Below are 72,089 nucleotides of genomic sequence, written 5' to 3'. Positions count from 1 at the left end.
CCCCAGAGAAAATGAATTTTGATGGACTAGCCTCCTATATCACAGGTTCTGTATAGCTGGTAGGTTGATTACCTTTGGTCAGTACCAACTCCTGCTCAATCATTTATAGAGAGAAGAGAGGATAGTTCATTGTTTTACACAGGGCTGCCTCTTCCTCAGGGGCTGTGGGCAGGGGCATTTACTTAGAAGGTTATGCACACTCAGAAGGTGTTATCAGTACCAAGTTAAAGGATTCCCTAAGAGGGTATCAAATCTTATTCCTCAGGGCATGGCGCTGCCCATCACTTTTGAAGGACCATAAAGAAAAAAATTATGAATAATGAGCATGCAAAAATCACAAGGCAAGACTCTTGGAAAATATGAGACCTGTTTCAATCCTGAAGACAAAATGGGACAGGCCAAGCAGCTAAGGTCATAAAAGATTTCAGGACACTAGAAGATTGTGTGGATGTTACTGGTAATACTTTGTTACCCTAAAATAGAATTCCTTATTAAACTTAATTTCATTCCTCATAACTTCTCTAAAGAAAAATAAACATTCAGTGTATGTAAGAGAATATAGGAATATATAAGCTTTTCCCCTCCTGAAACTCTTAGAATGATACCTTCTATATTTTATGATCATTATTTAGTGTAATTTGGCTATCAATTATAAATAGAGCACTCAATCTTATAATCACTTAGACATTTCCCCAAATGCTCCAAAATTAGGGTGTGTGTGCATGTGTGTGTGTGTTCAACTAAGAAAACATAATAGCATTCAATGATTATAGCTTTTTCATGTCCACAAAACAAGGCTTGTTGCTTTGCCCCAAGCAGTGTGAGCTCACATAACCACACTTCTTGCTAAAGTTAGAGTAACATCCAAGTAATGAACACTTGCTTGTAGGTCTCCTATGGGTATGAATGCAATCATTAGAAGCTCAACTTGACCACAGAAATCATTCCTGTCTATTTACTGAGGAGTAAAGCCTAACTGCAAGCAATACAGTTTCTTGGCATCTTTTATTTGCACCAGCTGATGCTAAATGCTGTGAAGATTCACAGAAGTTCCAAGGATTCATGTGATACAACCACTGGCCATTCTTACTTTATGTTTTCACGAAGCATTGAAAGCACAGATAAAAGCATTTGGTTCCCATCCTCCCAGCATCCCCCCCTCAAAAAAGAGACACTTTTGTTTGTATTTCATTCCATATGCTTGGTCTTCTTCAGCAGAATCGAGAGTTTGTTCTTTTAAATTATTGTAGTATCTGGGACATATGGAATCAAAAATACAGAAATCTCCTTGATTACCTTCTCTGCACCTGACCCTCAAACACACCCAAAAAGGGCTTGGATTTTCCCACTCTTCTTTTACTGTATGGCCCAATAAAAGCACCAAATATAAAAACAAAGTCACCTTCAGTGATTTTAAGACTAAATAATCACCTAATGCCAGTCTTTCCTCTTTGACTATTGACCAAGACTGTTTCATAGAAAAAGTGACAAAGATCTCACAATACTTGTTAATAAAAACTCAGTGACACTAAATAACTAAATAGATTGGGAACAGAAAATTAAAGCTGGACCCACTCAGTCTGTATTGAGAATACCTGACATGAGAATACAGTGACCTTTTTACTATCTCTGTTGAATTGACTTCGATATGGTTCCTTTCAGTCCCATGTAGCAATGAGAAAACCACCTCCTGTGGAGGCTGAGTCTTACAAGAGGTCTCCCTCCCTTGCTAAGATCCTGGCTCAAAGGAAAGGTCATAAAAGCTGCATACTGATCACATTCTAAACCTTTTTGCCCAGGGCCCAGTGGAAGCCTGGATTAATGAGACTGATAAACTCTGACTTACCCTTTAAGACAGTTAGAGAAAAACACCCCATGGTGATCATTCAAGGCCAATAGGAGAGGCCATCACCAACGCTCAGCTGTCTTAACTGGCTATTGTTCCATAGACACTTTCGATTCACAATAGGAAAGTGTGCAAAGCTTCTTTTCTTCCTCTTTCCTTGAGTGAAAAAGGGACTCAAAAGTCAAAATTTCCAGAATAAAGTGGTATGTCAAAGGTCACTTATCAGAATTATTGATAAAGTATTTTGATCCACATCCATTGTGATGATTTTATGTTCAAATGATCCATCTATGTAACACTGGTATCTCTGAAGGTTCTTTCCAGTTCTCGACTCAGGGTGAAATTTGCAATCAGTCAGAAAATATTCAGAGTATTTGGGAGAAAAAAAAAATCCCGTTTTTGACAGAAACTCAAACAACAGATGCATATTGTTGGTTCATAATGAGAGAAATAGTATTTGACATATAAAAATAATGATCTTCCAAAAGATGTCCATGCCCTAAATCCTAGAATCTATGAATGTGTTATCTGATAGGTCAAAGAGACCTTGCAGATTGTTATTAAGAATCTCGATTTGGGGAGATTATCCAGGATCATCTGGACGGCCCCAGTGTGTCACATGCAAAGATTTTATGAGTGAAAAAGGGTTGCAGAAAAGTCAGAGCCAGAGGAGGAGGTGTAACAACAGAAGTTAGGAGTGACGCAAATGTTGGCTTTTGAGACAAAGTGAAGGAACAAGGGCAGTCTCTAGGGACTGCAAAAGGCGAAAGAGGGAACCTCCCAGCCTAGAGCTTCAGAAAGAATGCAACCCTGCCACTACCTGAATTTTGGCCTCGTGAGACCCATTTTGGACTTCTGACCTCCAGAACTGTAAGTTCATACATGTGTCTTATTTTAATCCACTAAATTGGTTGTAATTTGTTATGGCAGCAAGAGGAGACTAATACATGGTCTAATAACTTCATTATTAAATTACTGTAAAGAATCTATGGGATGATATATATAAACCATCTAATGTATTGTTCTTTGTTAAAATTAGTAGTAACCAGGGGCGCCTGGGTGGCGCAGTCGGTTGAGCGTCCGACTTCAGCCAGGTCACGATCTCGCGGTCCGGGAGTTCGAGCCCCGCGTCAGGCTCTGGGCTGATGGCTCAGATTCTGTGTCTCCCTCTCTCTCTGCCCCTCCCCCATTCATGCTCTGTCTCTCTCTGTCCCAAAAATAAATAAACGTTGAAAAAAAAAATTAAAAAAAAAAAATTAGTAGTAACCAGTCTTAGTTGACCTACCCCTTACTTTCCAAAGAATTAGGTCACCTTTAGACTCAGTGAAAACCATGACTGAAATATCAAATTATTTCCCATTTATACGCAACACAGACCTTAAAAAGTATTCACCTGCCTTAAAAGTATTTGCAACTTTAACATTAAAAAAAACCTACAGATCTAAGATTAAGCTTACTCTCATATTGTACCTAGTTTATTGTTGGCAATCAATATGCCGGTATTCATGAGTAAAGGATAGGCTACAAAGATCTAACCCTTTGTGGATTCTAAGAACTAGAAGTGGTAAAGCCAAATTTAAAAGTTAAGTGAATTCTTTGAATTTTTTCAAAATTAAGTAAGTTATTTAAAATGTGCATTGGAGCGAACAAAATGACCGACTAAACATGCCCATATTTTTATTTTAAAATTGTCTAACTAGCATGACATGTTTCATTATTTCATTAGACTTATGAAATTTCAATTGATTTAAACATCATGCATATGAACTCAGAAGTGTTATCACTGTTAATCATCACTTGTTTATACAAAAAAGAAGCTTTGATATTTTTACCAGGAGAGAATGATGCTTTTAATCCCCTTGTATTTGTTCAAGAAAAGTTCTAACCTCAGACTACGTCTGTGCATGCAGAGGTAATGATAATATTCTTCCTATTGTCAAGGACAAAAGCAAATGTGGGAAGCTCCAGATGGATATTGAATCGATAAATTTAAACACTTTCATGGGGGAGTAGGGTAGAAAAAGCATGTTTTTCCTGTAAGATTTTTCAGTGAGAAGCGATTCTTTGCTAACCTGGGAATCATTACTTAGAAAATTTTAGCATGAGAAAACTTAAAGAAAGAAAATAATTTCTTTCAGCTCTGGTTGTGGCCAGAGTATTTGGCCTTGTCCCCCTCTGTACCCTGTAGGTAACCCAACGGATGTTACATTTCCACAACTGGGCAACCTCCACATTTAGGACTACAGCTGAAGTCCTACATGTCTAAACAATTTAAGCAAAATCTGGCAACATTCATTTAAAAAAAATGTTTATTTATTTTGAGACAGACAGAGAGAGAGAGTGAGTGGGGGATGGGCAGACAGAGACAGAGACAGACAGTATCCCAAGCAAGCTCCGTACTGTCAGTGTGGAGCCTCAACGCGGGACTCGAACTCACAAATTGTGAGATCATGACCTGAGTGGAAATCAAGAGTCAGATTCTTAACAGACTGGGCCACCTAGGCGGCCCAAAATGCATTTTTTAAACCAAGGTATATATGCCTAAAATAAGACATCGGTTACTTCTAGAAAATTTGTGTTTTATATGCTTTCAGATTATATATATACATACACACACGTATACATATATATACATATATATATATACACACACACATATATGTATATATACGTATATATATGTATATATATATACGTATATATATACATATATATACACACTTAATTATGATAGTAAGTGTTCTGTAATCTGCTTTTTTCCCACATGATTATACACCTCAATCCTCACCTAACAACACTAATTTGCTTCGGAATACTTCATTGCTGTATCAAAACGCATTAAAATGAGAACTTTTTTTCATTATTTTATTGGGAGAAATTATGATATATTTAATTTCATCCCATTTTTGCCAACAGAAAACTATTTCACTTGAGCAAGTTATATACATCATCAATGACAACTTGGAAATACACGAATACACTTTTCATGAAAAATGCAATGCGTTGAAGGCTTCTTTTACTCACCTTCGAAAGAAAAAGACCCAAGAAGCGTGGTGGGTGGTACAGGTGAGGCACGAAGGTGTCGCTGTCGTGGACGTTTCCTCTCCACACCATCTTCAAACCAGATCTTGGTTCCACCATCATCTCGCACCCCCGCTGCTTTTCCAGAGTCAGAGCGCAGAGAAATACCTTGAAAGCAAAGCCTGGGAAACAGGAGTGCGTCGTAACATCAGGAAGCAGCACAGATGCTCCACGACCCAAGAGCCACATGCCCTTGCTTAATCCAGCGCGTGGGAGGTACTGTTCATCCTACCACGGACACGGTCCACCTCTATTTCTCACCTCGTTCTCCACCCAGCGTTCTCAGTTCTCAACTGCGTCGGGTAAAATGTCTTTGCCTGAACCAATTATATTGGACTATGTCTTCTTAAAGCCTATGTATTTTAGCAAGTTTGGGGATAAATTCCTTCCTATTCAGCAAAAGTCAGGAGAAGGGATGGAGATTGGAGAGTCTTTATATGAGATAAGTGTATTGAGAGCGTAATTAGTCGGAGATATTACCAAAGTTATAGATCATGGTCTTCTCTCTCTGGAACAATCCAGTTTAGGAAAGAAGATTGCATCCCATCTATGCACAACAGCCACTGTGAGAAAGATTAGCCGAGTGACACCGAGGGACTTTTGTGGGTGTTGTCGCAATTAGATAAAAACTTAAAAAAATTATATTCATAAACTTAAAGCCAATAGTTCTACTTCAGCGAGCTTGTTAAAAATTAAAAACTTATGTACATGTACGATTATTGTTGTGTTATTTGTAATGGGAAAATTTTGAATCTGTCTGTATGTGTAAACAATAATATTTGTTGCATATGCTGAGATAATTCAAAGCCATTAAAACATGTCTCAAGTCATAGTTAACCCATGAAAATGCATTTGATACATTGCACACTTAAAACAAAATCAGATTGCAATATATTCCAATCAATCTCAATTTTGTAAAATATCCCTGTAAATGTAGATTTATTATTAGAGATGTTTGAACAGAAATAAACCAAATATTAACTCTGGTTTGCTCTGCTGTGAAGTTTTGGATGATTAATATGTTCTCTTTTATTCTTTTCTGTATTCTCCCATTTTTTCAATAATTAAAAATACTTTAACATTTTTAAATGAATAAGACATTCAGTTGGAAGTGGTTTTTAAAATAGTCTACTGTAAGAGAAGGGAGAAACAAGGCAGTAATTATATTTTGAAATAATATAGGCTACAAGTAATTAGGATTCTATGGAACTGATGGTGGTAAGGGAGAATGTTTCTGAGGAATTTCAAAGGGAAATTTTAGCCAAAATACTCAGTAAAAAGTTAACCAAATGCCCAAAATAGTAGTCATTGAATACACACACACACACACACACACACACACACACACACACACATATATATATATATTTTTTTTTTTAAGTTTATTTATTTTTAGAAAGAGACAGAGCATGTGCAAGCAGGGGATGGGCAGAGAGAGAGAAAGAGAGAAAGAGAGAGAGAGAGAGAGGAAATCCCAAGAAGGCTCTTGTACTGCCAGTGCGGACTCAAAACCACAAACTGTGAGGTCATGAACTGAGCCAAAATCAAGTCGGTTCCTTAACTAATTGACCCCCCCCCCCAGGTGCCCTGAACATATATTTTTAATTTGAGAAGGAAATTGATAAATTCTGGTTTTCTCCCAAATCTTCCACTTTGGTTAGTTGGATGGTTCTAAAATCTCTGAACTTTCTAAAAGTCTTATGGTCAAAGATTATGTATTTCTTTCTATTGCAGAATTCTCAGAAGTAACCATCATAGAACCTTGTCTATTTGTGAATTTCAATGTTGGCAGAAACCTGCCTTATCATTGTGTCTATGTGGCCATGCTGAGGAGGTCTGATTTGGCCAGAGATGTGAGTTAATACAAAGTGACTGGTTGCTCAGCCTTTTTTATGCGTTCGCTAAGAAGAACCTTCCAGCTTCCTATATTTTGTTTTATAAGTGTAAGTAGATATGGAACTAAGTAATATTTATAAAAGTCAGCTATGCCACTAGAGGTACACATAATTTTTAAAATTCAAACTCTTAGAATAACCAGGTATAAAAAAGAAAAATGAACAAATGTACAATTTAGAGATTTTTTTCTGTTCAACATCATACCTACATTAAAATAGATTTATCCTATTTCAAAGTCTATTTCAGATGTTCAATTCACAAGATTTTTTTAAAAACAGGAATATAATAAATACGGTACTGAGACTTCGCAGACCCAAAGTTCATAATTATCTCCAAGAATCTTTTTACTCAGAGCCACCTGGAGGCAAAATTATAAAGGAGGGAAAGTTTGCATTTAGCGTTTCCTTCCCTGTTACCTTCCACCTTTAGGGATGAATGTATTACCCTAGATCTTGAGCCCACCTGGATGCTCGCTCACATGTACCCTTTGTGTCTTACCCATAAAATAGTTTCCCTGTCTATTCCATAGCACTTGGTACTATGCTTTCTTGATAGCCCTGTTTTAAGGGCTAGTCATTATTCTTCCCTACTGAGTTCTAGCCTCTGTCCTCTGTTTGAAGTGGGATTATTCACATAGTGAGTGATTACTCCGCACCAGCAACCATGCACAAACATCACGCACAAGGTCTTTAGCAGTTACACACTTCACATAGGATTGGAAGTTGCCAGAAAAAAGTATGCCGTCTTAGCTACCTAGACCAGCTTTGCATGTAAAAATCCTGGTGGCTATGGCTGAACAGTCCTGATGGTTTTGCATACAAGTCAAGTGGGGACTATCACCAAATTTTCACGGGAAACAACCCGGGTCTGAGTCATTCGACTGATGTTACTTTCTCCTGTCAAACTGAGCTCTGAATGCTGAAGACATCACAATTTCCCCCAGTTCACCACCATCCTTGCCATCAAGGCATTTCCTCCTGCAGTTAAGGCAAAGCTATCCCAAGGGATCAAAATATCCTTCTGGCCTTGTGGAATTGCGTCTTTAAATATGTTTGGGGCTTTCCTCTTCTTTCGTCTGCGATTTTGTCGGTTTATTTTTATAATCGGTGTGGTTTAGAAAGGAAAAAAAAAACATAAGGGTGTTGGAGGCTATTTTTAAAGAACCAAGATAACTATATGAAATTATTTTTATTGTTATTTTTTTTCATGCTTATTTATTTTTGAGAGAGAGAGACAGACAGACAGACAGTGTGTGAGTAGGAAAAGAGCAGAGAGAGAGAGGAAGACACAGAATCCAAAGCAGGCTCCAGGCTCTGAGCTGTCAGCACAGAGCCAGATGCAGGGCTCGAACCCATGGACCACCAGATCATTGACCTGAGCTGAAGTCTGACGCTTAACTGACTGAGCCACCCAGGTGCCCCTAAGATTAATTTTATTTAAAAAAAATTTTTTTTTAACGTTCATTTTTATTTTTGAGACAGAGAGAGACAGAGCATGAACGGGGGAGGGTCAGAGAGAGAGGGAGACACAGAATCTGAAACAGGCTCCAGGCTCTGAGCTGTCAGCACAGAGCCCGACCCGGGGCTTGAATTCACAGACCGCGAGATCATGACCTGAGCCGAAGTCGGCCGCTTAACCGACTGAGCCACCCAGGCACACCCCTAAGATTAATTTTAAATGGGAAATACTAAGAAGAGAAAAGATGATAAATAAAGGTTCTGTATAATTGATGTTGTACACAGAGACTTTGTAGTTAGCTGAACTGCTGAGCACTTTATATTCTATAGTATTTGTTTTGTTGCTTAATCATCTCGGCTCCCTTCTTAATTTTCTGTTTGGTCCACCTTGTACATTAATTTTGAGCAATGGAGCGCACATACAGGTAAGTAATGAGAGATCAACGCAGAGGAAAAAGTGACATACTTCCCAAATGTACGACCTTGGCTTCCAGGTGCCTCTGTGGAAATCTTGAGGTCGTATGAGAAAGGAACAAAGGAGCCGTGAACATGAAGTAAGAGAATTGCTGCAGAACTGATCTAAGAAATCTTCTCAGCTACTTCAACTTAGACCGTGTGTGAGCCCATAAAACGAAGACAAAAATAAAAAGCAAATGGCCTGAAATAAATAGATGCCAATATCCAAGGAATAACCAAAGATACATTATTGATAAACTGAAAAAAGCACAATGCCTCTTTTGTTAAAAGTTATTAGGTCGGGGCGCCTGGGTGGCGCAGTCGGTTGAGCGTCCGACTTCAGCCAGGTCACGATCTCGCGGTCCGGGAGTTCGAGCCCCGCGTCGGGCTCTGGGCTGATGGCTCGGAGCCTGGAGCCTGTTTCCGATTCTGTGTCTCCCTCTCTCTCTGCCCCTCCCCCGTTCATGCTCTGTCTCTCTCTGTCCCAAAAATAAATAAAAACGTTGGAAAAAAAAAATTTTTAAAAAAGTTATTAGGCTCTTTGTTACTATCCGCAGGCAGAGATCGCCTTGTCTCTGGCTCCAAGATGTATTCGTGGAAGTGAAAACACTGACACACAGGAAAAATGAGGGATTTTCCCAGTATCCCCTAGTAAATTAATCAGTGGGGAAGGAAAAAGGGCCAAAGACAGCCCCTTTTTCAAGTCTTTGGTAGATACTCCAAAAAACCATAAATTTCCAATGTGTGGACTATGCTCATAAGCATGTTTATAAGCCAAAATATGTATTTACAAAGAAGGCTATTTCTTGTTTATGTGCATATGTTTTCACTTTTTGTTTCCAAGGGATTGTTATAGACCTATGTGCATATTCAATATTTTTTTCAAGAGATATGCAGAATCCCAGGATTTCAGTTGTTCCAGGATTCCCTCAACATTTATGTTTTTTGTAAAGCTGGATTCTTGGAATATTTCCCCCCCAAATCCTGTCTGGTGACATAATCTTATAAGGGAGGATAATAATAAATATACTTTCCTCATAAAAGGCCCTTTCCACCCACACATACAAATACTTCCTACTGATTTTCTCAAAGTCAAACAGTGAAGAGTCTATATCTCATAGGATATTGCTTTTGGAACTGAAGTTGTCATAAAACAGTAGACGCAGGCTTGCCCCTGCATTTCTTTCGTTTACTCGGTGAAATGACATTTGTGTACATCCTTGAGAATTTCCACGCCCGAACACACGATTTCTATCTGGCCCTTTCATTTCCTGACATTGTCTAAATCCCTGCTCGTAGAATGAGACACAACTGGCTGGCACAGGTGAAATGCCAAGTAAGCCACATGGAAACTAAAAGCAAAAGTGAAAACTGAAAATAAATCCCCTTCTTACAAACAATGTTTCTAGAACACCTCACTATTCAAAGATAAAGAATCGTAAAGCTTCAAGAAGTGAATGTTGGGTCCAAAACACGGAGGCAGAGTTCGAGCCCTGGGTCCGCCATACCTTGTCTGATCTTTTAAGAAGCCATTTCACCGCTACCCCATTATTTCACAATGGGGTTGATACTGACATATGGAGCAGGATAAGCCTTTTTGGGTCTGCCCAGAAATTTGCCAGGGGTCTACCATCCTTTGGCCCTCATATCAAAGGTCAGCACTACCTTCCTTTTTTTTTTCCAAAAAATTTTAAGTATTTATTTATTTATTTTTGAGAAAGAGAGAGAAAGAGAGCACAGGAGGGGCAGAGAGAGAAGGAGACAAGGAGAGAGAGAATCCCAAGCAGGCTCCTCACTGTCAGGGCAGAGGCCAATTCAGGGCTTGAACTCACAAACCATGAGGTCATGAATGGAGCCCCAAACAAGATTTGGACACTTAACGGACTGAGCAGCCCAGGCGTCCTCCAAATTTTTAGGCGTTTGTTTAAATTCCAGTTAGTTAACATCTAGTGTTATATTAGCTCCAAGTATAGAATTGAGTGATTCCACACTTGGATACATCACCCGATGCTCCTTGCAACAAGTGCCCTTCTTAACCCCCGTCACCTATTTCCCCCATCCCCCTACCCACCTCCCCTCTGGTAGCCATCAGTTTGTTCTCTGGAGTCAAGAGTCTGTTTCTTGGTTTGTTTCTCTCTCTCTCTTTTCCCCCCGGTTGCTCATTTGTCTTATATCTGAAATTCCACAGATGAGTAAAGTCAGATGGTTTTTGTCTCTCTGTACTTTACTTAGCATAATACTCTCTAGCTCCATCCATGCCGTTGCAAATGGCAAGATTGCATTCTTTTGGATGGCTGGGTAATATTCCATCGTGCATACATACCACATTATAGCTATGAGCTGAAAAAGCTCTCAGACACTTAGACTGAGAGGACGTGCGGGGTGCTTCTGCCGGCGAAACAGCAGCAGCAAACCGCACATAGTCTTTATTTCACGTTCACCAGGTGTAAACATTAAAGCACGTTAAAGCACGAAAGGAAAACACGACGAGCCTCAAGACACAGACCAAATGCACCTCTGGTGTTTACGTGAAAGCAGGCAGGGCAGCTGTGCGGTTTCCAAGGGCCGCTAAGCAATTACACTGGGTTTGCTCCCTAACTGGCTCCTGGGAGATCACGGGGCTCTGTTCTCACAGTGCTATCGCTTTCTACATCCTTGGGACCAGAACATCGCTTGCACGTCAGCAGTTACCCCACTCGCTTTCCCAGGGCTTACAACACTCTCTAGAAATAACTCCACACCACATCTCCTTGATCCGCTCCTCATTCGATGACTATTTGGGCTCTTTCTATAATTTGGCTCTTGTTGGCAAGTGCTGCTATAAACATCAGGGTGCATGTATCCCTTTGAATTAGCGTTTTTGTATTTCTTCGATAAATACCTAGTAGTACAATTGCTGAATCATAGGGTAGTTCTATTTTTGGCTTTTTCAGGAGCCTCCATGCTGTTTTCCACAGTGGTCACACCAGTTTGTGTTGCCATCGACAAGCACCATTTTCCATTTATCTTGACAGCAACCTCCCTCCTAAACTCTAACATTTTTCAATACATTGAGCAGGAGCTACGAACAGGTAAGTAATATCACCCTTGCGAGAACCTATTTTTTTTTACCATTATGGATCTTTTATTACCCTCTTTGTAAATGAGATTTTTGCTTCACAAATTAATTGCCTTCCTTCCTTTGTGTGTTTCTTGAATTCTCTACAGCTGCCTAAAAAGAGTAAAATCGTAAAGACAACGTTTTGTGGTGGTGGTGTCGACATTTCGTGTTTTTATTTTTCTTGTCTCACGACTAGGACGACTGTGTGTAAGATATGTTTTGGTGGATACTGGTGAAGGAGGTGATAGGCAGCAAAGTATACAATAGGATAGGAAAAAATATATATAAAGTTCTCTGCAATATTCATTTATTGAAATCTTACTTATCTTTCAAAGCCCAAGTGTCATCTGCAATATTTCGTTTCCTCCTCTGCCTTTCCCCCCTCTCTTTTGAACGTCCATTACGTATATGCCATGAATTGGAAGTAACAACAAATTCATTGCATCAGCCAGCAACTGGGCTCAGCAAAACGAGGTGAATTTTAATAAAAACATACTAAATCTTAGCACAGGCGGTTGTGTTATGCATACATACCTATGATAAAGTTTAACTTATAAATAATTACTCCCAGCAAGAGATTGACGGCAATAACTAGCAATAAAATAGAACAATTGTAACCATATACTGTAATCAAATTAGTGACTGTGGTCTCTCTCTCTCTCTCTCCTTCAAAATGCTGTACCGTACTCACCCTTCCTCTTGTGACGATGTGAGATGATGAAATGTCCACATGATGAGAAGTGAAGTGAGGGACTCGGGCGTTGTGACCTAGTGTCAGGCTACTAGTGACCTAGTGACCTTACGTCAGAAGGACAGTCACCTGCTTCCAGACCGTGGTTGATTGTGGGGAACTGAAACCTAGGAACAGAACCTAATGGCAGATAGGGGACTGACTGCCTATTGTATTCCCAAGATTTCCAGGTAAGTCTCTTCTTTGTTCAAAATCAGAAGGTCGAGGGGTGCCTGGGGGTCAAAATCAATTGAGTGGCTGATTTCATCTCAGGTTTTGATTGCACTGAGAGTGGAGCCTGCTTGAGAGTCTCTCTTTCTCTCTCTTTCTCTCTATCTTGCACATATGCTTTCTCACTAAAAAAAAAAAAAAATTGACATCAGAAGGTAGTTTCAATCCCGCCTTTTACCTGTTTTCAGAGGATACTGCTGTGCCCTTCTCTTGATGTCCTGTGAGCTTTCTTCTTCATGTACCTGTGAAAATAAGAAAGGGGGGACTGTTAAGAACAAAACCTAGAGTAAACCAAAGTTGGTTTTGTATAGCTGCCTTTGACCTCTCAATTTCTCTCTCTCTCTCTCTCTCTCTCTCTCTGTCACTGTCTCTCTCAGTAGGTTCTATGATTTTATATCCACTTGCTTTTGTGAAACTTAATTGAGTTATATTCCAAGGCATTCCCATTCATTGTGTGGTTGAGCTCCTTTTTTTTTTTTTTAATGGAAAAAGGGTTGGTTTGAATACCAAAAGGTAGGTGACCTTTACTCAATGATGAGATTGTAGGAGAGATTTATGATCTTGAAAGCCTTCTTGTCTCTACAGATAGCAAATCCCAGCATTCCAGGCTCTGCCACTGCGTAATTTCCTTCTGCCACATTGTTTTGCTGCAAGGTTCAGTCATTGTCTTCTTCAGTATGTTTTCATTGACAGGAACATTTACAAATGAAATCCTTACTAAAGGTGAAGTAAAACGATTTTCTCCTTCAAGGTCTGAATTTAGGAACTTGTCTTTTCTCATAACAACTGATGACATCTCTGTTGTCTAGGAACAGAAGCGAGAATCCATCCCTTGGCAGGCACACAGAAAAGAATATACACAAGGTACTGTATATTTGCAGGGTTTCTTTTCCAAACAGCAGAGACGGGAAATGTGTGAGTTAAAGTGGCAATGCTAAATGTCTAGGCACATGTGCTTTTATTTTTGCATAATAATGAAAAACTGGCATTTAGAATGAACTTAGAGATCACACACTGAATAGTGACTTTTCTTCCCCCAAACCATTAAAAAAAGAAAGAAAAAAGCTACACTGTCAAGTTTGGGGACGTGTTGGAAAAATCAAGCTAGGTATCCGGTGTACTTTAAAATTATCACTGGGGCCCTTGGGTGGCTCAGTGGGTTAAGCAGCCGACTTGGGTTCAGGTCAGGATCTCATAGTTCATAAGTTCGAGCCTTCACATCGGGCTCTGTGCTGACAGCTCAGAACCTGGAGCCTGCTTTGGATTCTGTGTCTCCCTCTCTTTCTGCCCCTTCCACACTCATGCTCTGTCTCTGTATCTCTCAAAAATAAATAAACATTAAAAACAAAATAAAATAGGATAAATTGAAACAAAATTAAATTAAATTATCACTGCCATTTAACAGATAATCACTTAGATCCTCTGATGCAGACAGAAATACATGTTGAGATAGGTCTATTAATTTGGAGTCCTAGGATATTCCTCTTTATATTTTAGGTGCTTTTAAAATTATTAATTTTGTCTTCGGAGAAAACCGTGTGTATACAAGCCCCCTCCCCCCCACTCCCCCAGATCTGACTGAATCAGCAAAAAAAGCTGTCTGGCTCCTGTGTATTACAATTCCATCATTACCTAAAAAATTGGCTCTTGAGAACGGCCTGGCTTGGATCATTTTAATGATGTGTTACAAAATATATCTGAGCTGCTATAAACAAGTCCCCCTTTGTTTAAAAGAAAGAAAAAAGAGAAAAAACAAGAACAAGTAAAACACTTCCTGTTTCAAAGTGATTACTCTTAAAAACAATTCCTCTGCTTCTGACAACATCCCTCTTTAGCCGCCACACCAGGAACCACACACAGCCAGGGGGAGGGTGTGTGAGTGCACGCATACGTGTCTATCTCCTCACACACGCTGTTGAATTCCCTGTACGTCCAAAACGTTGTGATTCTTCACAACCACTGTCATTTCTATTTCAAAACCAACATAACACAAATGGGCTGGAGACTTACAACGATGGAAACCTTTGCGCGGTCAGCTTTGCTGTAGTGAGAAAGACAGTGGGTTCCTGGTTGTTTAGTTTACCAGCTCCTTGAAGGAAAATATTCATGCACTTAATAAAACTCATCACATAGATGTGGTGGGATTCACGTGAGGAACGTCGGTTCAGGCATGTTGCAGGTGCTCTATGCCTGGGGTTGGTTAAATCTGACTCAAATCTAATCTGTTGTTCTAATGAGAATCAAACCAATGTTCCAGAAGGTATCTCATCATTTGAACCAAAACCCAAACAAAATATTCCAAAATACAGACATACAAACAGCTATATTACCTTAAAATAAAAACAAAAAGCAAACAAGAAAAAAGAACAGGAACTGAAACAAAGAGGTCAACTTAAATTCAGAGGAGAAAGACATTCAAAATGACTCAAATGAATGATTGGGGACTTTCAATATATACCTTCTTTTATAATGTGCTATAGCATAATGATGTGATTGGTCTTGAACTTGGTTTCTTTGGATCAAAGAGTTCCCTTGAGTAAAGTAAACCTGTCGCCTGAGGCTTAAACTCCACTCTGTTTTTCTCTTCCTATCCTATCCTCCGCTTTACCTTAATAATGAGATGGGTGGTGAGGGACAGTGGACAGAGAAAAGTACATGGTATGGTTTGCGTAAGGCTTTGAACTTCAACCGCATTGAGGGTACGTGTAGCTACCAATTCATAGAGAAGAACCAAAGTGTGGTTCTATCGCTCATAGATCTGTATCTCACTTGCTTTATGTAAATGAGAGAAAAAGGCACACACTGTCCAGTTTACAGCCACTCAAACCTCTGCTGGCTCCTACATTTTCTGAATATTTTGATATAGGTTCGAGCTTCAACATGAGAAACATCTAACCATATATAGTTATATATAACATGACACACATAATGGAATATTATTCAGCCAAGGAAAAGAAGGAAATCCTGACATTTGCAACAACAAAGGACGGACCTCAAAGGCATAAGTGAAATAAGTGAAATAAGTCAGATGGAAAAAGACAAATACTGTATAATCTCACCTGTATGCAGAATGTAAAGGAAACAAAGCTCATAGATACAGAGAACAGATCTGTGATTGGCACAGGGGTGGGGGGGGGGGAGACAGGAAATGAGTGGTCAAATGATCAGAAGGTATAAACTTCAAATTTTATTTTGATTTTTAATTTTATACTGTTTATTTTTGAGAGAGAGAGAGAGAGAGTGCAGGAGAGGGGCAGCGAGAGAGGAAGACACAAAGTCTGAAGCAGGCTCTGGGCTCTGGACTGTCAGCACAGAGCCTGACATGGGGCCCGAACTCACGCACTGTGAGATCATGACCTGAGCTGAAGTCGGAGGTTTAACCGACTGAGCCACCCAGGTGTCCCTTTAATTTTTAAACTATAGTCACCACATGGTGCATTACACCCCCAGAACTTATAACAGGAGTTTGCACCTTTTAATCATTTGATCACTCATGGCACCCAACAAGCTTTTTATTTGATGACTGTTCCTCACATTCTACCAAACACAGTAGTCAGAACCAAAGTTAGTGGACTTAGAGTTCCAAAATCTTCTCCTAGGCTGATTGTTAACACACCGTCTTATGAGACTGTGTCTTCTAGGGGCCGCCGGCTGGCTCAGTTGGTTAAACAGTCGACTTTGGGTCAGGTCATCTCACGGTTCGTGAGTTTGAGCCCCGCATTGGGTTCTCTGTTGTCAGCACAGAGTCCACTCCGGATCTTCTGTCTCCCTCTCTTTCTCTGCCCCTCCACCATCGATGTTACCCTCCTCTATCCTTAGTCCTTAAGTCATTGTCATTTGATGACTTCCAGGTTTATTCTGTGCATTCATTATCGACCTCGGTTTATGGTTTAATATTCCCTAGGTATTTATATCATCCATCACACATTCTTCACACAGTCTGCACATTAGCCCACATTTTTAGGTCTTGTTACCATGTCCCACTGATTTTAGGCAGTTTTCCAAGCCCTTCACAGACGGTAGGGAGAATCTAGTTAAATGACTTTTGACATATTCTAGGTAATTTGTGTTTAGAGAGGGATTTTCTTTAGTACCTAGTATGTTTGCCTTTTTATTTTTTCAAGAGAGCCACAGAAGATGCAGGAATAAAGTCAGGTATGAATTTGTTATTTACTTTATAGACGCGCCTTGAGAGGGAGTCATAAAGAACAACAGTGAACACGAAGTTGAAAGGAAAGCAAGCAAGCAAATCTTCATCGAGAAACAGATGAGGTTGCTGAAGATGTTCTGCGGCCTGGGAGAGCCTGGTCCTGAACCACACAGGGTTTGAGTGAGTAAAAACTGAAAAGATGAATGAAAAGAAAGGAAAATAACAAGACACCTTCTGTTTCACACTGTCTCATGGCAGTGGGAAGAGGGTGAATTATGCAAAGGGTGGCTTATGCAACCAGGAAAGGGTGTTTGTGAAATAAAAGAGAGCTTAAGAAACACCCATTTCAGGTTGATCTTACGTGGGTCCCTTTTCTTACATTCATACCAGCTTAATTCTGAGTTTCCTTTTCAAGGCCAGTGTGAACTTAACCAGTGACCCCCAAGAATGGGAGGGAACTTGCTCACTCATGCACAAGGCAGCTCTACTTTCCTTGGGGTGGGACATGGATTATTTTATGGATAACTGAACTATTACAAATTGTTTCTGAATATCATTACACATCCTTTGCAAAAAATAACAGATGAAATAAAGATGGTCATTTGTAAGCTGTGCTGCACCTAGGCAAGGAACTTTTCCTTCAGGAAATGACAGCTAAATCACAAACCATGTGTCTTTGAGACGAGCTATAACTTGTTCATCATGGGGGGGACATTTCCTTTTCTGAGACTGGCCCAGACACTGACAATACAGCAGTAACAGTAGTAATAACAGATCCCTGAGTTTGTTTGATTCGTGGAGGAAGAAACTACCATTAATCCTTTCTATTCCTTTTTTTTGTTTGTTTACATATTTATGTCAAAGCACCATTAATAAGATTACAAATAAGCACCATTAATAAGATTACAAATAAAATTTCATGTCATGTTTACATAAAATAAATACCCACCAAATGGTGGGGATCAGCATTTCTCACTGGGGTGGGGGGTGATACTATTGACATACCATTGAGCAGGACAGTCTGGCACAATGCAGTGAAATCAGCATCATTGGCTCTGCCCCCTAAATGTCAGGAGCACCCTTACCCCCAATAAGTAGGAAAACCAAGAGTACCCCCTAACACACACACACACACACACACACACACACACACACACGTGTGCAAACATTCCCCGGGGAGATGATACCATTCTGGTTGAAAGGCACAGGTATAAAACTCAAAAGGCGTATTTTCTTAAAATAAGAAAGACAGTTCTCAAGGAAAGTACTTGTATTTTTCTGTTTTAATTTTGTTTCCTCTTCCCGATCTCAAACGAGCTCCCAGAGCTAGAAAAAAATCCCTTCTTCTTAGAATCAGCCACTTTACCAGAACAGGAAAATTTGAAAGCACACAGAAGAGGTGTTCAATAACACTGAGTGTCTCTGCTCATGCCCCTCTTTCCAAGAGGAGGAAAAGCAAGGGAACGTTTCTTGCTGAAATATTTGCAAGATGACTTTACTGCTCGTTTGCAAAGGGTAAGTCATTTTCTTACCCGTCTGCTTATCAAAAGCAGGCTGTCCACTCTTGTTTTGTTGCTTCGATAGACAAGGTATAATCTGTTTCATATTGTTAATGTGCAGCCGGTCTTTCCTAGCCAAGCTGCAGGCACATTTTGATGGCAGGAGTTATCAACCTTTAAAGGAAGCCGTGTACCACAAGGCACCGGCACTTTGCTGACTGATAGGGACTGGTATTTTATTTTGGGAAGTAGCCTAGAGCTGTTATGGCTCTGGGTTTTTGACAGCCGTCATGTGTTGCTATTTCAGAAGAAACTTTGACTTGAAAAATCAAGTAGCCTGAGGGTTTGGAATCATACTTAAATTTTTAATGAGTTGTCAAAAAAATACTTTTCAGTGTTCATTTGTAACTGGGCCAAACTCCACAAATTAATACGTAAACGGTCACAACCCCATTTACAGTTTGCTGCGTAAAAATACTTAAAGGGCCAGTTATCAAGTTTATACCAAGACAAGTATCAGGTCCTACCTGTTTTTTCTGTTTGTGTTAGACAAGACATACTACCCTGGGCATATTTTGGTCTGGAACTAAACTGATATAGGCTGTATTTTGGTTGTTTTCAATTTGACTGTTGAAGTTCTTAGAATAGACCCTGCCATAAAGCTGGTAATTATCCGTAGGTCACTGAGAAATCTACTTAAGATCCAGAGAGAGACAGAGACAGAGACAGAGAGAGGGAGTCCTTCTGTTGAGGCATAGGTGGTGATGTCGGTCAGTGACTCTGTCGTCCACAAAGCAGGTTTCAAAACTGATTACTGATCGCTGTCATATGACCAAATGTATGCACAATCAAAAACATTGATTATTCATTCGGTTGACTTAAACATTATTATTGAGCTGGGAAGCAGGTGGCTCTGGGGTAGAATAAGGGATCATGGGTGGTTTGGATTAGGTGTTGGAGAAATGTATAGGGTCATCATGGAACCTTTGAAGACCCATCGTGTTACGTGCAACAAGCAATACGATTTTAATCAGATAGAGCTTATTTTAAAGTCTACAAGCCATGTAACTATGTCTAAGAGTTTTATTCCCTCTGTGTATCAGTCCCTTCAAGTAAAAAATTCCAATACCTGTAATGATGGAAATGCTAACGATAACAGGAATATTATCTGCCTTATTGCACTGTCACAGGGATTTAGAAAATAGGTAAGAAACAAGTTTTGCAATGATTTATGTATCAGACACCTGTTACTTCTTTTCTTGTCTACTCATAGTTGGGTCCCAGGGCCAACAGACTGACTCCTGTTTACCTCCAGAACTTATTCAGGTTATTTAGGCTGACAAATCCACCGGCAAAATACTCATGGTATGGTATTTGCCTGTTGTACAGCAGAGTTAGCATACAGCTGGCCAGAAAAGAGAAAATACACATGAAAGTCGGCAGCTTCTGATTAGCACGTGTTTAAAAGTTTATACAAAATGCAGAACGAATTTTGTAGCTGCACTGTCAGAATGACAAACGTGTACGTAAAAGACAACGGGTATCTGAGGATACCGTAGAGTCTGATCCCTTACCAACGTAAGATATTCTGCAGAGACACAACAAAATGTCAGCTGTCCTTTAAGGAGTGGTTAAATGTGGAGAGGTGAAGTATGGAATAAAGTAATTCTAAGCGATCATGGATGATCCCAGTCCTCAATGCAAACATTCACGACCGAGTCCATGGACAAAGTTGGTGGCAGCAGAAGTTCTAACATATTCCCACGAGAGAAAAATTGAGAGATTAGTTGGAGGTGTGTTTGGAAAGTCTTGAATGCCCAGTACCCCCTAGATCTTCAGAGTGTTTGACCACTGCAGTGAGGGGGAGGATGAAGCTTCCAGAAGACCCCACACTGATGTGCGGGATGAGTAAGAGGGCAGAGAAAGCAGAGATCCAAGCTAAAGACGAATTGCGCACTACGAGTAATGTGTGTGACGTCTTCGAAAACACGACCGAACGTGGTGAGGAATAGCCAACAAAATAGAATTGACAAAATGCTGATACTTTTGAAATTGGGTTCCAGATACACGAGGGTTTGTTACTTTCATCTCTATTTCTGTGTATGTTGAAAATCTTTCATAATAAAAAAAAAATAAGTATATACTAGCATTCTTAAAAATTTTTGTCTTGGACCGCTTTGAATAGCCAGTCAAGGCAATTGACAGTCCGTCTGTAACATGCATGCATTAAAAAATATTTGTGTACATTTGCAGAGATTCGTGGCTCTCTCTTCTCCCTTTCTCTCACCTTGAAGTTCATCCATGTGCCTCCCGGGTTCAACAGATCCCCTGTTTACATACAGAAAATGTCTCCAAATTGAGACTTCTGGAGACTGTGGGACTTTGGGTCAAGTGAAATTCACGGTTCTCATTCCTCAGAGCTTGCTTTAGCTCAGGTCGCTTTTAATTACCACTCTTCCTAAGCACCTTCTGTTCTATGTCACACAGAACTTTCTCAGGGGTGACAGTGCTTCTCTTGCCTGTGTTCTATTTAAAGAAAGACAGGGAGCCAAGGTCAATTCAAAGGAAAGAAGTGGTTTATGATCCCGTGCTGCATGGCCACAGAATTGTTTACGATAGCAGAGGCATTTTCTAAACTCCAGTGAGAGGAATTTAGTATATCACTCAACAGCTGAGTGATATTACACATATCCGAGCTGATTATTATTCCATAAAATGGAAGCTATGTTGGTAAAAATGAGGAAAGGAAGCAAAGCACCCTGTTGGTTAAAAACTGAGATTCTGGGGGCGCCTGGGTGGCGCAGTCGGTTAAGCGTCCGACTTCAGCCAGGTCACGATCTCGCGGTCTGTGAGTTCGAGCCCCGCGTCAGGCTCTGGGCTGATGGCTCAGAGCCTGGAGCCTGTTTCCGATTCTGTGTCTCCCTCTCTCTCTCTGCCCCTCCCCTGTTCATGCTCTGTCTCTCTCTGTCCCAAAAATAAATAAACGTTGAAAAAAAAAAATTAAAAAAAAAATTTAAAAAAAAAAACTGAGATTCTGGAGTGGCAAAAAGACCCAAACGTGGTTCCAGAAATTTCTTCTCTTTGAGACTCCAAGAAAATCACTCACTTCTGTGAGCTTTAGTTTGTTTTTTTTTTTTTCTCTTCTGTAAACTGTGTGATGTATAACTCACAGTTGTTGAGAAGATGAAAGAGAGATAGTATTGATGATCTCTCCAATTAATAGTGGCTGTGGGCTGGTGTTTCAAACCAGGGCTTGACCAGGTTTTTATACAGGACTCAATACCTCATTATTTTATCTGAATAAAGCCCTCAAGCATATCAAGAATGTGGCATTGGTCATCTCTGATGTGTTTGTATAACATCATCTTCTCTGAAGTTGCTTCCTTCTCCTTAGGACCACTCTTTCTATCCTGGTTTTTTCATGTCTCCAGATACCCTGATTGACCTCCAGTCTGCCTCCAACCTTCTTACTCTATAAATGAATCCCCAGGATCCCATTGTAGTTTCATTGTTTTAATTACTACCCATACAGTGTTGCTTCCAAGTATATATATATATATATATATATATATATATATATCATCTATATCATCTATATCATCTATATTTATATCTTTATCTTTAGTTTTGTGCTTCAGACTTTGAAATGAAAATGCCAGGAAGTCAAAATTTCTGGAATTGAGCTCCTATTCTCTGTCTCTTTCCATTCCTGCAACACTTATCACTCTTGGCTCAAGTTATCCCAGCGCAGGTTATCACTAACCAACTTGTGGGTCCCTGCAGACCTTCTCTCCCTCAACATCCAAGTCCAAGCAGCTCTTGCTGAATCCTCCACTCAATTATTATTTTTGTATTCTCTCTTCTCCTCTCCCTGCCTGTTGCTACTCCCCCCAATTCAGAATGCCATTGTCTCTCGCCTGGTCTTCTGAAATGACCTGCTTGTTGGTCCCTCTAACCTCATTGTCTTCTCCTTTCCTGATGCCAACATCTCTCAACATGTAGTTAATATGGTACGTAAAGCTGGTCTTGAACCCCCTTGCTTAAAAGTCAGTTTGGCATCCAGTGGCCACTACAATGGGACTGGCTGCCATCACAAGCTCCTCCCTAATTCATATTTTATGTTTGGGTGAGCAAACAAACAAAACATATGGGGTTCTTTCACTCAGGGAGACTTTATACCTTCTCTTCTTTGATCTTCCTATTCTGAGTAAATGAAGCATTTATTTCCACTTGTGTTTTCACGTCGTAACCCATCCTCGTTCTGTAAGATTAGTGCTTCCCTAACTATGTCTCACAAATTTCTTTCCCTGGCTGGAATACTTGTATGCCTCTGTGCTTTATTGCATGGCATAGCTCTATCATGACTCTTTTTTCTTTTTTTAAGATTTTCTTTTTAAGTAATCTCTACACCCAACATGGGGCTTGAACTTACAACCCTGAAATCAAGAGTTGCATACTCTACCTACTGAACCAGCCACGTGCACCTGTCAGGACTCTTGAATTATTTCTGCCCATCCAGTTAGTCTACGCTCCTCGGTGGCAGGGATTTCATTTTATTTTCATTCTGAATTCCTAGTACGTGACACATGTTAAAAACTTACCCAATGTCTATTGTACAAAATTAAACTAACCATGGTCCCTATAGTCATAGGATATTTTAAGCATGCAATCACAGGTGAAAATTCCAGGAAAATACGAAGTACATACATTTCCAAGAGCCTCAGTGGATGCCAGAAACCACGGACTGTATCAAACATTATATATTCTGTGTGTTTTTTCCTATAGATACATACCTAAGATGAAGTTTAATTTCTAAATTAGTCACGGCAAGAGATTAACAATGAGAATTAATAATAAGATAGAACAATTATGATGATAAACTGTAAAAAAAGCGATGTGAAAGTGGTCTCTCTCTCAAAATATTTTATTGACCTGTACTCACCCTTCTTCTTGCAGTGATGCAAGATGGTAAAATATTTGCGTGATGAGAGGCAGTGAGGTGAATGACGTAGGCATGTGATGTAGCACTGGGCTACCATTGACCTTCTAATGACATGTCAGGGCAGTATATACTATCATCTGCACTATTAAGTCACCTTCTCACCATAAAGTCAATGATTTCCCCTGAAGTGATTTTATTCCTTTATCAGCAGGAGAAAGCTGAAGGCAGAGTAGTGGCAAGGGGTTGACTCCAAAGGCCTTCTGGTCCCCAGATGTTTCCTTCACATAATCTGAACTTAAACACTTTGCATGCTTTGGAAGTTCTACCAATGAAAGATCCGTTTTGGCTCCTAGAGGGGAGTCAATCACTAATTCATTTGTGTCCGCTGCAAACTAGAAGTTTTCTTCATATTAAAGACTTGAGATAATAGTGGTTAAGGAAAGAATTTTGAGTGTGGGTAACAGAGAAAAATGAAGGAGACGATTTTCTTGTAAATGTGGGCAACAGAGAATAAGGACAGATCTAAGTGACAAAATGGGCCGAGATTTCAATAGGTTGGTGGCATTATGGGGTCCCCCTTGCAGTGTGGTTACAACAACGGGACGGACATATGTCACCTAACACTGTAGACAATTCAAGTTACAGTCTCTGCAAATTGAACTACTGGGATGGCCATAGCTGGTGGCTCTGGTGGGGTCTGGGGGTGGAAAGACAAGAGCTACTAATGCAGTGTGGAGCTACGGCAGATAGAACACACGGAAAAATCTAGACACTGTGCCCATACCCACCATACTCCCTGCAGGCTTCTTTCTAATAGGCCAAGGCATACAGTATATAACAGCAAAATCAATTTCCAAAGTAATAAACTTTCTCAAATTCAGTGTCTAGGCACAGAACTATAAAAAAATATGCTGTCAGAAAAACTCTATCAAATGAACATTGTGCATATAAGCATTTCCCCCCCTTGGCAAATGGAAACCACTGAGAACAGAGGTTCCTCCATCCTGAGAATTCTCTCTTCTTGCTCTCATGTCAAATGGGGCTGATTGGCTGGTCCTTCACTGAGAAGACTGAGTCTTAACAAGAGAATGGACCTATATATTGAGTACATTATGGTACTCTTCCCCAATCAAAACCACACACACACACACACACACACACACACACACACACACACACTGGGTATGACAAAGTGTCCTATTTTTCTGGTTTGTGAAATTATAAGTATACAAAACAGGAACAAGTATTTGAAACTGAAACCATCATAGAAAACCTGGAATATATTGTCACTTATGTTTTTTACACAGAAAAACTCTCATGACCTATCTACTAAAAATATTTTATGTTTTGGGGTACCAGGGTGGCTCAGTTGATTAAGCGTCCAACTTCAGCTCAGGTAGTGATCTCACGGTCCATAAGTTTGAGCTCCATGTTGTGGTCTGTGCTGACAGCTCAGAGCCTGGAGCCTTCTTCCGATTCTGTGTCTCCCTCTCTCTCTCTCTCTCTGCCTTCCCCAGCTAGTGCTTTGTTTCTTTCTGTCTCTCAAAAATAAATAGATGTTAAAAAAATATTTAAAATAAATAAATAATAAGATGTTTTATGTTTTATGGTACTTTCAGTATAATGCAGTATATCTTTAGAAAGTAAAATTCCTGAAACCGGGAGACAGTTACTGGATTTGTGTCTTGAAATTTAGAAACCAGTGTCAGTGATTAAGTGAGAAGGATGCATGATAACATTATGTCACAGTGATCTTTGGCTCTTGGACACAGACAAATTCATGATCAGAAAGATATCCCTGAAGACGATGGATGGCTTCAAGCTAGCCCTCATGTAAAATCGCTTTTATCCCTAATTTTTATATTCTATGAGCCAAAAATATGGCTGATCTGATGTTGGGAAGACAGAAAATATCTGCCCACTATAGAACAAGCCTACATAATTGATACATTTTTCTGAAAAGGTTTATCAGCAACGGTAGCATCCACGAAAGCCAAAAGGACACTCTCCTTAGTATAGAAATAACATTGAAATGAGGGGTTTTGGAGTCCTCTGCTCCTTCTCTGGAACCATATCCGGTAGTTTAGTCAGGGAATGTGACAATAGGAAATACCCAGTCTCAGCAAAATGTAAGATTAAGAGAAAAAGACTTTTTTATTCACCTTAAAACTAAAATTTACCAAAATAAACTCAGGGGGAAAAATGTTCAATAGTAACAAATAAGAGAGGGCATAGCTAGAAGAAAAGAAATCAGAAAGGTGCTCATATTCTTGGAAATTCAACATTTTCACTGTTTGCTTCTATAGTTAGCTGAAATAAGGTAAACATTTTTGGAAAGAAAGAGCAGGAACATTATGGCTTTCTTTAAGGCAGTAAAGCTGCTTAAGGAACAATTTCATCAAGGCGTTAGTTCCTAAACTGATCCGGTCCTTGCAAAAGAAGTTACCAGTGAAAATGTTTCATCAAGGGCTGATCAAGACAGCTAATGGTTTAGGTAGGTAGATACTTCACGACCGGGAGTAATTTAAATTAATCTTTGACTGACAGGTGTCAACTCTCACCTAACTCATGTGTAAAGGACAAAAAGAAGAAATTAAAAATCAAAGTTTCTAACTTGCTAGATTGTATCAGTTCATTTTCTAAAATATTTTAAATACTGGCTTTTCAAGAAATTGCAGGGGAAAATCAGAGTATCTAATTTTTCAGTTCTCCCTTTTCTATGATTTTAATGGCTTATTGCTGCAGAGTTCGTTAATTCCAGTGGGCAGTTGTCTAAATATATATTTAAAGGGGACGCACAGTTGACACACGTATTCATGAGAGACAGAGTCAAGTTTGAAAGACATTATTGCTGAATAATCCAGTGGATAAAGGAGATAGATGACAAAGCTTTTCCTGAGGACATATCCAGGATAGGAAGTTACAAGGCCCAAGTTTAATTCTTTATTCAATCTCTGAGTACTGTGTGCTTGCTTAATGTGAGAAGTAAGGGAGATGATTCACTTTCAGAAATACCAAATAAAAGCTGCGCTGTCTAATTAACAGTAGGTTCACAACCTATTGGAAATATGTATAACGTCCCCTCTCCCCATAATGGAGTCCCAAACCCTTAGACACTTCACTTCCTGGTTCTTCTTCCCCACCCCCCCTTCCATTCTAGGGGCTTACTTTCTTGGGCTTTGCAATCCGTATGCACCAAAGAACAAAGGGAGGAGGGACTGAAAGTCTGCGTTACCTCAGGAAATGTACATTGTTCCAATCAGACTGCATTTTGCCTTTCGTGGGCATAGGCAACTTCCGGGTAAGGCCGTAACCTCTGTAGTACTCAGCCAATGAGGAATCAGGGCAGAGGCTTAGGTGCTAGGAAATAAATTGTCTGCTGTAACTGCACTGAGCATACCTGTCTATCAGCACCCACTCTTGTAAGGACATTGATTAAAGCCTCCCTTTGCTGTGCTCCGAGTCTCCGCCTCCCTCCTTTGATTGGGTCAGTGGACTTATTTCTCACAGTGAAGCCATTTAAACTGTTTCCTTATCCAATTCAATTCAATTCAACCTTCAGTTGTAAGGTCCATTCAAGCAAGCTTGGTGATCCTTCAATCGGCTGCTAAATAAAGCCATGATATCTGTGTAGATGATTTACATTTAAGGAAATTTGCCTTTTTTACACCAGGTTCAGGACCAGATTTCCATTCGTCAGATATACTTCCCGCCTAAGGCAGGTGACCCAATATACATGAGTATTGTTCTGGTTTTCCTCTGGGAAGTTACCAGCAGATGTTTAGCCTGACATCAAAACTTCGCTCTAGAACTAAGCTTTTCACATGGAATATGACAGGCATTCATATATGCTGTTGGATTAATGATAAGAAAAGGGAATACATAAATGTAGAAATAATTCATTTGAATCTTTAATCTTCCAACACTTGTTGATTATTTAAGGTATTTCTAAACCATACTAAGTGTTAGCAAGACCAGTCCCCTTGTTTAAAGTCTTACATCTGGTTTGAAACTGTCTTTAGTCCTGTGGACAAGGAAAAAGACCATTTTTACTTCCTGTAACACCTCCCCCCAAAGCCCTGGGTCAAAAAACTGAAGTGTCTGTCCATTTAAGCAGTGTCATAGCAAAAACTTCACCCAGGGCTTGTTGGAACAAAATAAAGCTTCACTGCTGGAATAAAACATTCCACCCGTTATAAGACTCCAGTTGCAAACTTGATTTGGTATAAAGGTGTCTCCTCCACCCCTCGGGCCTCCTCCGCAGGTGGGAGAGATGGGCTGGAGGGAAAGACCTGCTGGTGAAGCCTTCCTTCCTCCCTTCCTCCCACCTCCGGCTGCTTCCTGCTGTGTCTGATCCCCTGGGGTTGGGCCACAGGGAAAGCTGAGAGGAAAAGATAGCGGTAAAGTCCTTCAATCAACAAAAACTTTCCCCTGAGCTAGTGTCAGTGCTCGAGGGGCTTGGCAGAGTTTAAAGCTTATTTTGACGTCAGATTTGTGAACTCCTTGGAGACCCCTGTGTATCTCCTCCTCCTCACTTCCACCTATCTAAGGAGCTTGCCCATCTAGTTCCCTCCATTATGGCAAATGTGCTAGGGCTCCAGCGACACTTAGGAAGTCCCTGTGTCAGATGGCCCTTTTGCATTCATGGATTTATCTAAGGGACACTTTATACGTCCTTCACTTTGGAATGTCTGGGCCTGTGGTTACTTCACAAACCTCTTCCCTTTCTTTGCCGACCCTATACACCTCTAGGTTGGCTTGGTCACCAGTCCGCTGTAATTTTCTTTTGGAAAGTGATGGCCTCTGAGGATGCAGGGGCCATTTTGGTGATTTCTTGAAAGCTTCATTCTCCTAAAGTAAGGGGCATTCGCATTTCCCTCCTTTGGGTTGGAAGAGAAACACCACTCTCTTCGAGAAACTGTCCTCAAGTATGTGCTCCATTCCCTAGTTCCAAACTCATGTATACCTCTCACGCGCAAGAGAAGTTTCAGAATTGTCCAGTGTATTCTTACCACTATTTAAAAAAAAAAAAAAAAATCTTCCCACCCTTGAGCTGGCACCGTCTTTAAAATGTGTTTCACTTAACATATCCAATTAGGCATCTTCCATAAATAACACTAGGAAATTTTCCTAACTACCCTTGTTTATGTAGAGATAAGTGTGTTTGTTGACTAGTTTCTGAGTACTTAGGGAAATAACTCTTTGAAACATTATTGTATCTGCCAATATCTGACTACAACATTGCATACGGCTTATAATTATGTAACACTAAAATAACTGGAATGTAAAAAGGTATATCTACAGATGGCCTTTGGAACTTCAGTTTGAAGTGCCCAAACTTAGGCTTTTCATATAGCGTTATCAAAAACTATTAAACGTTCTTACCATCCCAGTTTGAGATGCTTCTTACTGTGTTTTGCAGTTGACAACGTGAAGGTTCAGAAATATTGTTACTGATTTAAATATACATTAAGGAATTCGGCACCAAGAAGTACATTCTGGGGAATTATGAAGCTGCATTATCCATTTTAAGAGTTAATAGCCATTGTAGCAAAATAAAGGTAAATTAATAAACATCCATAAAATGAAAAATTCTAATTCTTACTTGCACCAGCCACATTTCAAGTACCCAGTAGTCATACTTGTCATAATTGGCTAGATACTACCCTATTGAACAGTGCTAATATTAAAAATTATTTTTTGCCTCATTATAGACATTTCAGTCGAACAGCACTGCTCTGAAGAAAGATGTCATGATTAAACCCACAGGCATGAAATCAGCTACTCTCCTTGACAGCAAAGGTGGAAGCTTGTTTGGGGGCTGCTTGGGATGGGCCTTTAAAGCCGAAGCGAAGGTTTGCACCATATAAATGATTAGGTGCCTTTTCTGGGACAGCTCAGCTTATTTTGGTGATGCGATTTAGGAAGGTTTCAAGTTGGACAGTGTATTACAGAACTGGTTCGGCTGAATTACAAGATTACAGCTACTGGGAAATTATCCTGATACAACTAGATCTAGACTTTACTGCCGAAGAAAACTCGAAAGAGAATCTTCCAAGCGGCAAAGTGAGGACACGACATGGTGCAAATTGAACTCACTGCTAAATATTAACATTTATTTTTGTAAGAAACCCACTTGATTTACAAATGTGAGAGGTTGCCATTCTCTTTCCCTGTGTCTCTAAAGTAGTTATGATTTGGATTCAGTCATTTATTAGGATAAGAAGGTCTCTAGTCATGGTGGGTAAGATGTCACTGGAACTTTTCTAGGGGAAATTGTAATGCATTGCTCTCTCTCAAATTTATTTATTCTCCTTTGCTTTTTAAAATTGACTTCTTTTGTTTCAAAAGAGCAGGAAAGGATGAGATAAAACCTGGAGACAGTGAAAAAAATATATCCTGTTTGTCTGTTTTCTGTACAAAACAAAAGGTTAGAGTTATTATTTTTTCTCCAAAATAAAGCAAATATCTCTTTGGTCATCCATAATAGGTCAGAGCTATTTTGAACAGTTTGATGTCATTTCTACATCCCTCAAGGAAACAAAGGGGAAAGTCAGAGGAAGGGGAAAAGGCAGCTTTGATAAGTTATGCCAGCCCCTGGTCCCCAAGAATGAAGCTTCCTGTTTTTATCATGTGGCTGAAAACAGTAGGGGGGAAAAATCCACTGTGATCAATGGTAGTCATTCTTTTGTTATTTTGCGGTTACCTGCCATCATTCCCTAAATAAACTAAACGAGGTCCTTTTTGGTGACAACTGTGAACAATAGATCGGTCTGGGCAAAGGTTGCTGGAAAATTACAGTCTGAGATGGAGAAGGGATGGTGACAAGCCAGAGAAAGTTCCCAATATGAATAGCATTCAGTCTTGAATGTCTGTTGTCATTAGATTTTATGACAGTCCTATCAATGCCATCAATTAATACTTTCAATTATTGTAAAAGTGGGCTATATGGCATATAAAAAGTAATAGAAAATAGAAAAATGAAGAATTCTTTCCAAACAAAAATGTCTCTTAAATGGACTTTTTGTGGTTCCTAGGATTACTATAGCCATTAAACATGCAATTATTTAAAAGGACTTCTAGCAAAATGATCTCAGAGATTGCTACTGAAGGGGAGTAGAGTATGCCACCCCAGAATGCACCACTTTGTCATGTGGATTATTTCAAGCAGAAGACACTCAAGGTCCAAAAGACTCAGGGAGAGAGATTTTAACCTCCCCCCTAACGTCCCCTAGGAATTTAGATAGAGGGCCTGGACCAGGTATGGTAAGCTGTGGGGAGCTCAGCAGTGTCTGTTCAAAATCCTATGTCCTCTTGTCTCCCTGTTGGCATGGCAAACATTTGTTTACCAAACGTTTGCCCTGCCCATCTTCCTGTGAATTGTCTTCCCTCCCTTTGAAGCCCAGACTCCTCTCCTGCTCCTTAGCTCAGGACAACATATAGGCCTCAACTGCCTGACTTGCCCTTGAACCTCATCTCTTTCTGGCTCCCATATGTATGAAATTAAACTTGTTTTTCTCCTGTTAATCTGCCTTGGACATTAATTACTTAACTCTTAGTTAATAAACCAGCCAAAAGAATCCGGAAGAGTAAAGAAGAAACTTTTCCTCCCCTACACTACCATTTGGAATTCTTATACATTTGGTCGTCTTTTCTCTGGGTGTTCGCGTGCATCCTTATAGCATTTATCAACACAACATTGACAGGAGGCCATTTTAGCATGAACACAACACAGCAATCACAGAAGAAATGCCTCTCGGCCCACCTCCACGTCAGACTGGCTTCCTAGTCCATTCTCCATGCCGGGGCAGGAGGACAGCAGTGTCTCTACATTTCAGTATATTTAGGAATAATATTAGAGACAAAGTTCCAAGTTATTTTCCTTCATGAATATGGTTCTTTTCTTAATATAGGATTATGAAACATGGAACTATCTAGTAAGTAAATTGCATTCTTTACTTCTTTGTCAGGACTTGGAAGAAATATTTAAAATTCCAGTCAATCATCTGGATGTTTGTTTTACTTCCTGCCAAACATCTGGATATTCAAACATATCAAGATAAAGTAATGCTTTTCAGTGATTTTATATGAACTGTGTAGATGTACCCTTCGGTTGGGGGACAAAGAACAGTTGAAATGATTTTGCAGAGCTATTTATACAATTAAAGCTTGATCAAGGGGGAATGTGATTTAAACCTCGGTCCTTGGGAACATCATTATGATTTATAGAGGGCTGGCTTACTATTTTAAAATTTCTCTATATTGTTTTCTTCCATAATAGCTCCACGCCTCGTAATGAATTGAAAATATTCAAGTCTTTAGAATCCCAATGGATTGCCACAGGGAACCAACAGAAGGTCTCTCTCCCTCCCCCTCCTTTTCCTGTGTTCAAGTTACAGGGCCAGATATATGGCCGTGAGACAACACAGAAGCAGGGTCAAGAAAACCATTTTGCTCCAGGGACCTGGCAGCTGAACTCTCCCCAAATGCTTTTAAAAAGAAAAAATATACATATTAAATGCCAATTTTAAACAAATCCAAAGATTCGTGGAGCCCTTTTTCACCTCATGATGTTGCTGTAGATATGAATGCACACCAAATGAGGTAACAGATTATGAAAAGTCGATGCTTAAAGTCTCTTGAGTTTTCTAACAAGAGATCTGGGAAGTTTAAAAGCATATCAGGTTTCTCAGAGATTATTAATTCTGGACTGCATTTCAGAGTATATCAAGTGCAGTCTGCTTTATACCAAACAGAGGGGAATGCACCACCAGACTAAGCAGACAGAACTAATAAGAGCTCGAATAAATCAAATTAAGAAATATTTATCGAACATCTCTGTGTCTCCGGCATTGAGCTGTTAGGTGTGCGATGTACATAAAACATAAATGAAAAGTTCTGTGGTCTCAGACAGCTTAAATGAATTTGAAGAGATAAGACAATTGCACAGAAAATAAATAAGATACCAAATTTGAGCAGCAGTTCAAAATGAACGTCTCAAGAAATATCATAAATGACAAAAATAAACCAAAGCAGGGACATAATAAAGTCATCTTATAAACTGTTGGGCTAAAAAGGCAACTTCCCGAGAATGTTGCTATGGAGAAAAGCGTTGGGTTTCAGGTTACAGACATTCGCGCTTCGGAGGTACCAGGCCTTGGCTGAATTCTGTACCTGTTCCCAGTCTGATGCTGTGCTTGTAATGGCGGCGGGTGGCCAAACTGACCACGGTCAATGGTGCTCGGGAATGGAATTGAAAAAGTAAATCATAAGACAAAAAGGTCACGGCATTGCAGTGTCAGAAAAAATAAATGGACTTTTGCTCTTGGAAATATCATAAAATGACACAATAACTGAAGTTTCTATTTGAATTTCCAGGCTTCACCCGAATTGTCTACCGATCTAACCATCTCAGAAATCTCTGAAAGGCCAAGTGATGTCATCTTCTTTCTTCTTTCTTGATTACTATGCCTATTAAGACAATCAAAAATTATTTGAACCAAGGTAAATTAAGCGTGCCTTCTTTCTCTTTGACCCTTGATGTGAATGACCTAGATCCTCTGGACATTTAATTGCTATTACATCATTAGAGGTACAAAAAAGAGTATAAAGAAACAATAATAAATAACCATGAAACCCAGCATAAAATAAACAAATGGAATGTTTTTAAATGAAGAAAGACTTCACAAACTCAAAGTAAATTAGCTAAAACAGAGAAAGGGAGAGAGGTGGGAAAAGGGCCAAACCCCTCACCTTGAAGAAACAGGGATCAAAAATTATTTTGTTCTCTAACTGATAGTTTAATATTGTTGGAAATACAGTGTTAAGGCATTAAGCTAATCTCAAAGAGAGCTAAAAATAGAACGCTTACCTTGGAAAGTCCCCGCTGAAAACAACACTGAAACAGATCCTCTCCCCAAACAGAAAATAAATGAAAAGGCAACAAAACTGGAATTAAAGCATACAAGAAAATGAAAACAAGTGAAAGCAAACACAGTATACCAACAAGGCACTGGGGGGAGACAGGTAGAAGGGGGTCATTTAACAAAAGTGCTGTTTAAAATGCATGGGGAGGTACAGAGACGTCACCAAAGTAAGTCAGTATTCCAGAGCACTCAGCATCGGGAAACTTTACCACCCATAAGCCTGAAGTAATGGGAGGAAACAATGACCAGGAACCCACAGAGTGGGTCTAGAAAGAGAGCCTTTGGCCGGCTGGGGCATTTGGTGGAAAGACAGAGCAATCAGGGGGCCCAGCAGGATGAACTAGGATAACTCCTTGACCTTACTCTCTTCCTGTTCTGCTCTGCCCTATCAGGAGTCTCCACTGATTCACTCAACAGAAAGCCAGGGGGCATGAAGTCAGGTAATGTGCCCACGGAACTCAGCATCCTGGAGTACAGCATAGTGGAAACGGGGGAGCTGATGGAGAACCAAAAAGAAGATATCCGATGCACACGACAATTACAAGAAATCATCATAACTGGGCATAACGTCCTTTTGAAGATTTGAGTTTTCTAAAAAACTGTCTCCTGGAGATAGAATTCGCATACCATGAAATGCGTCCTTCTAAAGGGTACAATTTTGTGTTTTTAAGTTTAGAGTTTTACAACACTGCTATATAATTTTTGAACATTTTAATCACCCCAAACAAAATCCCATGTCTGTTTTCCCCCTACCCTCAAACCTTGACAAATGCTGACCCACTTCCTTTCTTTATGAGATTTTCCTTTTCCAGACATTTCATACACATGAAATCCTACAACATGTGCTCTTTATGTATTTGGCTTTTAAACTTAGCATGATGCTTACAAGGTACATCTGTGTTGTAGAAGATATCATTACTTCATCATTGTGGCTGAATAATATTCCACTGTGTGAATTTATCAGTTTGTGTACCCATTCTTCGGTTGATGGACATTTGGTGACTCTACATTTGACTATTATGAATAATGCTGCTATGGACACTCATGTTCAAGCCTTTGTGTGAACATATGTTTTCACTTCTCTCATGTAAATATTTGTAGTGGAAATTTCTGGGTCATGTGGTGTCTCTATGTTTAACATTTTGAGGAACCACAAAACTGTTTTCCAAAGAGCTATTCCATTTTACACTCATGCTGGCAGCACACAAGGGTTCCATTTTCTCCACAGCCTTGCCAACACTTGTTATTATCTGTCTTTTTTTAAATAGTAGCCATCCTTCATGGGTATGAAGATATATCTTCTGTGGTTTTGATTTGCATTAATGACTAAAATTGTGGTTTTTAAAATGTATTTCTCGGCCATTTGTATGGTTTTGAAACATCTTTATTCAAGTCCTTTGTCCTAAAAATTAGGTTGTCTTTTTATTGTTGTGTTATTTGTGTGTTTGAAGAGTGCTTCAGATATTCTAGATACAAGTCCATCGTAAGATAGATGATTTGCAAATATTTTCTCCCATCCTGTGGGCTTTCCTTTCACTTTCTTGATGGTAAGATTTCATTTGGATTAAGGCTGGATTATCTATTTTTGTTTTATCACATAGTTGTTGGTTTGTGACCCTCCTGGGAACTTCCCCCATGTAATCTGAAACTGGCCTCTGTGAGAAGAGGGCAGAGAGAAACTGAAGACAGAGGCAGGTCATTCGAAGATGGAATGGGGCACTTTTAATAAAACAAAAGGAACTTACATATGAGGCTTGCCTGGGGAGCAGCAAGACAAATGGATCACTGTACCTGCCCACCACATCTTAAAAGTTTATAAAGAGGCCCTAACTGGACTCAGTCACGTATATCACATAGATGTTTTTAACACCACATAACTATCTCAAGGTTATGTCCTTGGAGCAGCCTCTGGGACCAGGAAAGGCAAATGGAACCTACACTGGGAGGACAGGGGAGAGGCTGAGGAGTGGCTGGGTCCAGTTCCCGGGTCAGTCAGCGGTCACGGCTTTTTGATCGCATTCTCCGCCAGTGTTTTCCATATTCTACCTAACATCTAAAGATGCCTAGTTCAAAGTTAAAAAAATTTATCCTTACCTTTTCTTCTAAGAATTATATAGTTTCATCTCTTTCCTTTGAGGCGATGGTCTAATTCGAGTTAATGTATTTACATAGCGTATTAAGAGTCACAACTTCATTCTTTTGCACTTGGATCTACAGGGCTCCCGGCACAATTCATTGAGAAGATTTTCCTCCTTTGAATTGTTCTGGCACTCTTACCAAAAGTAAACTAGTGATTCGTGTATGGTTTTATTTCCTGATTCTCAACCTCCTCCGGTACTACATTGTCAGTACGACACTGTCTTTATTACTGTAGCTGTACAGTAAGTCCTAAAACAATAAATTGTGAATCTTCCATTTTCTTCCAAGATAGTTTGCCTATTCTGGATTCCTGATTTTTCATGTGAATTTTAGGATCAGTTTGTCAATTTCTTGAGCAAACAAGCAAAACAAAACAAAACAAAACCCAGCTGGGATTTTAGTAGGGACGGTGCTGAATATGTATGTCCACTTGGCGACTATCACCATTGTAGACTATCACCGTTTTAGCAATAATATCTTCCAACCTGAGCATGGGATGTATTTCCAATGGTTTCTATCTTCTTTAATTGTTTTTAATGATATTTAATAGCCTTTAGCGTACAAGACTTGCACTTCTTTAGTAACATTGATTTCTGAGAATTATATTCGTTTTGGTGTTATTAAAATGCAATTGCTCTCTTAATTTTATTTTCTGATTATTCGTTGCTGGTGTATTGAAATGCAATTGATCGTTGTACACTGATCTTGTATCCTGAAACCTTGTTGAATACATTCATTAGTTCTAATAATTTTTCAGCGGATTCCTTAGGACTTCTACATACAAGAGAACACCATCTGCAAATCAAGATAGTTCCCCAGTCAGAAAAGCTTTTATTCTTTTTCTTGTCCAATTACTCTGGCCTTATAGAAGCGGCAAGAATGGACGTCGTTGGCTTGTTGCTGATCTCAGGGAGACAGTGTTTGGTGTTCCATCAGTATGTGTGACATTAGCTGTGGTTTTTTCATAGACAGTCCTCGTGAATTAAAGAGGTTTCGTTCTACTTCTAATTTTTTGAACATTTTTATCATGAAACAGTGTTAGACTTTGTCAGATAATTTTTCGTGCTTCCTTCAAGATAATCATGTATGCTTTGTTTTTTATTCTGGTGATAAAGTGTATTGTGTTCATTGATTTTCATAAAAAAGTGAGAATGACCACCACCCGCCCCCAAGGTGGAGGTATGTCACATGGTATTGTTCCTTGGACTTGAAACCCAATGGAGTCTGACTGACTAGATTTTGAAATTGCTTGGGACTGTCGAGTCTTAGTTGTTTTTTTTTTTTGTTGTTTTTTTTTTGTTTTTTTTTTTTTGGACCCTTTTTCTCTCAGTTTGAATTAGAATACGTATAACTGTTATCCTATGCATTTTCCAACTTTGTATCTTGGGAAAAGATAACTTATATCTTAAGTTTCCAGGTTCATAAGTGGAGAGGAATCGTGCTTCAGGGTAGATTATACCCACACTTGTTTTAGACGATGAAATTTGGGACTTTTGAGATGATGAAATATGGGCTGGCTAATGATTCTGTAATAGAATGAGACTTTAGGGGGATGTTAAGATGACATAAATATATGTGCAATATTCTACTTAATAAGGAAAAAAAATCAGTTATCGAGGCCTGGTTAATATACATTAGAACAAGCTTAACGAGAGAGAAAGGAGAAATAAGAATGGCCTGTACTGGTTGTAGGTAAGAATCCTCTAGACTGGAATTTAATGGTAAGCGAGGGACTTTTAGAATTTCAGGTGAATGCTGTTTGGGGAGACACTGATGGAGAGAGATGTTATTCTGTGCATTAGCATTGCCCATACTTGTACTAGGACTTCAGTATGTCCTTGAGATTCAATGTTAAAATCCGATGATTCAATTTTAATGTTTGTTTTACTGGCTGTGCTCCTATGAAAGCAAGTGCACTCAGCAACCATGAGCCCCAGCTATATTTGGGTAAATAATGAGGTCTAACCTCTGGGTTGTAAACTTAAACGTTCTCAGTTTTACCTCGTATTCAAATTATTACACTAGGCTTGAGTCAAGAGTTTCTTTTTTTATCAACTTTTCAATTTGAGGAAAAAGACTGTACAGAAAAAGGAGTTGGTGGGGTTGGCAAACTTCTCGAGGCATGACAATCCTCAAACACCAGAAACAAAACAAAAGCACACACACACACACACACACACACACACACACATATGTGCACACATGCATACACACATAAACTAACACACACACACATTAAAACACACACAAACACACACACACACACGTGAGAAAAAAACAAAAAAGGTACGGTGGAGTTTACACTGAGGTCAAAATTGTTGTACAAGGGAGAATGTGCTGCTGGGGCTCTATATTCCAGAGAAAGAACAGTTCTGTGAGTCTGGGTATGTGTTCACCAGCTAGAAGAAGTTTTTAAAGAATCCTTTCTGCCTTTGCAGCCTGGGAGTATTATACCCAACCTCTAAAGAACCCCTGTTTCTTAAGAAGTTCAAGTCATTTCTGGAAGTGTGGAGAAGATTGATGGTGGCCAAGTTTGGATTAATTCGAAGTTTCTAGTTCCACAAGTGAAACTGGATCCCTGGGGACTTGGAAATTGCTGTGGGATTTTCAAATAAACAGGCTTTGGAACCACTGATACAAGCTAATTGCTAACAGAAACTTGAGAAACTGGCAGAAAGAACCATGCCAATGACTGGTGAATAATATTTGTTTTGAGCAAGATTTTTAGTGGCAAGGAATAGAAAGTCTCAGAGCCTGGGATGTTCTGCTGACTCACTTATTCTGCAGAATCTGGCCTGAGTCCTTATCAGTGGATTCATAGCCATCCTTGTCCTAGTTCTGTGCTGGGCTCTCCCATACTTTTAAGGCAGCTTAAAAGCTGATGACTTGTTGAATTTAAAATTATGTTTTAATAAAGAAAAAGCTATTCATGTTTACATAGGATTATGGGTTCTGCTTAAGTGATGTGCCATTGACCAGTGAGGTAGCACTTAGATATTCCTACAGAGTTGGACAAGACTCATGAAAGGGTAATCTATGAGCCATGTTTGCTTAAAATTCTTGAATTTCATAACAAAACCTAGGGGATGACTTGAATATTCGCTATCTATTGAATTCACCAAGGTTTAGGAGGAAAAAGCTGTCACTTTAACTATACTCTGGAAGTCGGATCGAGTAATTACATTTAGATATGAGATGCTGGGACAGCCTTGAAAGTCAGAAGTTCTACAGACATACCTCTGACTCTTAAAGGTGGACCGAGTCAATGAGTGCAGTGCTGGTGGATAGAGAGCAGGTCAGTTGGTCAATGTGGATTAGGGTACTCCTCAGAGCTAGCCAGGGGCACCAAATAGGGATGATGCCTTTAAATGTGAACCCATCAGAGAGTGAACCATAATATTTTAGGCACAAGTACTAGCTATACCATGAAGTTTAAAGTAACCCAATTAGTGATGGATTGGTTGTAGACAACAGAAAAGGCCATGCTATGTTTTTAGCATTGATGCAGGTGGGTATGATTGGTAGGGTCATGTTACAAAATAGAGATAAAAGGAGGAAGGAAAACTTTAGCAACGAATGTTATCAGTACAATGTTAAATTGACTGGACATTAGCGATCATTCAACCCAACCTGTTCTCTTTATGAATCAGGAAATCCCCGAGGCCTCCAAATCTCAAGTAATCCATTAAAATTCGTAGAACAGATCATCTTCGAACTCAGATTTACCGAAACCGAAGTTTCCAGGTGATTCATCTCAGGGATGCAATAACTCGGGTTTGGACTGAATGATCGAAATAGTAAATTGAGATTTAAAGAATTTCTGTAGAGCCAATAAGAAGGGTGGAAGCCTGGAGACACATTTGCCCAGTTCCTTGGGAGTATGAGGATTTGACTGAGAACTCAGTAGAAAGAGGATAGCAATTACATGTGTGGTTTTGTATTAGGAGCCTCAAGTTAAAAGACTTTGTAATATGAAATGGGTTTGCTATAGCCGTGGCAATGCAGAGCGCATGGAGCCATTAACATAGAATCATTTTAGCCATCAATCCCTTAAAGTCATTTTGCAGATAAACCAAAGTCAAATAAGGGAAAGTAGACACTGATACTAGCAATCAGTGTTTGCCTATGACTACTGGCTTACCCAGCGCTAATAGGTTTTACGAAACTAAGCAATGGCAAATGGGAATATGGACGTAATGCAAAATAAATAAATAAAAGAAATGGCCAACAGTGGAGCCCACATTGCCTTCCTAATGGAATCTTCCCAGTACCGTCTGCATAGATCTTCTTCTCTATTTGCTCTTTTTAATGTTTCCCACATCCTCCTCATGTTGCACCTCCTTTCCAAAAAGAATTTCCTCACTTTGATTTAAAAACCATTTTTTCAAGGGGCCCCTGGGTGGCTCAGTCAGTTGAGCGTCCGACTTCGGCTCAGGTCGCGATCTCATGGTTCGAGAGTTCAAGCCCCACGTCGGCTCTGTGCTGACGGCTCAGAGCCTGGAGCCTGCTTCAGATTCTGAGTCTCCCTCTCTCTCTGCCTCTCCCCTGCTCCTGCTCTGTCTTTCTCTGTCTCTCAAAAAATAAATAAATGTTAAAAAAAAAAAAACATTCGTTCGAGGCACTTCTGAAGACCCCTAGGCCAATAGAATATTGTTCTTTTAATTATGTGCCATGTAAACAATATAAACGTAGTAAACCAACCACACAGTATTCATGGATCTGATCATTTCTGGCAGTCAGTGGCTAAATTTCGTAATTGTCTTTACAACATAATATATTTGGGGTTGTCAACACACAGAGATTATATTTACTCTAAGGGACGTAAGATCCCAACGCAAGGCAACTCTTCCACGGTCAGGGTGTACAAAGTCAGAAATAGATCTAAAACCTTTTGCTTCCTGGCTTAATATTTTGGCGCTATCTTTAACTTCTTGTGTATAACCGTAGCATTTGGTATGGTCAGGGTTGCCTGGAAAAGATGTGTCCAAAATTGACTTTCTCCTTTTAGGATCTGCTGAATATAGTAGAAAACTGTAAAAGAAGATAAGGCATTCTCTTAAGGGTGGAAAACAGTATTTATGCTATGTGTGGAGAGATATCCTCGAAATTAGTCTCAGTGCTGAAAAAATCAGTGGTACATATAATGTCTTATGTTGTAACGCTGTTACCCTGAACATTTTAAGGTGATTAACAAAAAAACTGTTACTCTCAATAAAAGGTAGAATATGAAGAATAGATTTATGGAGTATGAAATACTATGTCAAAAATAAAACTGTCAATACGCTTCCCTCTCTCTTTATGGTATGATATTATCTAGTTCTTACTGACATTTGGAACTCAAAGCACTGTGGAGATTCAAAAGAAACTTTAATGGTGACAAATGCTGATTCTAAATATATATATATATATATATATATATTTTGATGAGCGCAGAATGTATTTAATAAAGTGATTTAAGATGTTCAAGAAGAGTCTTGTACAAACCTAAAGCAAGTTTTCTTTGAAAAATTGAATTTGTTCCCTTTTTAAAAAAATGACATCATACAAGATGTGTTTTTAATCAATTATCGTTGTAGATAATTCAGAGGGCAACATATATGGAAAAACAATGGCGTGATTAACTAGGCATTGACCTCGTGTTATGGCACTGGTCCAGAGAGAGCTTATTAGTTTGAGCTAGCAGTAAATATGAAACCGAGGGCATCATAAATCACAACAGCAGGATTAATCTGAATGTGAAACAGATACATGGGAAAAACTGAGACATTCCCAGCGAGTCCAAAAACAGCTACGTGAAGTCAGTGGAGAGAAAATGATTTTCATACAAAAGTCCGTAGACAGTTCTTTCCATTTTATCTAGAATTTTCAATTGCAGACTTTCAATTCAAGCCCTTACAACTAAATTAGAATTTTCCTTAATTAAATAAATCAGAAACATGGGCTCTTGGGATTGCTAGTGATGCTGGTCAGGACAAAATCTTTGTGAGGGGGGAGGTATGTGGATTTTGCTTCTCAAAGAGTTTTGTCTCATGATACCGTTAGAGGCTTGGACAAGCCGCCTACCTTGAGGCTATTGTTTCAGCTCCATAAACTCATTTAGTTTGTCTGGATCATCACAGAAATTTTCATTCTGAGAAAAACATTGCAACCCACATTTCGCTGTACCAGCCAATTGAATGGTTGACCCATCTTAGATAATAATACAAAATGGGTTGGAAGAACTTTGAGCCCTGTTTTGATTCTCAGGATTTCAAAACGATCCTAGAGTAATGACACTTTCAAACTTACTTTCTGCATTAAAGAGGAGAATTCTAAGAGTTTACTGTATTTAGGGTTGGCAGGTAGATGTGTTCGTTACCTGCCACGAATATGTTAGCTTTAGTCTGCAATGTTTGATTGAGTCACTGGTCAGACTCAACATGTTTGAATTTTCATTACCTTGTGATTTCTGGGTATAAGTTTATGGTGATACTACTGCTCGAGAGACATGAAGAGAGAGAAAACACCAGCAAAGTAACTATGAGGTATGATGGTGAAATAGCAACGTTAACATTGTTTTTGTAAATGTGCTTTTCTTTTTTCTTTTTCACTTTAGGAAAAAAATATAGTGGTACACTCAGCTGGGTATGGAAACACAGCCATATCAGCATACTAAATCATAAATGTTAGCGAATCAGAAACACACATAAGGTTCTAACTCTTTGGGGTTTCTATATGGGTATTCTTCTACTGACACAGACTTATTTTTTCTACCAGACATACCAACTACATTTAAAAAATGTATTTCCCCACTGTAGTCTGCTTATAAGCCACCTGCTGTTGCTGCTTTAACATTTTTTCATTAAGACCTGTTTGCTCTTTCCCAGAGGCATCGGCAATATTCACTGTGGTGTGAGTCACACTGGTGGCTCCTTTCTATCAGAGGATGAGCCCAATGTGGGATGCCTAATTCCAGAAGGTTCTAGGGGAGCAGAAGAGATGATGTATATATCTTCTAGCTCAGCCAATTCCAGAAATGTATGGACAAAAAATAGTCAGTTCTTGCCATCCACACCAAAGGCTTATTCAAGTGCTTTAATTGCCTTGGACATTCATAGTCGAAACAAAGCACGAATAGAGTGGCTGATGTACAATTACATCGCATGTGTGATTACTACCCTGCGTTGATGATACACACTTTTCTCAACCTATATAAGAGAGGGTTAAATAAGCTGAGTAAATTAAAAGATCATATCAAAGGAAGTTAAAAGAGAAAAAAATCTATTTTTTATGATTGAAGAAAATATGAGATTATATAGGGTAGGTAAAACTTTTATGTCATTCAATTTTGTTAGAATATAGCAAGCCAATTATATAAAATTAAATTTCAAGCTTGATTGATTTTTTTAAATATTCATCTTAAGCACTGCATTTGGTGTTTATTGTATTATACAGGAAATACCAGAGAACGGCTGCTGCATCCAGGAATTAAATGAAACCTATACTGTCAATAGCCTGGCTGGGGTTTTGATAAAGCATTATGACATTTCTATATTATGCAGCACCATAAAATGCTAAACATACACAGAGCACAGAACTATAAGTTTCAAAAGCACATACTGGAAGCTAGAGTGTTTTGGCATTTATAGCTGGCTAGCACGGGGAGATAATGAGGAGTCTGATACCTTGGAAATCATAACTATGAAATATATACAATAGTTTCCCATCAAGATGGATCATATATCACGCAATATTGGAGGATAATTCAAGTCTGCAAAGCAATCTGCTTTTCATTTCAAGTGGAGGGCGACGTAAGCCATAATTTACCCAGGTAGTACTCGCTTGGGATCTAACGACAAATTTAGAGCAACTCGTGACAAAAAAAAATCCACATAGGAGACCATGAAAGATTTGACATCCTCTTGTCTCTCAACTTTCTTCCCCCGACTCTTCTTACCCTTCTCCATAAATGTAAAATCCTTTGTGTTCATATGGATCCGTGATGAAATGTAAGTATTCCTTGAAAAATATAAAGGGACATATACAATTACTAGCTAGTAATTCCCAAATTGTTGATGGAGAGGAAGTAGGATAAATCACTCCAGTGAGAGCTTATTGTGGCTGCCCCAGCCTTCACAAAGAGCCAAATTTAAATAACTGTCTACTAAAACCACTTTCCGCGTTAAGAGGTGCGATGGCTCTTTCTGTATACACCAATTAATTCTTTATCAAAAAAGCCCTTTTATATCATATGGAAATGGAGTTAGGGTGGCATAGAACCAGCGCTTGTGGACTCTGGAACAAGTGAAATGGCTGATGTTCCATTGTTACTTTTCATTTCAATGTTTAATAAAATATTGAGAGACAGTAGGAAGACAGACGGAATTTTTGGTGGGAAATAGAACAGTCCTTTGTGACTGGACAAAACGGCGGGAACCCTTTGGCTTCTGGCGTTTTTGGTCATCTACATAGGCTTGGCCAACTGCCACTTGGGCTCTCTGTCTCGTGCCATTGGATGAAAATATACCCCGTGTAGGGGAGTCTCAGAGGAGTTTGACAATATGGACCTGACCTTTGGTTTCATCTCTGCCTTTATTATTATTTTTAAATAAATTAATACATGTATATTAATATAAAGATATCTCTTTGCAACTCTAAAATCTAAAGACAGGATATGCGCAATAAAGCGGATACAAAAACACGAGCTTTATATTTAATCTTTACAATTCCCCTCCTGCTCCTCCTTCTTCTTTCTCTTCTTCTTCTTTTTCTATTTAGGCTAAAGCTTACACCCCCATCTTCTTCTTGTTCCCGAAAAACAAAGAAAAATCAGTTTGGACCGCTAGTCAAGAGATGGACCTATGTTCACATGTCTGAAAACAAGCAGAATAATGTGACTGTTTTCACTTTCTGGTGCTTGAGTTTCACACTTCACTCCCGCTTACAAATATGGTGATAATACCAGCATGACTTGAGCAAATAGAGATAAGGCAGAAGGTAAGGGCTGAATTCCAGCATAAAATTCCTGAGTAAAATATTATTTAAGCACACAGCACCACCTTCCCAAGGTTCATTTCAGACTTCGAAGCTTAATTCTTCTTATTTTTACATAGGCTTTACTTTCTAAAGAGATAGAAAACAGTTGTCAAGATGGCTGACACCTCGAACATTATGATTTAATTTCATCGTGATCATTCCCCCCCCCCTTAAAGTCAAGTAATCTTAATTTCCTTTCCATCCTTTTATGTCCTCTTTGTCAGTTATGTAACCATTTCAGATGTTCTACTTGAGTTTCTTTATGCCTTCAAAATGGTCTTTTTCATCTTATTCTCTCAAACATTTGGGATGCAAAATAAAAAATGGCACGGCATAAAAAGCAGACAAAAATTAAGTATTTTCAGAAGATGATTACATAGCAAGCACCCACAAGGAAGGATTAGGTTACATAGTCCTGCTCGTCAATTTCAGGGTTTCATTTAGCTTTACTCATTTACTGATTTATAAACTCCCAGACGTATTTGATAAAGGAATTGTCAGAGTTTACAAAAATAAATATAAAAAAAAGATTAAAAAAAAACACAAAGGTTGAGAGAGACAGAGTAAGGGGGAATATATGGGTTATACTCGAATAAACCCCTTGATATACAGAAGTATAAATATATGTAATGGACACTGTAGTTACCAAAGGCAGGTCACAGATTTGGCCCCGAAGCTTTTAGCAGTTAAAGCAAAAAGGGAACTCATCTCAGTTACAGGAATCACAGTGTTCCTAAGACTTACACATAAAAACAGCAGAGAAAACCATATTTCAAGAAAAAAAATACCCCGAACTAAAAATCTGAGAGATCTCTTTCATGGATTCTCATACACAAGTATGGGAAAACATAATAGAAATAATCCTAGAGTGAGTATAACGGGACATTTTATTGGACAGTTTCTTACGGCGTTTTTCTATACAGGCAACTGGCATGAAGTTACTGGACAGTTTAGTGAAAGCCAATAGAGATAGTGCCAAACATTTTGGTTCCATGCCCAGTTCTTTGGTTTGATCCAAAGATAGAGTCAAAATGCATGAAAGAATAAATATGTAGCATGCCCATCGAGCCTACATCCGCAAACATCTCTTGACAGCCTGCATTTTGATAAGGATTAAATGGCAGAGACTTAAACATTTTTACCTGCCAGAAAGAACCTGAGGGCACCTCTGTGGTGCTGCAGATTGAGGACTAAGTCCTATCCCTCAATACTATGAAACAAAATAGGGTCTGCCTCTACCTTCCCTACCTGACCTACGGTAAGTAAGACCTAATTTTAATTTTTTTTTTCAACGTTTATTTATTTTTGGGACAGAGAGAGACAGAGCATGAACGGGGGAGGGGCAGAGAGAGAGGGAGACACAGAATCGGAAACAGGCTCCAGGCTCTGAGCCATCAGCCCAGAGCCCGACGCGGGGCTCGAGCTCACGGACCGCGAGATCGTGACCTGGCTGAAGTCGGACGCTTAACCGACTGCACCACCCAGGTGCCCCAAGACCTAATTTTAAAAGCTCAAGGAAATGAATGAAGCCCCCTTCTCTTGGGACCATCGCTTTTACCAACACGCAGTTCGAATGTACCTCTGTGAAAATTAGGTCTATGGTTAGCCACAGACTTCTGTGGAAGAGAGAAACTCAAATTCCAGGCGAATCGGTGCTACCGACGTAAACAAGTGCGGTGTTCTCACCGCAAGATGTGCGTGTCTATAGAAATCGTCAAATACAGTAGCCCATTTTGATGTGTTTGGCTTTCCACAAAACTAAAAAATAAAACGCTACTGCTCATTTGCCAAACACATCAACTATTCGGTCAAATTCATTTTGGAGGAATCCGGAGAATGTTCCGTTGCTTTCAAAGTGGCATTTTTAGAGGACAGGGTAGGCTTGTTCCCACCTCCAATCCCCGAGAGAGAAATGGTAAGGGAGAGAATTCTGGAAGAAAATTGCAGGGTCTATATTCTCAAGGAGAAGGATTTTCTTATTTGCCTCCTCAGTTCCTTCCAGGGCCACACGGCACTTTTGTTTTGCTGCCTTTTATTATTTCTTCCTTTTTCTCCTGTAACCGCTCATCCTCATAGTCCTGAAAGAGTTTAAACAAAAATGACTTTGTTTGGTTCTGCAGAATTAACACGACACTCAGGCATATTTCTAATTGAATGCAGATGTTTTCTAAGCAGAGACAAGCCTCAGCCTTGTGTGCATAATTCTTACCCTGCCCTAATGGAGAGAAGTGAGTCCAAAATTAGCAACTTTTTAAAGCCAAATCTGGCCATGTGCCACAGAGACTTTGCTTTTGCTTTTTTTTCTTTCTTTCTTTCTTTCTTTTTTTTTTTTCTTTTTCATTTTCCAAGGGCGTGCAGACAGGAGGTCTTTAAAAAGCTATACTGGGAGGGCCACCATATTTCCAAGAAACTTAAAAAAGGAAGAGAGAAAGCCAAACTAATCAGCGTAGCAGTACATTTATGTTCTCCTCTACTCTCTGCCCTCAGAAATAAGGCTTTTAAAAATTCACAAGAATGTTGCTCCCCGAGTGGCAGGGGCAGCAAGCTTTGGAGGGAATGAGGTCAACTCAAGAGCTCCGTTTTGACCGTCCTGAGACAGAGTTGCTGACACGGACAGACTTGTGAACACCAGATGAAGAAAGGGTAGCTCTGTGTTTTCTCAACTCCTTATTTCAACAATTTGCACTAAAGATGTTACAACCTCATTGTTCCGTCCAGATCCACGGCCATGTGCATGTCTGCTAGAACAGCAGGTTTTGAGACCGATTATGTGGTCCTTAAAAAAAAAAAAAAATCACTTTGATTGTTGAGAACCTCATAATCAAGCAGTTTGTGTACAAGGTCTGTGCTCCAGAGGCCTGACCACAGGATTGGCCAGAGAATGAAGGCACGGACAATGGAAATTCGTGTTTCAGATAGAGGATGCGTATGCCATGTTTTCTGCCTTTCCCACTGGTGAAAGATTTCAGGACGATGAAGCAAACTTTCAAAATGTAGGATTATGTCTAATGTGAAAATAAATAATCCCCAGAAATTACACATTCATAACCAGAAACAAAATGCTTGAGTTGTTAAACAGATGGTTTACTAATGCTAATGAACATTAAAAAAAAAAAAAAAAAAGGTCAGCTTACACTTAGGTTTAGAATTAGGAAGAAATTTAGCGTTTAAAGAGGAGGATTCATGGAACGCCTGCGTGGCTCAGTCAGTTAGGCCTCAGCTCTTGATCTCAGCTCAGGTCTTGATCTCAGGGTCATGAGTTCAAGCCCCATGCTGGGCTTTGAGTTGGGCATGAAACTTACTCGAAAAAAGAAGAAAAAGGGGGAGGGGGGGGTCCTGGTTGGCTCAGTCGATGGAGTGTCGTACTTTGGCTCAGGTCATGATCTCACGGTTTGTGAGCTCGAGCCCCACATTGGGTTTGCCACTGTTAGTGCAAAGCCTGCTATGGATCCTCTGTTCCCCTCTGTTTCTGCCTCTCCCCTTGGTCTCTCTCAAAAATAAATAAACGTTAAAAAAAAAAAAAAGAGGATTCCTGACTTTCACCAGCATTTTCAGCCCCTCATCCAACTCACTGAGGTGAGAATGATTCTCTTGCTGCCCCATGGTCATTGAGCTTTTATTGATTTCAATAAAAGTTCACCTGCAAGTGGACCGTCACACTAGGTTTTAGTGATCTAGAGAACATTGACCTGCAGTGGATTTTGCCTCCATGGAATTATTTTCAAGGATCTGGTTATATAATCATTCGGACTCTACTTTAGGTAGAGAATTATCTCTTTGGCACATGGTTGAGAATACGGCTCTTGATCAAAGCTCAACATGTTGGGGAGAGAGGAAAGGAAGAAAGAAATATTTCTTCCCATTTTTTGCAATTCCTGATTGACCTTCCAAGGAAAGCTCCATTACAGAGTCAAAGTAGGTGACAACTTTGAGAGACTAAAAGTTGAATCCATCTTCTGAAGAATTAATCCTTCCCTTGCTCAAATAACATATATGAAAATGGTAAATGCGTGTCCTACTGCATTTTTTTTTTTGGCCACACCGAAGGACACTAATTAATAAACTACTCACGATTTCATGAAACATTCAACATGTGGGAATCTCTGAAGTTGCCTTAATAATAAGACACTGTTGGGGCACCTAGGTGGCTAAGTTGGGTAAGCGTCCAGCTCTTGGTTTCAGCTCAGATCATGTTCCCACGGCTTCGTGGGTTTGAGCCCCACGTCAGGCTCTGAGCTGGCAGCATGGAGTCTGCTTGGGATTCTCTCTCTCTCCCTCACTCTGCCCCTCCCCACTCGTGCTTTCTCCGTCTCTCTCAAAATAAGTAAATAAAACTTAAAAAAATATAATAAGACACTGTCTTGAGGGTTGGAAGGTTTTAAAGGGTTTGGCCTGTCTCCATACCTGTGAGAAGATTTGGGGCTTTCGTGGTAAATAATTAGCGTGCTACCTAAAAGTCAAAATTGTAATATGAAAGTCTAGGAGAAAGAAATGTTGGAGACATGAGTAATGTCTTTGGAAATGCCATCCACTTGAGTGTTCTAAGGGTTCAAAGATGTTAAGCTTCCATCATATCTAACATTATTTCACCAAGCAAAGGCCAAGATGAGTTGAATATAGGTGCTAACAAATTATAAAGTGTACATGACATTAAAAAAGACCAACAAACCCACACCCGAAATCAATCTAACATCTGCCTCTTCCAAAGCTTGAAGGAAAAGGAGATTATTTTTTAATGTTTATTTAATTTGAGAGAGAGACAGAGAGAGAGAGAGAGAGAGAGAGAGAGAGAGAGAATGTGTCCAAGTGGGGGAGGGGCAGAGAAAGAGGGAGAGAGAATCCCAAGCAGGCTCTGTGATATCATCACAGAGCCGCATGTGGGGCTCGAACTCACAGACCGGGAGATGGTGACCTGAGTGGAAATCTTGAGTCAGACGCTTAATGGACTGAGCCACCCAGGCGCCCTGAAAGGGGATTATTTTTGCAATATTTTCACATTCAAATAGTGATAGAAAAAGACGAATGATCTGTAATCAAGGAAAACATTGAAAGCCGGTTTCAACCGTGAAGACTCGCTCAGGAATGCTGAATTTGTTTTTTCTTCCATGCATTACCCACTGATGCCTCTGGATGGGTATCCTCACAACAGAAGCCTTTCTCCTGTGCTTTTGAAGTTCTGTGTTAAGCAGTTTCCAGGGCACCTATTTTCTGGCTTCTTCTTTGGGTTTTAGTTTCTGTTTGTTACTTGCTCTATTTAGTTACCCCTAGGGCACACAGCTAATAGCTTTTAGCTGAACAACTTCTGCTTTAAAAGGGAATTCATAGTGTGATGTTCTCAGGTTATCCTGTAACTGATTGTTTTTAATGAATGGCTCTTCTAGTTTGACTAAGGATTTCTGACCTTTAAGACTGTTAGTATTTCTAGGTGATATTTACTCTGTTGATCTCTCGCTTTCATTGTTTCTTTGCACTCTTTGTGTGTAGTTTCTCTGTTTAAACTAGTGATTTCATGTGTTTTGAAACTAAACTCTTAATCTCCTTTGGTTTGTATACTTTGCAGTCGTTGCCTATGGAAGCACTCCCTCAATGCATTAGAGAGATGTTGAAATCCTGGTTTCAGATAAATTCTAGTGCTTCTTGCCAGAGGGAGAGGTGGGCAACTTGATGTGGCTTAACAACTCTGGTTTATTTTCTGCTTCATCTTGGTTTATCATCCCTAATAATATCAGACCTTGACATTTCAGATACATGCTGAGAACAGAGGAAAGGAAAAAAATATATATATCCTACAAGATCTTCACGCTACGGATTACTTTTTTTTACTTTCTGGGAATGAAAAAGGGGTAAACTGACACTTAAAAGAATGCTATTTATTCGCTAGGCATAAGAGCAGATTACAAAATTACCTATCAGGAGGTTGGGGTAAGACCGGGGGCAGGGTTACAGGCCCACCTTTTACCACGGAAATCAAGTTTTAAAAAATGCTTCCGGAAGGTCTAAAGGAAAGAATCGAACAACCAGAGGGGAGTGTGAAAGCGGAAAAGGTCAGTGAAACCCTTTTTACCTTCATCATTTGCTCTTGCTTCTGGGCTCATAAGCGAAGTTGAATCTGTGTTTCCTGCGAATAGATGCACGGCTGCCTTTGGCCCATCTGCCCGTGTCTGGGCCCCACACCTGGCTTCTGGAAGCAAAAGGCCAGAACACAGTGAGACGATGTCTTTGATTCACTGCACCCTAGCTTGGATGCCACCCAGTCTTCCCAAATCACTCGTGTGTTAGCTAAGCAATCCGGTCTGGAGAGCAAGGGGAGATCTCTCAGGAGTCTTGGACAAATAAAAGCAGTAATCAAAAGTGAGGTATTTAACACAGCCCCAGCATGCGAGAAAAGGCAACAGATACCATTCCATTTACTGGCTTTCAAAATTGGGAAAAGAAAAAAAAAAAAAAAGATTTAGCGCCGAAGCACACTTAAGAAAGAAAAATCAAGACAGTACAGCAGAAGCTGGGGGAGGAGGGAGCACGTAGAGTAAAAATTCCCTCTGAGCCCACAGAAAGCAATAAGAGTTCTCATTTAACCTCGGAAAATGACTTGAGAATCACTTGTACTTTGAAACGATTCTAAATTGCAAACTAATTTCCCAGTGGGATATGTTGATGGCGTTGCCGTTCGCAGCATAAATAATGAGCTTGCAACCAGGACCCCCAATAAAGCAGCGCACGTTTGTGGAATTTATGAACAATTTTTTCCCCCATCTGACATTGCAATGTTAATGCTTCCAGTTAGGAGTTTTACTGTGTCAGCAGGTGAATCCCCTGGCAGTAAGTCAAGCTTTAATGGAACATGCTGGTAGGAGCGATTATGCTGTTGCAGGGTAAAACTCTGGTGTATTAGCCTTCTAGAATACATGGCCACACTCTGCTACCTACCCTGATCGCCGGCGTTCCTGGTTGTTGGACTTTTACTGCTACGCTTCAAATTGACCATGGCAAGGCAAAATTTCTATCTTATAAAAGTTTTTAGAACTGGAAACCGTAATGGTATCTAGTTAAACCCTTTGTTTGTTTGTTTGTTTGTTTGTTTGTTTTTAATAAGGAAGAAACCTGAGGCTTGAGGGGTTACCTGGCTGGTTAGATAATACACATGAATACATGATAAGACTGGGACTCTATCCTAGGATTCGTCTGTTCCTTTAGCACTCTGTTCTTGCCTCCCTGGAGGATGCTGCCTTTGTTGAAAAACAAAAATGGTGAGTGCAATCAATTTTATAAATGTGTTTAAGAAAATGTGACAAAAATATGAATCTGAAATATACTTTCATCATAGAGCACAAAGCACACTGCCTGGTCTGTCTGAACCTCCAGTCTTCTCTGGAGATATCTATCTATCTATCTATCTATCCTTATACACTTGTCCTGAGATAGATAGATAGAGAGAGATAGATAGATATAACTCTCTCTCTCTATCTATCTATCTCAGGACAAGTATATAAGTGATTATGACATCTTTACAAGGCTTCATCTTCAAATTTAAAGATATTATTAGATTGAGTGTCCCTAAAGGGTTAATATGATGCCTATAAACCATTCACTGTGGGTAAGACATCATGATCTCTAGCTAACCTCAAAAGTGAAATCTCTTTCAGTCAATTGATGTTTCTCGAGAAAGGCTTGTGTGTCATGTGGCTTAGGAAGGTGTAGCCTACATATACCCAGCTGCAGATCACTCAGAGGTGTCTACACTCTGTGGGGGCCATGTGGTTCCCTCCACAAGAGCAATGACCAAATTCTCAAGTACTTATCCCTGGGTGTTTACTCTACAACAGGGTAGGGGATGCTATGGGTTCTGCCACTCAAAGCGGTTCCATTCAACAGGTAACCGAGGGCTCACACAGCTTGCAAATAGTATTGCCTCATTGACCTTCTTAGACCTCCAAGCCTACGAATGAAATCTGCATTCTAGTCCAGCATGAGGGTGGTGCCACCGTTACAAAGCCATCCCATCTGGGTTTGGGATGGCGACAGGTGATCCTTTCCTCCTCGGCTCCTTTTCCTCATCTTCACATCCACCACTACAGTCAACCCTCCTTTCAAACCCTCTACGTCATCCCCTTCATCATCATCCCCTGGAGAGAAGCATCCGTTTCCTGTTTCATGGAGAATGTCAGTGAAGAACACCTCAAACTCTGTCCCGAACCATCATGCTCTCCTTTCCTACATCTGCACCTCTCTTTTCTGGATCCTGTTGCATTTGGCTGCAAACGTGGTCCACTCTTCTCACGTTGCCTTTTCCTTCTAGCAGGCAGATGTGCTCAGATCTAAATCTATAGCTTCCCTGTGGACACACACACCTCTGCCACCCCCTCAGACACTCCGTACCCAAGTTGTCAATGACTTTCCAGATGCTGATGACAAAGGCCATGGATCAGCGACACCACCTCATCTCAAATTTCCTACTGTAATTCTTGCCAATTCTCAGTTGATTCTTATTTTGATCTGTTCAATGTTGACATTCCTCAGGACTTCATCATCAGCCTTTGTTTTTGTCCCATTGTACCCACTCCCTTTGGGTGAAAATACGGCTCTTGTGGCTACAACTACCATTCTTATGAGATAACTCCCAACTACAGACCTGTCTTCTGTGGAACAAACAAGTATATTTTACTGTAAATTAAACTTCTTTTGTGGAAACTTACATATCAGTTTATCTAAGTTGATGGAAATCCAGAAACAGTATGCTTCTTACCCAAATCTACCCAATCTTCCCATGTTCTTCCTCTTGATTAGTGACATAGTCAACCACCCAGTTAACTACATCAGGTGACTCAGGGGTATATTCCATACTTCTCCCTCTTCCCTAAGTTTTCAGCCCAATTGTGACAACATTCTACATATATTTTTCCATCTTAATGTCCTCAAATCTTCTGCCGGTTCATTGTCTCAACTCCGCTCTTAGTTCAGACCAATTGGCTCCCTCCCAGGTTATGAATTCCTGAAATGACAAACTAAGTGGTTTCCTTGCCTTCGCCCGTGTCTTCCTCCATTCTTTTCCCCCTGTGTAGACCATGAAATGAAGAAATTTTCTTCAAATGCTTCCCGCAAGTAAGGTTCAAAAGCAAACTACTTAATATGACCGCGAAGCCTCTTTGTCTACCTTACAGTCTGGAACACATGCTAAATTGCCTGCAAGGTCCCTTCCTCTCTCATCTCTGCCAAAGCATTTACTCACAGCATTGTTCTTAGGGTTTGTCTTCTCCCTTCTCTATAACCTACTTGGCAGGAAATGGGGACTATGTCTTTCAATAGCTTACAATGCCTGGTCCATACTAAGTACTCAGTAATATTTTTTAAGTGACTAGCAGTCAATTATCTAAAATAGGTTATTATAATTGTTATTATACCTTCTCATGTATATGCCTTCAATGTACTTTTAATCTTCTTGTTCAATGATATGCATTTACAAAATATCAAACAGTACATTTCATTTCTTACCTAGCTCTTTAAGCTGATAATAAACATGTTAATTAAGGAATTATTATTTTCCTCAGGCCCACTTTTATTACTTTGCATGAATTTATCTAATTTTTCTAACAGCTACAAGACAGTTATTATTTTCATCTCTATTTTATGTATAAGAAAATTGATGCACACAGAGAAGCGAAGTAGGGATTGGAAGCCAGATGATGTGACTCCAGAGCCCTGCTTCTTAACCACCGTGATACCCTTCCAAATCTCAATGTTATACTGCCTTCAGATTGCACTTCATCCTAGCTTTCGTCCACTTTTTTGGAATTCCTTAAACTGTTATTTTGACAGTTTCAAGCATGAATAGCAATAAACCTTCCAAAATGAAGACGATCCCTATTCCCAAAACCTGCCGATTCTGGTCCTTAGCAGTGTGTAATATGTACACAGGCTGGAGAACTGTTTCAATACAAACTATAAAGAGAGGATTAAGAAAAATGGCCATGAATGAGTGGCAAACACTCACACTAAAAGTGTTTGAACACTCCCTTCAGAATCCAGAGGTAGTAAAAAAAAATGTTTAAAATATATTTAGAACCTCTATCCAGAGTTCCATAAAAGATGCCCAAAGGTGATTGAGATTCTTTTTGTGTGTGTGTTTTTTTTTCTTTTGCATTTGTTGAATGGATGTTGAGTGAAAATACACCCCAGTCAGTGCCCATGATGTGAACAGCTCTCAATATATTCATATGCCTCCAGAATCACATGATCCCCAAACATCCAATCATTCCAAAATCTTTAAAAATAAGGCAGCTATCCCTATTCTAAAATACACTCTTCCAAGTGCTCAGTTAGGGTAAAGGTGACATAAGAAATACATCTATTCATTTGCTTGTGCCCAGAGTTGAAACCAAAGGGAATATTGGCCAACAAAAGTCGGTTGCCATTATTCTAAAATATCCTCCTCCCAGAACGCCTGAGCGGCTCAGTCCATTAAACGTTGGACTCTTGATTTCGGCTCAGGTCATGATCTCACATTTCATGTGTTCAAGCCCTGCATCAGGCTCTGTACTGACAGCACAGAGCCTGCTTGGGATTCTCTCTCACCATCTCTCTCTGTCCCCTTCCCCTCAAAAATAAATAAATAAATAAATAAATAAATAAATAAATGTTTTAAAATATCCTCCTCTCACAGGAAGCATGATCTCACATTGCCAAAAATATTTATCCCAAGCTGCAGGCAATGTTGTACTGAGTCTTTGTTTCAGATTACTAAGTCACCATATTCAGGTAGGATGCGAGTGCCAGGTCGGGTGTCTCTCAACACACTGTAAGAATGAGGAATGTGGTGGAAAATAGTATACCCTCTTAGAAGGGCTGCCCTTGATCTACTCAACCTGTGATAGCTAACTGCACTCACCAACTTTGAAGACATTTCATTGTCTGAACTGTGCCTATATCCTGAGCTCTACAATGATATTCAAAATAAAAACACAGTTTCCTCTTAACTCTCATCCCATCATGATTTTTTAATTAAAAACAAGTGTTGGCCTTTTCTCTTGTAGTTGCTAACATATCCCACTTGAAAAAGACATTAAAGCGGCAAAACCCAGTATGACGGAGTTTTCCCCAAAAGTTGTGTTTTTAATCAACTCATTTATTTCTTTTCTAAATATTTACTCCTGTTACCTGCAATGTATCTGTCACGCACTGGGTGATAGGAATGCAGATACAAAGATATGTCTTCTGCCTTGAAGAGGGTTACAGTGTCTTCGAGAAGAGACATGAAATTAAGTTACAGCAGGATAAGATAGGTACTTTTGCAGTAATATAAATAAATACTGTGTAAAACAACAATAACGACAATAACAACAAAAACCCTTACAAATCACTGGGGTTTAGCTGATAGCCTTATAGAGGAGGAACTTTGCTTTAATTAGTGCGTAGAAGTTGACCTAAAAATGAGTTCTGCCTTGACCATGAGTACAAATACATGAAGTGTCAAACTGGTCTGATTTATCTCTTGACTTCTGCTGCTGTGGTAGAGGGTGACCATGGTGTTGGGAGGGGGTGAAGAAGAAAGAGAATTTTCTCCTGGATCAAAGATAAAACCTGAGGGTGAATGACCATGAGGTTTCATCTCAGAAGTCACATTTCGTTTTACTTTGAAGAGTTTGATAAGTCTCTACCCATCACCCACTTCAAAGTTGGGACCCATTTGCAAGCATTTCAAGCCACCAGAAAGAGTTTGTGCCTTTTAATGGTTACAGACATTGCTTTGATTTAGGCAGTGGTAATTAGGAATGAGAAGTGGTACAGGGGAAGAATTATCACCAGGAGAGGCATAGAGGCCATATGGATGAAACTTGACAAACCACAGTTGGCAGAGACCGAGAACATTCCATCATTATCTTAGAAGACTTCACACCCCAACACAGCCTGTCTTGCATAGGCACCTACAGAAACTGAGCCATAGAACTGTAGTAATGAAGAAAGATTCACATGAACACACCAATCAGGACCCCTCATCCCATTGCTTCTAGATGAGTCTGGAAAAAACATGGTGAGGAGGCAATCCCATGTAAAGGGTGCAATTATACCCGCATGTTACTTACTTTTCACTTTAGGTCCGGGCACAGGGCTCATGGTACAACGTTTAGGTGCACGTTTCTTGGCATGTGGGCAGCTCTCCATAAATACTTATGGAGTGAATGAAGTATGGTGTAAATTGTCTATTCCACAAGGTAGTTTTCTTTCGCCCAGAGTAATCCTTTATTGGTTATTATGAACTCCAAGTTAAAATAATCCCTTCAGCTCTTGTTAAGGAAAGGTCCTAGAAGTGGTAGAACCCACCAGACATGGTTGGCTACCGGCGGGCTGTTCCCATTCCGTACACCATGAGGAGAGCTGCTGAAACGGACATTCTTCAGTGTGAGAGAGCCCCCTGTAGGCTAGCCTCCTTTTTAACCTACAGTTCTTGCCTTTCTATAAATATAGCTTAAACTGACAAAAACCAAAACCAAAAACCAAAAAGAAACAATCTGGCTTGGTAGATTCTCCTGGTGGATGTGAGATTGATAGCTCTTTTGGTGAGAGAAGAGTTTCTGTGGGAAACCAAAAGCTGTTACAAGGGCTTTTAGGGAAAAAGTTGCCTTGTATGCTTCATCTTTATTAATGACTGCTAGAGACATTCCTCAAAGCCCAGGCCATGTTAAAGAACAAAGAAAGGCATTCTCAGCCATTTTACAGGAAAGGGGAGGATTTAAAAGGCTTTTAATGCTTTTTAAAAGCCATCAGAAGATAACTTAAATTTTACAGCACCCATCAAGAAGACCAATAAGCGAAAGCTAAAGTAATCCAGATCCCATTGCTACCGGGATTCATACCATTGATGCAGGACTAGAGATAAGATCCTAGTTCTTGATGAATTACGGAATAAAACTTGAATTTAGAACAATTTTATTGCTTCATATGTTCAATAATGTTCCGTGTATTTGAATATTGGTTAAACATGTACATGTTATATATTCATTCATTAATTTAAAAAAGCATCCCCCCCCCACTATTTGAGAGTCAGTATGCTAGATGCTGGGAGTGGAAACAAATACATTGATTGGTCCCTGCCCTCAAGAAGCTTAAAATCTGGCATACTGGAACTTTCTGTTTGTTTTGTCATATTGCTCTGGCTCACTGACCACCACATTCGCCTGACATGATGGATTCACGGCCATTGTGCAAAAGAAGTGAGGCAGAAGGACATCGGAACAGACATGAAAAGTTCCCTCTCACTTGTATCAGTAGCAACACCTTCTTGCCATTATTTTTGTTTCCAAAGAGTGTCACTTTTTTAACAAATTAAACACCTGTTATTAGGATACTTTAGGCCAAAACTCAATTCGAGAAAAAAAACCACACCCACATGGTGGTAAAAAACAAAACAAAACAAAACAAAACAAAACCAAAATTCAAGATTCAAGGCAATGAAATCATAAATAGCTCATTGCCCGACTTAATTGTTCTTTCTCCTCTCAATACTGCCTGTTAACATTTCACAATTGGAATGTTTTCCATCTGCGCCTTTCCCAGAATTGTGTGAATATAGCTGATGAAAACCATTATCACTCTGTCTTTTGTCTTTGATCTGCTTTGTGTTGACACACTCACCACCAGAAAAATGTTAGCTCAGTCATCCATGCAATGTTATAGATGCTTTATGGCCCGTGTTCAAAGTTCTCTATCCGTACTTCAAACTGCTCTCCTCATTCCGAGAGAGAACACCTCATATGCATGTGTGGAAGCAAGATCCAGAGGGTCAATAATTGTGAAAGTTGGGCTGGATTTGTTTAAATCTGCTGCATAATGTAAAGATAAAGATTCTTCTGTACTGATACATGAAAGCAATAAAATATATTAATCTATCAAATACTGGTTCATGATGCTCTTCCAGTAAAGTATTTTATCCAGTCTTGTCTCTCCCACGCTTTCACATGTTCTTCTCAGAAGGCTGTAATAGTGACCGTGTACTGTTCCAGAGAGCACCATTCACACCACAGATTTATGAGGATGCTGGCCCCAGGGACTGCAGTGTACAAGTGGATTGATTTATAGAATGGGCTTGGGATAAACACTTCATGATTGTCATACTCACCTCGGGGGGTCCTCAGGGGTCAAATTAGACCAAACTTAATGTGAGAGGAGTAGGATAGTTCCAGACAACAGGATGCGTGTTGTTTTATCGCATGGAAATTGTTTTTTTAAAGTCTACTTATTTTTGAGAGAGAGAGAGAGAGAGAGAAAGAGAGAGAGTACAAGCACACAAGTGGGGGAACAGAAGAGAGAGAAAATCCCAGGCAGGCTCCAAGCTGCCTGTTCAGAGCCCTATATGGGGCTTGAACTCACGAACCCTGAGATCAGGACCTGAGCCAAAACCAAGAGTTGGTCGCTTAACAGACTGAGCCACCCAGGGATCCCGTCTGATTGGAAATTGTGAATTGTGAGGTTAGAGAAGAATGTGAATCATTGGAGTAAATGGCAAATCAAATGCTAAGGTGTAAGGAGAGGGTAAACAGAAGGTGAGTCTAAAATTAGAGTGAGGAAAAGGGTGCTTACTTTGAGTTTGAAATGAGAAAATGGTGCTAATTCATTTGATTGTTCTTATTTATTTATTTTTAAGTAGGTTTCATGCCCAGTGCAAAGTCCAATGTGAGGCTTGAACTCATGACCCTGAGATCAAGACCTGAGCCAAGATTAAGAGTCATAAGCTTAACCGACTGAGCCATCCAGGCATCCTCACTTGAGTATTTTTATAGTGATATCATCTACCCTCTTCATAGTTAACATGATCACGAGAAATTTGGACTTAGAAAAAGAAGTTAAGTACTGTTCTGTATTTCTAGGTAAAAAAAATATTACTATCTAATTTAGAAAAAGGTAGTTTTTGGGGGCGCCTGGGTGGCTCAGTTGGTTAAGCATTTAACTCTTGATTTTGGCTCAGGTCATGATCTCATGGTTTGTGGTTCATGAGTTTGAACCCCACATCAGGCTCTGTGCTGACAACACGGAGCCTGCTTGGGATTCTCTGTCTCCCTCTCTCTGCCCCTCCTCTGCTCACACTGTCTGTCTTTCTCAAAAATAAATAAACATTCAAAAAATAAAAGAAAAGAAGAAGATAGTTTCTCTACCTCAGTTGATGTCCGGGGAGAAATCTGTGAATGATCCGACACATGTCTTTTTTTCCCCCCACTTCCGAGGGAGTTTGACAGCCGGGTTGTGAGTGCTTCCTCCTGTATGACATGGGGATAATGCCAGTGTCCTTCCCTGGGCCAGTAGGAGAACCAAATAATGGAGCTGAAAGCAGGAAGCAACATTTCCTCAAAAGCCACATGTCCTCATTTAGTTTCAAAACAGCAACCATAGAAGCCCAGTAGACAAAGATAATGCTGAAAATACGATGTATTTGAAATTCATGGTTTGTCTTTTCTTACATGATTACATTAGGAGACATATGCAGGTGAATGCTGAGTAAAGTCATTGTTATTGGGCATTATACTTGTAATGGGCTGAATGTATGTGTCCACAGAATTCATATGGTAACGCCATAACCCCCTGGGTGGCTGTATTTGGAATAAGAAAGCAATCCAGGTTAATCGAGATCTTCCTAAGTGTGGGACCCTGATCCAATAGGATGTTATGAGACACCAGAGAGCTCACTTTATCTATCCCTTTCCGTGTGCATGCACTAAGGGGAGACCGTGTGAGGGTATCAGAAGGTAGCCATCTGCAAGCCAAGAAGGAAGGTTTCACAGAAACTATCCAGCTGGAACTCGATCTGAGACCTCTACCCTCCAGAACAGAGCGGGGGAAAATCTGTTGTTTATCTGAACTTTTGCTATCCAGCCTATGGTATTTTATGACAGCCTGAGCTGACTTATACAGTGTTTTTTGTTTTTGTTTTTTTATTTTTTTCAACGTTTTATTTTATTTTTGGGACAGAGAGAGACAGAGCATGAACGGGGAAGGGGCAGAGAGAGAGGGAGACACAGAATCGGAAACAGGCTCCAGGCTCTGAGCCATCAGCCCAGAGCCCGACGCGGGGCTCGAACTCACGGACCGCGAGATCGTGACCTGGCTGAAGTCGGACGCTTAACCGACTGCGCCACCCAGGCGCCCCTTGTTTCTGTTTTTTTAAAAAGAATGTTGTAGTTAATCATATTCATAGATGCCCTTTGTTAAAACCTCCCTTTATAAAACAATTCCTTGGGAAATTCTCATATATAGGTACGTATCCTTATTACAAGTGTCGCTCATACATCCCTTTGTGTCTATAGTTCTCAGGGGCAAAATAACCTATGTAAGATACCAAGACTTAAAACCAAACAAACCACTACTTATCTGGTTCTTTCATTCTCAGCTCATGCTTGTGAGTTTCTCCCTTTAATTACTATATATATATATATATTTTACCAAGATAAAAAAACGTTCACAGTGGAATGGACAGGTATTTCTAAACCCAAGTGATCCAAATATTTCTGTGTCAATATCTAGTCATGTAAGTAGAACATTCGCCCAGCTCAGTCAGTGGAATATAAGCTATTTCTACGCTCGAATAGATTTGTGACTGATTAAATTATAGCGTAAGATATCACCGTATCCCTTCTTAGGATATACTCTAATTTCGTATAGCTGTTTTATGATGGCGCCGTGCGAGCAGGCACATATGTGTGTGTGCGTGCGTGCGCGAGGGCACTTTCAGCACGTGCTTCCTATTTCTCCAGGATTCTCCAGGAAAGCATTTTCCAGAGAGCTTTGTATCTAAGCTCCGCATGAACATCTGCAGCTTTGAAGGTGAAAATGATTCCTTGGGGACTGGTGGTAACAGCAACCTGGGGAGAGCAAAGTCAAGAGGATGAAGCCGGACGATATGACCACGTGCCAATTTCCTCCCTTACAAACCTTTTATATCACTTATCAGAGTTTTAATTCCATCCGCTAAGCAATGCAGGTCCCCAGAGCAGAGGTTATGCCTGTCCTCAGTTGCTGTTTCATTACACCGTGCTCTGCAATTTCTTTGGGACTCCTTGGTGATGGGGCAAAGGGTGTTTGAGTTAGACGGTTCGTTCTTTTATTTGTTGTTTCAATAGGGGGAAAAAAAAACAAAAAAACCCAAACACCTATTTTGAAAAGCATTCACCCATTGCTGGATTACGACAGCCCTGTGATACTTAGACCCAAATATTCCCAACCCAGTCACCGGTCCTTTCTACGACACCATTGTGGAATGATTTCAGTTAGAGCATTTAAATATAATTCTTGGAAGGGAGACCATCTTTCCTTAGCAAAGCTGGAATACTCATTGGCAGGCAGCGGAGATGGGCCGTGTTAATGTCAATTTCTTTACTTTTTACAAATGCCACCTGTGCTACCAGCATTGATTTGAAGGTGATGTAATTTTCTTGCAAATCCATTAGTTTTATAGGTTTTTGGCAAGCCCCACTGCTGTGTTGATTAGATATAGTAACTGTGTCTATTTAAACAGGGTTTTAAATGCCTGGCTCAAGTCTCTGTATTGGCTGGATAACAAGACATACAGTGGATGCTTTAACTTAAGGCTGTGCTAAGCGATGATTTGACGTATAGCTTAGTGTTTAGCCATTTGTGATAATAAGCACTTTAATTGCGGAGTTAATTGTAGGTACCTGCAAGACATATCTTCAAGTGATCTTGACAGATAAGATACGGACTCTCCACCCTTTTGTGGTGGTTTTATTCTAACAGCGTTTCTCAACGTTCAGTCCTCAGACAAGCAATATCAGCATCATCTGGGAACTTGTGAAACATGCAAATACTTGGCCCCATCCCAGGCCTAGTGAATCAGAAACTCTGGGAGTAGGGCCCAGTTGAACGCTTGAACAAGCACTCCTCGTGATTCTTCCCAATGCTAGTGTGAGAACCACTGCTGTAAAAGAATCCTGGACACTCCGGGATCTCACACACTCTGTTTTGGCCCTGAACAATTCAACGTGACTCACTTTTGTAATTACTCCTAATGAACTAACTTCTGTATCCAAATTGGGTCATACTGGAAAATCATTTCATGTTAATAAACTACTGTCAGCTCATCTCTTAATTTTTAAATATGTACCTTTACTCTGATAGACGGTGGCTTATTATAAATACATCAGGAGTGAGGTCTGGGGTGAGGGAGAGCAGCTAATCTTTATTTTCCTTATCTCTCCTTGTCTTCTCTTTTTCATTAGCTAAAGAAGTGAACATCGCATGCTCCATTAAACAAGATGCAGTTTTTATTATCTTGTATCTCTTCCTGAACCCTTTCTATAAATGCTACTTGATTACTCTTGCATGTTGAGATAGACATTTAGAATAATCAAAACATCAAGAAAGCGAGCTTGGTTAATCTATGGCAATACAGCTTCCTCGACACAGACAAATGGGTTGAGACAGATGCAGGCCTTCGTTCTACCCGATGGGCTGAGATGATGCCTTACAGAAGGAATGAGGTGACAGACTGGATGCTGACAAGTAAACAAACAAAATGGTAGTAAGTCGATTTCCCAGCAAAAGAAAGTTTAAATCCCCTGAGGGAAAAGTAGATGACTGATGATTTAGATATCCAAAATGCACTATAGTTAAACCCTCAGCGTGATTAGTTGTTCATATGCGCATTACTTGAGTCAGCAAATATTAACTGAGAAGCTATCATATGCCCTATTGTTGTCTGCGTTTAGCTGAGTTGGAGATATGCATCCCTTCGCCACATAGTTCTGGATTAGTGTGGGCCACAGACAAGAGAGATGTTGCATGGCATCTGGAGGGTGGAAGAGAGACGCAGCCATGTTTTCTCAGGCCCCGTGTCACTTACCCCTTGGCTCTCCTTGTTGGAGGGAACAGCAGCCAGGGCCATAGCACCTCCATATCTTGCTGGATATGCTCCTCCAGTGTCTCAGATTCCTGTTCCACCTGTGGGTTGACCACCATCTTGAGAGCTTCCTACTTCTCCTGCTGGTGCAACTGCCATCAAAGGAAACTGTCAGAGACCAGTATGAGTTCCAATCCATCCCTGTGGCTTCCAGTTTGCTCTTAGAGTTCTCCACCCATCTGTGGTCACTCCCCACTCCCCCCTACACATGTATCTTCCTTCAGAATTGCCTGCCCTACCCATAGTGGGCCCTAGGTCCGGACACTGAGGTGACAGCTTCAGACACTCTTGAACCAGCTCTCATAAACTCATCAAGTCAAATCTCCATAATAAATCCATGGTTAGATATCATCCCGAGAGTTTCTGCTTCTCTGATCAAACTGTGGTACAGGATTTGGCACTAGATGTGGCCCCAGAAGAGCTGAATCTGAGGCTGTTAGTTCCTCCACATTCGTCCAGAGTTTATTAGAATTGATTCTCCGTTTTGGTTACATTTAAAGGCATCACTGGCTCGCTTTCTGGTAGTAAATGGGCCAAAGCATGCAGTGGTACAGCATTTCATTAAGTTATAGCCTGCAGTCATGGATCTTTGGAAGACGAGAATTCATTGATCAAGCATGTGGTTACAAACCCCCAAAACTCTACGGCTTTCAGGTCACAGAGATTTCCTTCTGGCTCGTATTACAAGGACACCTCTGCAGGGAGCCACAGCTCCATTCCACCTGTATTTTCCTTTTGCAGCCCAAGCAGAAGGAGCAGTCCTGTTCTGAAAAGTGACCTTCTAGTGGCAGAAAGGGTGGCCCAGAGTGCTGGTGGAGCCCCTCCTCCTCATGGACTAGACTCCAGCACAGCGCTGGTCCCATGAATTCATCTTCATCAGGCAAACATGCCTCATAGCCAAACCCGAATGCTGTGGCACCAGACTGTATCATCCTCTTACAAAGAATGAGGAATGAATAGTGGCCAGTAGCAATGCATCCTCCCACAGTAACTTTAATATTAGATGACTCCGAACTGAGGTTGGTTATTACGCAGGAGACGTCTGGGAGTTCAAGTGTCAACCTATCTCCAAGCAGGGCAGAAATATAGCATAATGAAAATTATAGTGAGGACAGGAAATAAATAAAAATAGGAGTTCCAGAAGGGGGAAAAAAGCAATTATGGAAAAAAGCATTACAGACACAAATAAAAAAATAAAATGTCCTTGAAATAAAGAGTTCTGATTTTGCACCAGGCCATATGGATGAGAAAAAGACACATCTAGGAACATCCCAGTAAAATTTCTGACTCCAAGAACAGTTGTTGTTGTTGTTGTTGTTTTGGAAAAAGGCAATTATCCAAGCATAATTAATAAAATATCCCCCAAAGGAAAAAAAAAATCAGGCCACCAGCAGACTTTTCATCTCTAATGCTGGAAGATTGGAAGCAACAACAAAAACAAAAACAAAAAAACATGAAGTAGCAACATGGAAAGAAGAGAAGAGGAAAAGGTGTTGTCTACAAACCCTGTACCAGCCAAGGCCCCATTTGCTGGCGGAAAATATTTCCTGAAAGTTTTTACGGACTTTTGAAACAGAAAAAATATCCTGGTTTTGTCCTTTTTGTGGGAATGTAAGTAGGGCTTGGTGGGAAAATTTGTAACTATTTTAGTTTCAATAAATTGTATGTTCGTAAGTGTTTGGTTATAACAACAGTAACTATTTTGATTGGAAATTTTCAGTCGAATTTGCAAATTAACAAGGGAAGCACGGAAAGTATAGTTACTTGAACAACTGAGCAAAACACAAGGAAAGAAAGAGGGAAAAAAACACAGTGTATAATAAAAGATAAAATATAATAAAATGGAAAGAATAAGATCAAGTTGACCAGTTTTAAAGTAAATAAGAATAGTAATTAAAATACTTTGAATCTCAGAAAAATTCAAGGTAAGATAAAAATATCTAGAGCAAGGAAAAGAATGCTTCAAAAGAATAGCTACATAACATAGCAAATAATACCTAGGTAATATTTCCCTGTTTTCTCGGAGACAAATGGATTGACTTAAATGCCTTTGAGATTAAAGAAAAGAAATAATTAAATATTCATTTTAATGAATTAGAAAATAGAAATGCAAGAGGTAGGAATTAATAGAGAAAAATTTAAGTTGATAAAATAGAAAACAATCAAAACCATTTAAAGTATAGATCATTAAGTCAGTTCTCCTGGGAGAAAAACCACTATAATAGATAAGCTCCTGGAAGTCTGATTAACTAGAAGTAGATGCCCAAAGAGATAAGATGAAGTATGAGAAAAGACACAAAACCATATATGAAAAGGAAAGACAAAGTAAAAAGAGAATGCTACTTGAACATCACTGTTTACCAAAAATGCCATTTACCAGAGAAGAGTCTAGAAAGGTGAAGCATCCATAATGCAAAATGGATCAGAGCAGCTTGAAGCCAAACATTCATGTACACACACACACACACACACACACACACACATGCACACATAGACATACACATACACATACACACCCAACCACCCACATGTGTGCACACACACACGCATGCACACACACATGCACACACTCATGAAGGGAAAATAGTTTATCATATCACATATACCATATCATCACTAAATGAAGTAAATATGATACTGATGTAGGGAAAGGCAAGTAGATTAGTGAAATAGGCAAAGAATGAAGATTTTAGTTTGTAGACCTTTAATACAGAAAAAAAACAATAATTAATTCAATGACAAAAAGATGATTTTTTAAAAAACAACACAGGCACAACTGGCCAACCATCTGGAGGGAAATAAAAATGGAACCCCATCTTACACCATACATAAAAATATACTCCAGATGGACCAAAGCCTAGATTGAAAAACAAATGGATGAAGGAAAACCTAAAAACTTTACAAGAATTTAGAAAACTATACATACCAAGACATTAGTGGTTGGCTGACCTTCTTGATCATTTCTGGAAGACTGAAAGTTACTACAAATAAATATGGTTTATTTCATATAAACAAAAGCTACACGTGGAAAAATACATAATAAGGTCAACAGACAATGATTGGTCTGTAAAAGTATTTCTGATTTGATGACATGAAAATAATTAATATGTGTAAGTTCCTAAAAATACAAAAATAGTTCAATAGAAGATGGATAAAAACATAAAGAATCCACAGAAAACTCAAACATGATAGAAAACAAACCCAGTAAAATATTTTCATATTCTCTAGTAGTCTGATAAATGAAAATATACAAGTTAAGGTAACAAAAAAAGTGATTACCATCTGTGCACTAGATTGGCAGAAATTAGAAAGACAAGACCTACGGGCATCAGATTAATGACAAAAGAGCATGCCTATCCAAAGATGGAGGAAATGTGAAGCATGACAGTCTTTTTAGAAAAAAATTGACAACACATGTTCAAATTAAAAGTACAAAATTCCCTTTTAATCCAACAATTTCATTCAAGAGATCAACATAATAGAAATTCAGGTACCAGCAGGTAGGAGTCTAAGTGTTGAGTATCTAAGGCGGTATTAGAGTTGGCCCAAACTAGAAATGCTCCAAAAGAGAAGAATGAAACTGTTTAAAGTTAGCTGAAAGCTGAAAGCTTTTTCTCTCAGTTCAGGAACAAAACAAGGATGCCCAATCTTGCCAAAACGCTTGTAGCTTTTCACTCTTGGGTATGGTGTTAGCTGTGGGAGTTGTCATAAATGGCCTTTATTATGTTGAGGTACACTTTGTCTACTCAACATATTATTGGAAATCCTGGCCAGAGCGAGTAGGCCAGAAAAAAAAATTAAAGGCCGTCAAATCGTTAAGGAAGAAATAAAATTGCATAAGTACTATTTGCAGATGACAAGATATTATATATAGAAAACCCTAAAGACTCTACCAAAAATCTTTTAGAGGTAATAAATGAATTCAGCAAAGTCACAGGGCACAAAATCAATATACAAAAATCAGTTGTGTTTCTATATACTAGTGATGAACTACAGGAGAAATTAAGTAAACAACTCATTTATATTTGCATCCTAAGTAATAAGATATGTAGGAATAAATTTAATCAAGGGTGTGAAAGACCTGTACCCTGAAAACTGTAAGACACTAATGAAAAAAATTTAGGATGATACAAATAGATGGAAAGACGTCTCGTGCTCATAATTGGAAGAATTAATATTATTAACATGTCCCAAATACCACCCAAAGCAATCTGCAGATGCAGGGCAGTCCCTGTCAAAATTCCAATGGCATTTTTACAGAAATCTAAGAAACAATTCTAATATTTGTATGGAACCACAAAAGACTCTGAAGAGCCAAAGCAACAGGAGAAACGAAGAGTTCAAACTGTATCACAAAGCTATTATAATCATAACAGTATTGTAAAGCCATGAAATGAGCATAAAATATAGATAAACAGAACAGAATGGAGAACCCAGAATTAAACCCATGCATATATGGCCAATTAACTTAACAATCTAGGAGCCAAGAACAGACACTGAGGAAACAGCATTCTCTACAAAGCATGGTGTTGGGACACCTGGACAGCTACATGCAAAAGAAACTGGACCACTTTCTTACACCACACACAAAAATAAAATAGTGGATTAAAGACTTGAATGTAAGCCCTGAAAACATGACACTCCTAAAGGAAAGCAGCAGGTAAGCTCCTTAACATCAGTCTTAACAATAATTTTTGGCGGGACTTTGATAGAAAAAGCAAAGCCAACAGAAGTAAAAATAAACAGCAAAGGAAACCAGCAACGAAATTAAAAAGTAATCTGTACAATGGGAGACCCTATTTGCAAACCACATATCTGATTAGGGGCTGATATCTAAAATATATGAGGAACTCACACACCTCATTAGTAAGAAAACAAATGAACAAGTGAACAATAGGTAAAGGACCTGAACAGCCATTTTTCAGGGAAAATATCCAAATAGCCAACAGGTGCATGAGAAGATGCTCAATGTCACTCATCATCAGGGAAAGGCAAATAGAAACCACAATTTGATATCACCTCACATCTGTTAGGATGTCTGTTATCAAGAAGACAAGAGAGGGGCATCTGAGTGGCTCAGGCGGTTGAGCGTGGGACTCTTGATTTTGGCTCAAGTCAAGATCTCATGGTTCATGGGATTGAACTCAGCATCGGCATCTGTGATGACGGCTCGGATCCTGCTTGGGATTCTCTCTTCCTCTCTCTCTCTGGCCACACCCACCCCTCAAGATAAATAAATAAACATTAAAAACAGAAGACAAGAGGTAACAAATGGTGGTGAGGATGTAGAAAAAAGAAGGCCCTTGTCCATTGTTGATGGGAATGTAAACTGGCAGAGCCACCGTGGAAAACACTGTGGAGTTTCCTCAAGAAATTAAAATCAGAACTACCATACGATCCAGTGATCTCACTTCTGGATCTATATCCATAGGAAACAAACTCATTGTCTTGTGGAGATACCTGGGCCCCCCTATTCATTCCAGCATTATTCCCAATAGCCAAGGTATGGAAACAACTTACATGTTAATCAACAGATTAATGGATAAAGAAATGTGATACACATAATGGGATATTATTCAGCCTTAAAAAAGAAGGAAATCCTGTCATTTATGACACATGGATGAACCTGAAAAGCATTATGCTAAATGAAATAAAGAGAGAGACACTATATAGTATCACTAATATATGTGGAATAAAAAAAATTAACTCAACGGGGGGGGTACTTTCATAATGTTTATGCATATCAAACCATTGCATTGTATACTTTTAACATCTTACAATTCTGTTGCTTATACTTCCATAAAGCTGAAAGAATTAAAATTATAAGTATCTATAACTGCAAAACAATGAAACTGTGTAACCTCTTACCTCTCCACCCCCTGAGTCTCACAGCCTTGTTCATATTGCAAAACTTGGATACTGTTACATTATCATAATATTATGATATAAACTAAATGTTGGTTCCATATGACAATAATATATTATTGATGTGTCCATACAATTAAAAATGAACAAACAAAGGGTAGCCAACAACAACACATAAATAATTCATGGGTTGAAGGCAAAAGTAATGAAAATTATAAAGCATTTATAAGTGAAAATGGAGAAAGGTTTCAATTGTCCTTTCACCTTTCTACCTCTTCATTTTATGAGATATTCATGCAGGAGATATGGATGCATCAAAGTTATAGCATCTTGTAACACTAGCATTCTCTTATAAGCATCATAGCCAGTTAGTTTTCCTTAATTCTATACTGGAAATGAATGATGCTAGACACTGGTTACTTAACCACAGCCTCTCCCTATTCATTGTTGGTTTGTTAAATTGCAACAGCAAGCAGTGTCTTTCCCCCTTCGTTTCCACGAGGGCTCATGGTTACCATGTTTCCTGAGTTTTTATATATTTAAAAACATCTCCCTGTTGCCTTATATAAAGGCGTTTTGGTTCTCACATTCTCTCTCCAAGGACTTTGTATGTATCGATTGTTTTATTCCCTTCTATCACTTAATATTCCCCCAGAGAAGAATGACGTCATGCTTATTGATTCTCCTTGTTGATACCTTTTTTGTTTTTTAATGTCTAGGTCACCAAGAAAATATTTCTTTGCCTTAAAGTCCAATTACTTTAAGGACATGACTTCCTATTAATTGCCTTGTATCAATTTTTCTTAGTACATGGTATATGCTTAGCATACATGGTATAAATTCAATTTGCAGATTCAGGTGTTATTTATTTTTGAAAAGTTTACTGCTTCTATTATGGGAGGGAATATAATTCAATTCCATTTTCTCATGTTTTTATTCTGAAAGAAGGATTATGTATGTGCTACATAACTTATAGTTACCATTTTCCACTTAAAAATTAATTCCTCACACTGTCTTCTATACTACTGATATTGCTTTCTGTCATGGCTTTTGAATTTCTGCTGCTACCAGTGGCTTTAGCTTGTCTCTTTTTCAGTTGTTCTTTTTTTTTTTTTTTTTTTTTTTTTTTTTTTTTTTTGGTTAGCTTCCGGCAGAATAGTGCTTAAGAAACCCCTTTTTTTCTGAAATATTTAACCAGAAATACTAATTTATGATATTAATTTTTCGATCTACTAGAATCACATTAATTAGGGCATATAGAAATAAAAGGCCTGATGGGACACTATTATATCATTTAGGGGAGAGATGGTTGGTACTGAGAATATATATACCAGCTGTAAACGATTGTACCATTAGGATCCCATTGAAATTCTCCACTCATGACATTTTTGCTTAAGATTACATATAACTAATCATGGAGGAAATCAATCAATGGCAAAATTCAGCAATAAATACTCCTAATCCAGTGCATGGAACCAGCTCTACATAGAACAGTGTCTTTTTTAAAAATATGTATTCTTTTCCATTTCTATTAGTTAGCCCTACAATAGTCTTTTCATCTTAATAAAGTCTAGAGAATACAATGCCAAGACCTTGATTTTTTTTTTTTAGTTTTGAAAAGAAAAGGACTTCAATATCCAGTAATAAGGTCTCAGTAGGAACCTTCTACTGAAAATAGCCTGGAACACTGGAAAAACATATGAAGCATCACCTTAAAAGTGTTAAGGAGATCGCAAGTGATCAAGAAATACTCAAGTGAGGGAATGCATGGATGTGGGTCCCCAAAGAGGTTAGCAGAACATTGAAACTGGTTTTATCCAAGAGAATTAGAGAAGCCAGGTGATCCTGGCCATCTGTTTTCAAGGCCTCCAGACTTGGAGTACGTGAGGAAAAGTCCATTGTCTGTAATAGGATCTTCTTTCTGCAAGGAAAAATTGGCTACCTTAACCCTGATGCTGACTTTGAAATTGGGATAACCCCCTGGGACTTTGAACTCATAAATTAGCAAGCTCTCATTCAGATCTGCAGGCCGAATTCATATCTCTGTGGTCTGAAAACCGTAAATTAATTATTACACTTTAAAGTAATCCTGTATTTGTATTTATCCAGAGGCCCAGAAGAAACAAGCACAAAACCTGTCTGGAAAGCTTTACTGTCTGCCAGACTGCAAATAAATCATACAAGTATAATTCTATGTGAAAGAAACACAATGAACAATGGTAATAAATTCAGAAGGAAAGAAGGCACCATAAGGGAGGACCAGCAGAATAACAGACCGCAGAAGTAGATCTTCCAATGCTTCACTTACTAAGATTATCAAACAAAAATATTATATAACCATGTATTTTTTTTTTTTTTAATTTTTTTTTTCCAACGTTTATTTATTTTTGGGACAGAGAGAGACAGAGCATGAACGGGCGAGGGGCAGAGAGAGAGGGAGACACAGAATCGGAAACAGGCTCCAGGCTCTGAGCCATCAGCCCAGAGCCCGACGCGGGGCTCGAACTCACGGACCGCGAGATCGTGACCTGGCTGAAGTCGGACGCTTAACTGACTGCGCCACCCAGGCGCCCCTAACCATGTATTTAAAAACATAAAATTGGAATATTTTGAGGAGAATAAAAATCTACAAAGAACAGATAGGCAGATCTGAAGCAGAATCAAATAGCACCTCCAGAGATGAAAAGTAAAACGAGAGACATTTTTAAACAGGTAAATGTAGTGATTGATAAGATACGGCTGAAAGAAGAATCAGTAGTCTGAAAGATTATGTAGGGGAATTATCTCAAGTATAACAGATAAAGAAATTGACAGACTGATAGAGGTTTCTGGAAGGAGAGAAGACAGAAAATGGGGAG

The sequence above is a fragment of the Herpailurus yagouaroundi genome, unplaced genomic scaffold, assembly GCF_014898765.1.
Source record: "Herpailurus yagouaroundi ecotype Mexico unplaced genomic scaffold, PumYag 250, whole genome shotgun sequence".
NCBI lineage: Eukaryota > Metazoa > Chordata > Mammalia > Carnivora > Felidae > Herpailurus > Herpailurus yagouaroundi.
The sequence above is the reverse complement of the archived record's forward strand: the minus strand, read 5'-3'. Positions refer to the sequence as shown.